Here is a 72,089-nt window from a genome sequence, read left to right on the forward strand (position 1 = left end):
CATGGTATTTTCATTGTGATCTGAAGGACATATTGAATGGTCTTTTGGTGCAAGAGCACCTGAGGTGTCTTACTAAACTTGCAATTTTTGGTGTGACTGATCCTCATTGGGTTAATGGTTGAATAAAGGAATATTGAAGAGTCCAAAATTTTTCTTTGAGTTTTTTTTGTAGTTTTCTTTGCCATTAAACTTAGCTTCTTACTCTGTTTTGGGCCTATGTGCCTTTGTAAGCCTTAAATGGCATCACATAGCAAACTTTATAAAAATTCCTTGTAAGGCCTCATAAGGATTTTGAAGATGTTTATTTGATATTAGGAAATCATCCTAGGTGGTCAAGATTGTGAAGATTTCACATATTTGTCAAAATGCATTATAGAGTAAAAGTTGTCATGGTGGCTTGACAACATTTTGTCAAAAATGTGAGCAATTTTGGAAAACTTGCTCAAAGCAGTAGTTAGTGGTCTGATTGGTGGTTGGATATTATTGTGTGGGAATATATAAGGCCACTCGAAACATTTTAAAAGAGTTAGGACCTCTATGATTGAATTTTCAATAGAAAACTGAAGTAATTTCTTGAATTTTCATTGAAATTTCTCAAATTGCTTATTGCAATCCGTACCAAATGGACTAGTTTTCATTATGTACTTTCATGGAGGCTTAGTACCTTTTGTTGTGGTTGTTAAAAAGTATTTGTGTTATTTCATTTTTCAGGTTTAGTAGGTGTATTTAATTTCTTTCCTTTCTTCACTGTTCTTGGTTTGTGCAAGGGGTTTAGGACCTAAAAATGACTCCATCTGAAATTCCCATTGTGGGTTCCCAATAGCCTTTGGGATTGAAGATATGGAGTCTATGTGCAGTGTAAATATTAAATTTTGTGACCAGGAAGTTGCATTGAATCATTTTAAAATCATGCCCTGGGCGAGCTCTACCATAGCCCAGCTAGGGAACAAAACTGCACTTTACCTTATTCCTTGCAGGAGTGGACAAATTTAATAGTTCCAAGTGTTTTTTTATTGAGGATGGATGGTAGGCAGATCCCCAGTTCAAGTGTAGAGGCTTGATAGGGTGTTGAGACCTATAAACCCCATTAGTGAATGCACATAAGTCCAAAACCCTTGAAAAGTGCCATTTTTGGGACAGTACCTATACGGACAGAATAGACCACCTAACCTCAAAAATATTGAAGGGTGTCCAAATGGGCATTCATATCTATAAAGCTTCTGAGGGGTCCTTTGATAGTTTTTAGAACCAAAGAGCAAAAACCATAAAAGGAGGGCAAAAAGAAGCTCTTAGGGATACAAGTCCTTAATTATAGGAACTATGAAAATGATAGGGAAATGAAATGGAGTAGACACCAAAAACACATGGAGGGAGTTGGTAAACCATGTCAAATCCTTCTTAGTCCCTTGCAAGTAAAGAGCATTGAAATAGGCATGTTGCAGGTTGAACTTACTCATGTGAGTTGTAACCTTGGATTTGAGTAATTGGACCAATCTAGTTGGTAGAGAGTTCTCCAAAGGAGCTTGGGTGTTGGGATAAATTCACACAAGGAGAGAAGGGCATAAACAAACAAGGAAGCCCACAATAACACTTTGTCCTAACCCATAAATCAAATTGCAACACTTTTGAGAGAGTCTCCCTATCATCTTTATATTGTCATAGGAGAATATTCCAAACTAAAAAATTGGTTGCTCAACAATGGATCCTTCTTCATGGGTGGATTGGGTTTATTCATTAAAGAGTGGGAGCCAAACTTCAACCCAACCAAAACAATAGTAGATGAAATCCATGTTTGGCTAAGACTATAATCTCCCTAGAGAATACTGGGATTGGGATGCACTTCAATTAATAGGGAATAAGCTAAGTTTCTTTATTAAAGAAGATGAAGCTATTGATATGAAGGACATTAGCATGTATTAGTTGGGAAAAAAATTCATCCTTCCCAATTATATTAAAATTTGAACTAATCCAAGGATATAAAATCAACAAATTATGGTTGAGGAAGTCCTTGATCATTGTTGAAATTGCAAAGGGGTTGATCATGTAGAAGGGGAATGTGTGAGTTTGAAAGGGATAATCCCTACAACAGTAAATTTAACCAATAAAATTTTTGAGGCACCAACCCCTAGCCATCGCCAGGAATTGGACACATAGAGGTATATAGAGAAGGATTCATAGATACGTGTGAGAGGAGGGACCTGGTGGGAAAGGAAAATTTGAAGTTGAGCCTCGATCTTGTAAAAAAATATTTAATAAGATTGTATAAGAAAGGGTCTCCAAAGACCCAAAAACATGCCTCAATAGGCCACAACTAGAAAATTGCTTCAGAAGATGAGTGACAAACAATTTCAAGAAGAGGAGACTCGAGAGTAGATTCGAGCAATAGAGATTATCAAAGGTTGATGCACAAGTTAAGTTTTTACATTCACGGCACTAATAAAACTACAAACATTATGGGCAAGGCTCTAGCTAAAGTGGAATGGGCTATTCTGGTGTCAGGCATGTAAGATAGAAAAAATGTGAGATGTTTTAGTTTAGAAGGAGAATGGTTAGCATGAAGGGACTCGAGTAGCACTTAATTTTAAAGATGTCCAAGAGTCACCATTGAAACACAACGAGAAGAATAGTGAGAATCATATTTTCAAACTTGATAGCAGTGAGGAGGAAAAAGAGGTAGGCTAAGTGTTAGAATATTTAATCTTTACTTAGCTTAGGTTTATTTGTATTTAGTTTAGGATATTCCTTTGGAATTCCTACATGTAATTTGTCCTCTAGTACATGTGTGAGGACAAGTCATTTCTTTTTATTTTCCTTTATTAAGGAATATTAGATTTCCTCCATAAGAGGATGTGGACACATGGCACACACATTTTATGAATGGTGGCATTCATAGATTTGGGAGTTACTTTGTAACTCCTCTCCTCATCTCTATTTAAGAGATGTATCCTCTCTCATTTCTTCTCAATGACAATATTGTAAAGAGCTTCTTGCTCTCTCTCTCTCTCTCTCTCTCTCTCTCTCTCTCTCTCTCTCTCTCATTTTAGGCATTGCCTCATTCATAATATCACAAGGGGTTTTTCTTTGTTTTTCCCCTTTCAAAAGTTCTTGTGCCTCCATCTTCACATTTGGGTGATTGCTGCAAGGTTTTTGCATTTCTCTTGGTAACATTTACTTCATCAATAAACTTACTTGAATTTCATTTTTCTTTCCTTGCTCTTGTATTTCCTTTCATGGTATCAGAGCAGGCTTCTAATCCTTGTTTTAAGTTGACATTGATGAAGGTTACCATTCTATGGAGTTCACCTTCTTGGAGGAATTCTTGAGAGGAGAAGAAGTTCTTTCTCTAATATTTTCTACTGTGCAGGTTCTTATTTCAGATTTTAAATTTTTTTTCAAACTTTTTAACAAGTTTGCCTGTAGGTTTAATCTTCTTAGATTCTAGCTTTTTTTTAAAAGCTTTGGAAGGCTTGCCGCGAAAGTTTCTTCTTTCTGGTTTTAATATTGTGGCTTTGGAAGGCTTGCCGCCAAAGTCTTCTTTTTGGTTTGAGTTTTGTTTTTGGAAGGCTTGCCGCCAAACCCATTTTATCTAACTTGTTTTGGAAGGCTTGCTGCCAAAACTGGTTCACTATTAAGCCAAGGAATTCTCTATTTGTTTGCAGGTTCTATCATTTCATTTATTTGCAAGTATTTTTGATAAAAATAAATTTCATATTGTTATGTAGGATTTTGTTAACAAGTTTTTTGGTCTCATTTACAAAATTCTAATTCTCTTTGTTTTATTTTAATCTATATTAATTTCAAATTGATATTAGCCTACTTTTCTTCCTCTTCGCTCTCTATGCATTCCTTCATTTGTTTAAGTGTTCGTTCATTTTTATTTTTTTCTATTGCTGCATGCTTTTTCTTCTTGCATGGTAGAGTCACTATTTTCTTATCTCTAAATGTTCCTTTTCTTGTTGCGGTTGGGAGGAGTTTTATCGTAATAATTTATTATTTGGTTTCGTTTGCAATTTTTGTGCAACTCCATTCATTAGTATCTTGCTTTGCTAAAATATTCATTGTATGCTTTGTCTTTATGCACCGAATTGTCTCTGTCCAACATAATTATCATACGTTTATTTTGCAGTTGTTGTTACATGTCTATTGCATTTCATAATACGTTTCTACACCTTGCTGTTACATACGTTTATTATACCTTTCAAAATATTTCAAATTTCCTCAATCATTATTATTACCATATCAATAATTCATCATCTCATGTTTATGCTGAGTGTATCGTCTCTATCAGTTTCTGATTTTAACGTATATGCCTGTGCACCTATTTGCTTCCTGCAAGTTCAAAAAAAAAAAAAAATTTCTTTTTGAACCTTCCTTCTATTCAAAGTTTATCGACTTTACAACAATTTTAAGTCTATTCTATGTTTTTTTAAGTTTCTAAAAAAAGTTTAGATCTTTCATGTATAAAACAAACTTCTAATAAACTTAAATTTATAAAAAGTTACAGTTTCTCTTCTTATTCATTAGTATACGCTTCTCATTTCTTACAAAGTTTAAAGGAAAGTTTATAAAGATTTTAATATATAAAAAGAGTTTAAAAAGCCTGTATTAAACTTTTAAAAAGTTTAAAGTATATAAAAAGTTCAAAAAAATTAAAAGTTTTAAAAAAAAGGTTTATGATTTTTTTTTAATATACTTTTTTTAATATATAAAGTGTTTAATATATAAAGTTTTTTATAAATTTTCAATATAAATTGTTTTATTTTATTAATAAAGATTTAAAGTTTTTTTTAATATAAAGTTTGTTTAATTAAATTTTAAACTTAAATTTGTTTAAAATCAAGGAGGTTATTTATTTTTTCGTCTTTTAATCCAAAAAGGGGTAATTTTTTATAAATATTAACTATTATTGTTTAAGCTTATTTTGCAAATATGTCTATTTTAATTCTGGAAATTAAATTAAATAGTTCTAATTATCATTCATGGAAAACACATATCTCATTTATTTTTCGTTTCAAACACCTTTTTGATGTTGCTACTGATAAAACCTTTGAGCCCGCTACAATTGCTCCTCAAGCCGACCAAGATAGATGGAAGGCTCAAAATGAGGAAGAACTTGGTTTAATTGGTATTTAAATGGTTCCTGATTTGTATCTTCTAATTGGAAATTGTACAAAAGCGTATGAAGCTTGCGAAATTTTAAAAACAACTTATGATAGTTCAAATGAATCTCGAAAAATTCAGCTTCGAGATCAACTTGAAGATCTCAGGTATACAGATTTGAAAACTATGGATGAATTCTTATTAAAGTTTGATTCTGTTAATAGTCAATTAACTCATTTAGGAGTTACTCTAGCTGATTTATGTTTAATTCATCTTATTCTTAAAAAATGTCTTCCTCGTCAATTTCAACAATTTATTACGAATATTCATTCTCAACTTGCTATTCCTAGCTTAGCTACTCAATTAACTTGTGATATTTTTCATAATTTATTGCATCAAGAGGAAGCTAAATTAATTCAATTTGGTACTCTTAAAAGTAGTGAAGATGCTTTTATGTAAAAATCAAAATCATAATAATAATTTTAGATCCAATAATCATAATCATAATCATAATCATAATAATAATCATAATAATCATAATAATAATCACAAATCTTCTAATTATCAATCTCATTCTAAATCCTATCATAATAATTCTCATAATAATAATGATAATAATATGTACAATAATCAAAGGAATAATTCTCAAACAAGACCCCATTGCACATATTGTGGGAAAGATGGACATATTACTAATAATTGTTTTAAGAAGCAAAATGGTAAAAAGCCCATGAACCAAAATAATCAAAATAATCAACAACATAAACCTCATTTTAAGAAAGGTAATAATAATGGTAATTCATCTCGTCATGCATTTACATGTACTTATAATGTTTCTCAACCACTTGAGTGGATTATTGATTCTGGTGCATCTCAACATGTTACCTCTCATAAAGAATGTTTTGAATCTTTGCATCCTGATACTTCTAATATTCCTGTTCAATTAGCTAATAATCATAGTTGTAAATTTGAAGCTATTGGTGATGTGAATGTTCCTAAGGGGAAATTACTTGATGTTCTTTATGTTCCTAAATTAAAATCAAATTTGATTTCAGTTCCTAAACTTTTTCAAGATTATAAGATTAACTTTTATAGGGGCATATGTTATATCATTGATCCAAAAAATAATCATGTTATTGCTACTGCTAAAATGGATAGTGATAACTTATTCAAGTTCTATGAATTTGCTCCTCCAAAGTATTCTCTGCTTACTACTGTTGATTTTAATATATGGCATGAAAAACTTGGCCATCTCAATTCTGATTATATTTCATTGATGCAAAAAGCAAATATGGTTGATGGATTGCCTACTATTGTTCCTTCTCAAATTGTTTGCAATGGTTTCATGAGTGGTAAGATGCATAGGGAACCCTTTCCTCATGGTCAATCTTGGAGGGCATATACTAAATTGCATTTAGTTCATAGTAATCTCTTGGGTCCCATGGAGAATCCCTCCATCCAAGGTTTAAGGTATGCTCTTACCTTTGTTGATGATTTTTCAAGAAGAACATGGATATATTTCCTTCATAGTAAGGATCAAGTGCTTGATGTGTTTACTAAATTTCATATGTTTGTAGAAAGGCAATCTGGTTCTAAAATTAAGATTCTTTGTACTAACAATGGAAGAGAATATGTCAATAATGAATTTAATGCTTATTTGAAATCTTTTGGAATTAAACATGAGCTTACCATTCCTTATACACCACAACAAAATGGTGTGGCGGAACGGAAGCATAGGACCATTGTGGAAATTGCAAGATGTATATTGCATGCAAAAAACATGGATTACAATTTTTGGGTTGAAGCTATGGCTTGTGCAACTTATTTAATTAATAGAACACCTACCAAAGCCTTAAAGGATAAAGCTCCTGAAGAAGCTTGGTCTGGTAGAAAGCCCAATTTGCAGAATTTAAGAATTTTTGGTTCCATAGCTTATGTTCACAAACCTAAGGAGAAAAGAAAAAAATTAGATGCTAAATCTTCTCCTTTTATTTTTGTTGGTTATGATGAAAATACTAAAGGTTATAGAGTTTACAATCCTATTACTAACAAGGTAAAAGTTGCAAGAGATGTTTGTATTGCAGAAAAAGGCATTCATGATTGTTCTAAAGTGGAGGATGGTGAACTTTCTCAAAGCAAAGTTGTGCTCGTGGAGGACCAAACTCCTTCTCTTAACCCTAATCCTAATGCATCTCTTTCTATTCCTTCTAGTGATAGTGATGATGATAATAATAACTCTACTCCTCATGACTCTTCTTCTAGTGATGAATCCATTACTTCTAAAAGAAGACCTAAATGGTTCAAATCTTTAATTCAAGATAGTGATGAATACTTAGCTAGAATGGATAGACTTCAAGCTAGAAGAGTTAATTATTGTAATTATGCTTTAATGACTACTATTATGAATTCTAATGATCCTAAAACATTTGATCAAGCTAAAAATCAACCACATTGGAAAAAAACAATGAAGGAAGAATATGATACTCTAATTTCTAACCAAACTTGGGATTTAGTTCCCTTGCCTCATGGTAAAAATCTTGTTTCTTGCAAGTGGATTTATAAAACCAAATTAAATGCTAATAATCAAGTTAGTAAATTTCAAGCTAGATTAGTTGCTAGAGGTTTTTCTCAATTGAAGGCTTAGATTATACTGAAACTTTTGCTCCTGTTGCTAAAATGCCTACAATTAAACTTGTGCTTTCTTTAGCTTCTAGAATGAATTGGCCTATTCACCAAATGGATGTTAAAAGTGCTTTTCTTAATGGTGATTTACATGAGGAAATTTATATGTCTCAACCTCCTGGTTTTATTAAAGAAGGTAATGCAAACTTAGTTTGTAAATTAAAGAAATCAATTTATGTCTCAACCTCCTTGTTTTCTTTCCTTGCTCTTGTATTTCCTTTCACTCAGAATGAGAATCCCTATAGGGGAAAGATGATTGGGGGATGGAAGGGGAGTTAGCCATCAAAAAAAAAAAAACTATTAATCAATAAAATTTTGAGATAGAGAAATGCGAATTTGGGGAGAAGAGAAAGAGTTAGAAAGCCTAATTGGGTGAAATTGGAGGGTGTTGGGTACACCAAAGGTCTAGAATTTATATTTGTAGAAAGGATTCCTCCGTTCTCAAAGAATCATGAAAATATTAACATGGAATTTCAAGGATTGTAATGCCCTTGACAAGAGATGGTTGATTAAGAGATGACTTGATTAATTGAAAGCAGATGTATTTTTTATACAAGAGACTAAAATAGGTAAGGATGGTTCAGATGCTCTATCCAAAATGTTAGGGAGGTGGAAATGTTAGTTCAAGTGGAAACAGATGGAGCTGCTTGAGGCATTTGAATTTTATGGAAGATGAATATAATGCATTTAATAAGTGAAAACCATTCAAATAATGGACAAACCATTAAGATTTCCTCTCTTATGAGTGGATTGGAATATGTTTTGACCGATATGTATAACCTAGCTAAGATTAGGGATAAGGAAAAAACTTGGTTTAAATGTTTAAAATTACTAAGTGTAAATGAATAATTAGTAATAATAATTGGGGTTATATTAGTGCTACTTTGGAAATGTTGATAAGAGAGAAGGTTCAAGCAGAACCAGGGTGGTGCAAAAGGAATTCCAAAACTTTTTTTTGAAGAATGGCATTCTAGAATTCATTCCTAAGAATATGACTTTCACTTTGACAAATACTAGAAAAGATAAAGATCATATTACTAAGAAATTAGATAGATTCTTTGTTGGTGTAGGGGAACCAAGCTCCTATTGTGAAAATGTGGTCAAATGAAGTCATTTAGTAGTTTTAGGTGTTTGAGTCTACTTTATAGAAAAATAAGGTCATAATAGACCATTCTTTATGTAATGTAGGTGATTTAGGTGTTATATTAGAAATGTTGCACAAATTACAAAAATGTTGTAAAAGTTGTCATTACAAAATTGTAAAAATTTACAAAAGTGTAAACTAGGAAGGTGAAAGGTAATTTTTTGTTTGGGGAAGTTCAAAAGTCAGGTGTGGATGGTTTTAGAGATTGGATAATGTATATATTAGATTTGTGAATGTTGGCAAAAGGCTTGGCCATGAATTATGTGAGTTGAAACCTTAATATAACATAAATTCCCTATATTTTTTACTAGTAATTTGTTGTTGCAGGCTCCTGTAATTGTTTGTACTATACTTTTATGATCTTATATTACTTGAAATTATTGAAGGGATGAATTAAATTTGTTTTGATATTTATTTGGAGTTGTTTCATAAAGTTTGGAGCATTTTATTATAAATATAGATTATGAAATTGGGCCATCCTGCCTATTGTATCCCTCGTAAATAATTTGAATGCACCCATTACATTAAGAAAGAAGTATTTTATGTATTTTTGAGCTAAAAATGACAGTTTAGGGAGAGTGTTTGATGAAATAGTGTGAACAAGGCTTAGAAGATGGAATTTTGAGCATGTTAAGGTATATTTAGGTGTGTTTGCAGTGGTGGCCTGTCAAGAGAAGGTCTAGAGTAGTGGTTTCCAATAATCCCTCCTAAGAGGAGACTAAAATGAGGGTTTTCTTAATTGGTGACTTAATGAAAGTTCCTCACCTTGAAACCTAGAGATTTGGGAAATTTGAGACCTATGGAGAAGGTTTGAGAAATTTTTTCAATTGGTGAAGTGATTGGAGATAGGTTTCTTTGTAAAAGTGGGATAATTGAGCTCTAATGCAATGAGAAAACCCCAATTTTGAGTGACATGTTCCAAAGAACCCTATGACATTTTGAGATATTATTTAGAAATCCAAAAAGGGTATCTAAATATAGTTTCATTTTGTGAAGATAGTGTCTAAGCAAGGAGAATTTTTGACTAGTCCTAAAAGGGAGGGCTAATTAGCCTTTGTCTCAAAATGGGAAAGTCAATTTTAGACCCACGCTTTCCAAAACAATGCTACTTCACTTTAACATCTATTTTAGAATGACTTAATGGGTATCTGAAATGGTGAACCTTTTGTCTTGATACAACCTTTTCCAAAAGATAATCCCATTTTACTTATTTTAAATTACTACTAGTAGAGGGATGTGTGATTGAGAAAAGCTGGTAAATTTGAGTTGTGAGGACAAAAATATTGTTTAAATATGATTAGATTATGTTGGTTTTGATCATAGTCTTCCCTCCACTACATCAATCAGTACCAGATCTTAGGGATTAGGTCTCTTGGAGGAGATTGATTGAAATTTGAGTAAGAGGAAGGTTGGAAGTTGAAAGGTCAAGATGCTTCTTAAGACTAGTGCCACGGGTAGAGAGTTGTAGTTGTTAAAAGAGAAACATGCTAAGGTAATGGAGTCTCATAATGTTATTTTAGCAAGGCTTCCAACCTTTGAGTCTAATTAAAAAAGAGGTATGGTATCGAATGATAAAGTGAATTTGAGGAAGAAGAGGCTAGAGGAGGAAATGAAAGACATGAAGAGCAACTAGACCTTGAGGAATAGAGGATAGTAAGACTTCTAAAAGAAGTTCAAGGTGATAAAAAAAGATAAGAGTAATCATGTTTTAAACTCTTTTATGCAGTTTTTATTGATAGATTCACCCTTTCAACAATTATGGATAGTAGAAGCTTTCCATCCTAAGAAATAAAAGTATGTTATGCATCAAATTTAGACAATTGTAATTTTAGAGAGAAATATAGTTCTATTTGTTTATGGGGCAAGGGGCTTATACAAATTGTGTAAATATTGCATCTCCACACCTTTTAGTTTTTGTTCTTGTAGTGTTTCAGGGATGTGAAATGGAAAATGACTCTTTAGATCAAGACACATAAGTAAGAGTACTGATTGCACTTCTTGCATTAGAAACTAGAAATTGATAACCCAATTTCTATGGGATGTGATTTCAAGAGATTAACTGGTAGTAAGAAAAAGTTGTACCTTACCAACTATTGTTTAAAGCATGCATATCATGTGTTTATCTATTTATTTTCACCATAGAAAATAATATACTTTATTTTCTAGGATTTTGGATGGGTATACTTCATGTAGGTTTGAATGGACGTATTTGAGGATATATTGACATAATATGAGTAAGACATGGTTGTTCCTTGAGTGGAATATCTCTTCTCTCTAGCTCCATATGTGTGATGGGATCTATTGTATTTCTTATGGGCATGGATGTTGTTTTAACAGTGTCAAAATTTTTCATGTCTTGTAATTGACGCTCATTGATAGAATTAAATTCATCATATTAAAAACATTAGTTGAATATGTTTCCCAAACTTTTCTTTTTATGCAATCTCGGGTTCGTGATAGATTAAAAATATAGGAAAACAACAATTTAATGTCGAGAGAGGTTTTTCTTATAAATTGTGTTTACTCTTCTTTAAGGAATATCAATGTGAAAGAATTTATTAGATCAGTAGGGAAAAGTTATCTTAGTTTGAGCCTTAAAGAAGATTAGAATTATCATCATGATAATGGTTAAAGATCACAAGGATAAATTATTTGAATACTCTTAGGATGTATATGCAGATTTTGATTCATTTTATTTCACCAATTCAAAATACTCCTTTAATAAGTGCTCCTTGAATGCTCTAGGAAAAGGCATGGATATTTATAAATGAGAGGATGATGAAATGAGTGCAATTGAAAAATTTTAATATAAGAATACAATAATGAATATAGGAACAAGAAAAAATTGTGCTCTACCCTTTCTCAATATGTTGCACTGCTAGATTAAAAAAATATATGCAATTTCAATGATGCTTCCGTTGAAAAGGGTCTCATGGGTTTGGTTTCATTGTATGTTGGTTCCTTATCTACTTCTTCATACTCAGATTTTAGCATGGGGCTTCACTTAGTGAACCTGGGTTATAACATGTGCATTCATGGAATACTAAAGAATCCCCCTATTTTCAGAAAAGATTGCCCTAAACTCCCTTTTTGTCACCCCTTCCTAATACAAAGACCGAATTAAAATCCTCCCTATTTTACCAAATACTGTATTTTTCATAGCCAGAATTAAAAAACCTCCTATTTTCACTGATAGGCAATATATTGCACTCTCATTTTTGGGATATTAAACTCCCCAATATGAATGCATGTGATATATTAATATTTCCTAACCATTGAAGCCCTTGTAGATTTTAGCTACAAATCAGGGAAGAGTTTTGCAAATGCTTTGAAGAATGTCGCTGGGCTTTTTTCGACAGCCTTGCACCCTCTTATCCCTCGCGACTCCAATTAGGTTTTCTAATTTGGTTGATTCTTGAAATCTGAAATAAAATTGGGAAAAGATACTATAGTATCTGTAATAGGGAAAGGTGTAATAAATGTTTTTCAACTAAAAATGGAGAAAAAAGGTTTATTCCTGATGTTTATTATGTTCCTAGATTAGAATACATTCTAATAAGTTTTGGTTAATTAATTGAAAAAGGATACAAAGTTCTCTTTAATAATGATGTTTGCACAATCTTAGATAGAAATCCTAGTGACAGGTTTATTGCCAATGTTCAAATGACCAAGAACCGGATGTTTCTCCTTCAAATGCATGGGATAAAGGAAGCAAATTTCAAGGCAGAAATTTTGGACCAAACATGGCTTTAGCTTTTGAGGTATGGACACCTTACTTTTGATGGCTTAAGTTTATTGCAAAGAAAGAATATGGTAAAAGGTTTGCCACCTATCATGCAACCTAATAATTCTTGTGAAAGTTGTATAATGGAAAAATAACACAGAGAAAGCTTTCCTGGAGGAAGTTCAAATAGAGCAAGAGTGCCTTTGGAGCTAGTCCACACTGATAAATGTGACCCAATGCAAACCCCATCTTTAGGAGTAAGCCTATATTTTCTAGCATTTATTGATGATTTCAATAGGAAAACTTGGATATATTTTTTGAAGGACAAGTCTGATGTTGTCAATAAATTTAAAGTGTTCAAATCAATGGTGGAAAAACAAAGTGGACTCTTAATCAAGGTACTCAAATCTGATAGAGGTGGTGATTATAGTTCTAATATTTTTATTTTTTTTACAGAGGCTAGGGGATCAAGAAACAATTCACAACAATGTACACACCACAACATAATGGTGTAACAAAGAAGAAAACCAAAACAATAATGGAGATGGCGAGGAGTATGCTAAAAGCTAAAAATTTATCTAATGATTTTTGTGCTGAAGCAGTACCATGTGCAGTGTACATTTTGAACATAAGTCCTACAAAGAGTGTTAAAGACAAAATCCCAGAAGAAGCATGGAGTGGTAAGAAACATTATGTATCTCATCTTATAATTTTTGGATGTGTTGCATATTTTTTAGTTCCATCTGAAATAAGGAGAAAATTGGATGATAAGAGTGAAAAATGTATTTTCATTGGTTATAGTGAGCAATCAAAATCTTAAAGGTTATATAACTCAATTTCAAAGAAGATGATTACTAGAAGGGATGTCATATTTAAGGAGGAAGGAGCATGGGGTGGAATTATTAATAGATCAGTCACAATTGGAGCACCAATACCAAATAATGAAGAAGAACAAGAAGAAGTAGTTGATCAGTGAAGTCAAGATAGACAAAGCACTCCACCAAAAAATCTTTTGCAAGTCAATCATCAAAAAATGTAGAGCATCCCACTCCAAAATAAGGTAATAAGACAACTCCTACATTTGCTAAATCAAAAGGTAAGAAAATGAGAAGCTTGAAAGAGATATATGAACAAGGTGAATAATGCTTGGATTTTAGTTCAATTTTTTCTTTATTCTATTGTGATCCTATGTGTTTTGAAGAAGCAATTAAGGAGGAACATTGGATCAAGGCCATGGATGAAGAAATGGATTCTATTGAAATAAATCAAACTTGGGAGCTTGTGGATCTACCTGAAGGAAAATATTGCATTGGTGTCAAATGGGCTTATAAAACCAAATTTAATGCAGAAGGTGAAATTGATAATTATAAGGCTAGATTAGTGGCAAAAGGTTATGCACAACAACATGGAATTGATTATATTGAAACATTTGCACCAGTTGCTAGGCTTGATATAGTTAGAATGGTTTTAGCAATAGCTGCTCAAAATAATTGGAATTTTTTTTAAATGGTGTTAAATTTGTATTTTTGAATGGTTTTCTAAAAGAAGTGTATACGAAATAGCCACCAGTTTATGAAGTGAAAGAACATGAAGACAAGGACTATAGATTGAAAAAGACACTCTATGGTCTCAAATAGGCACCTAGAGCATGGTATAGCAGGATTGATTCATACATGGCAAACAATTGTTTCAGAAGAAGCAATAATGAGCCCACTCTATACACAAAGATTAACAAAGAAGGTCAGATTTTGATTGTGTTCTTATATGTAGATGACTTGATTTTCACTATAAATTTGTCTTTAAACACTTTTAAATCAGCAATGATGAAGGAATTTGAAATGATTGATTTGGGTTTGATGAGATATTTATTAGGCATTGAGGTGGTTCAATCTGTTAATGGAATTTTTATTTGTCAATCTAAGTATGCCAAGGATGTATTGAGGAATTTTAATATGTTGAACTCTAAACTAGCACCAACTCCACTTGCAATAGGAACAAAATTAAGCAAAGAGGACAAGGGGTCAAATGTTGATCCAACATTGTTTAAGAGCATTATTGGAAGTCTCATGTATCTCACAGCTACAAGGTCAGACATCATGTGTGGTGTTAGTTTAATCTCAAGATTCATGGAGTCACCAAAAGACTCACATTGGCAAGTTGGAAAGAGGATATTGACATATGTTGCAGGAACCAAGAGATATGGAATTTAATATTCCACCACTAATGATTTTGATTTGATTGGTTATATTGACAATGATTTTGCAAGTGATATTGATAATAGGAAGAGCACTTATGTATATATCTTTCATAGTGGCATAGGTGCAATCTCATGGGCATTAAAGAAGCAAGCCATAGTCACACTCTCATTAGCTGAAGCTGAGATTGTAGCAGCCACATCAACAGCATGCCAAGCAATCTAGATGAGGAGAATATTGAAGGATCTATTGCAAGCAATCTGGATGACAAGAATATTGAAGGATCTATTGCAAGCAGAATTGAACTCTATACCATTATTTTTTGACAAGAAATCAACAATTGCATTATCAAAGAACCATGTTTTTCACTAGAGGAGAAAGTACATTGATACGAGATTTCATCTCATCAGAGAACTAGTTAATAATGGAGAAATCTATTTTGAATTTTGAACTAAGGCAATGCCTAAAGAGAATTTTGAGTATCTAAGAAAAAATCTTGGAATAATAAATGATGAAGAAATTAAGGAGAAATGTTAGCTGTAGTTAATTTCTTCTAATTTGCATGCAGTCACATTTTGTAATAAAATAGGCACCGCAACAAATAAAAGAAGTCAGTTCTATTTAATTTCCCTCCACGCATGAATAATCTATTAGTTAGTTAGCCCTCTTTTTAATTTTTCTCCATCGTAAAACTTTCATGGAAACAGTTAGTTCAATCTTGATTCCAACGTTTTCCTTAATTTGGGGGGGATATTTGCTCATGCATTCAAAGAGATCTTCTATCCACGTATATGGACTGTTACTTCTTTCTTTGTTTCCATGCAACTGAGACATCTATAAATAAATGGAAGTGATTTAATTGTTTAAGTATGAATAAATAAAATTTGCATTGGGTTGTAGCATACGCATGGGTGTTAATGCATAGTAAAAAGTTTATTTATTTTGTCTATTGTTTGCTGTAATCTCTGCCTTCACTTTCTATGCCCATCATGTTCAACGTTTCCTTTGCTGTTACTCCTATTCGTCGTTTGTGCCGTGTAAATTTTAAATTTTCAAAACCATTTCTCTCGCTTGGTCAAATCTACGTATGCAAGTTTCAGATCCAACAATTTTCATTTTCCCGTCTACTCCCCAGCTTGTGTCAAAATGGAAGCTTTGGAATAGGTATCAATCTACTGAAGTATAATGGATAGACTATTATTATCATATATCTCACTTATAAATGCTCTAGTAAACATGTATGCAAAAATAGAGAAGCATGGGCCTAAAATTTGCATGAAGCCCCTTGTGACAGTGACCAACAGGAAGCACATCGACAACTTTGAATACATGGTAGCACCCATATTCACTCCTACGGCTCTCCACTATTGCATTGAACTTCTACAAAGCGTAATGTTTTTCAATATCATTTGTTTGGCAGCTATTCGTAGGGGATCGAGCTAATATAGTTTTGAATAAAGGACATCGGAGAAATCTAAATTTGGGTAAACAAATTATGGAACTTTTCTCTTATGCTATGCATTTTTTATTGCTATTTGCTGAAGGGTGTGTGAGCAAGGATCTTTGTCCTCAAAGCCAAGGTAAGAAAAAAAAGGATTACACTAAGGCTGCAACTTTTCTGGCAGGGCTACGCCCTTCACAAAGGGCTGTCTGTATTTTGTTTCTTTTTATTTTTACATGTATGATATATACCTAATCTAATTTGTTTCTTTATTATTTTCTTACCTAGATATTTGTAGGTGAAGGAAGGATTAAATTATTATCTCTATTGTCATGAATAAAATTAGGTGCTAGTGCATCATGAATATGATGTTGGGTTGAGCAAAAGTGTAAGCTAGGTTTGATGAATAGATTGGAGATTTAAACTCATTTCTATTTTTCTATTTTGTTTTGATTTCTAGGATCTAGTTGGTTATAGAAATAGCATATTTTTCTTTTGCATCAATCAATCCAAGGCTTGAGAAAATATTTTTTTTATCTGCATACATGAAGTTTATTCATGTTTTTATGTACTTACAAAATTGAAATTATAGAATTTGTTTCGTTATTACTACATGAGTGAGTTACATTCCCCTACTTTCCAATAAACACAGAAAAATTACATTCTCACTTAAAAATGCCCTACAATCTCTTAGGAGAAGAGAAATACTTTTTTCAAAACATGGGTCCTAATAAGCCTCCAAATCATAGCAATGTTAGTAAATAAAATCTTTTCGCTACAAATATTTATCTTGTAATTTCAATAGTCAAAAGAAAATAATGCATAATTTCATATGTTTGAAGCATTTTGTATGTTACTTTCTTTAAATCTTCTATGCAAATATAAAATAATTTCATGTAGTACTATCATCACATGTAAACCTCAACTTCCTTTTCTTATAAGATGTCAATATCACTACTCAAATTTGTGTTCCTTAATATGCACCTTGGTTGGATGTACTATCATCCTAGCATACTATCCATGATCTTGAATCCTATTTCTTTAATTCTTTGATTGATAATCTTATGTAATATTAAAAATTAATTTCATCCTAATTGTTTGCACTTATCCCAAGGGAGCACATGATTAAACTCCATATCTAACTTTTCTCTATTGCACATTTTCTTACCTATATTTATTTACTAGTAGAACATGTTGATTTCAAATGCCTACCATTTTGGAAGGCCTCTTATACTCATAATTGGAGGTACTAGTCTTGATAACCAATAGTGGAAATGAGTCCAAGTACCATGGCACCTAAGGGTCCATATTCAACCCTAGGATGCTAGTCACAAGGAGTGATTTTGTGCTATGAACCAACAAGCATGCTTCTACTTGTAGATGAGTAACCAGGAACAATGTCCATAGAGAGTCATACTTTTTTTTATGGGAGTTCACCAGCTAGCACAAAAACAAACATCCATGAAAAAGTCACTTTGATGGAAGGCCTCTAGCCCTTTGAACCCTAACCACATTAGCATATCTTTGTCCAAAGGTGAAGGTTGATACTAGAGATTATAAAACCCCAACATAGAATATAACATGATTGGCAATATCTACCTACATAAATTTGAGCTAATGTATTTGCATGCTAGCATTATAAAAGAAATTGATAAACCTCAATAAATGGTAACCAATGTGCTTTATACCCAAAATGATGTCAACCAAATCGAAATCTAACAGCAGAAATAAACTACTGCACCCTACATGGACAATTTCCCAACTAAATTTTTCACAGTCCCTTCTCATAAATGCCGCGGCGGAACAGATGGTGGAGTTTTGTACATGTTACACTCTACTCAGCGTTTTTAACAGGTGGATCAATTGCTGAGCATAACGCACTATCAATTTGAACGTCTCTCACTCAAAATTTAACATGGAAATCTAGTCAATGAATATTTTAACAATAACGTACGTCATATACGGACTGTTTTACACGCACTATGAGTTTGAACGCCTCTCGCTCAAAATTTAACCATCATTTGAACTATTCATAATGTAAGTCTCTATAAATATAGCTGGATTCCATCTCCATCTTCATCTTCATCTTCATCTTCATCTGCTGAGTTATTTGGTATTTTTCCATCTACCTTTATCGTCATCTCAGCAGTGAGTATGGGGAAATCAATGGTTATGACGCTTTTTATACTTGTTGTGTCGCTCAGTTTATTTAATTTCCATGTCTCCTCCGCTAAGCGTACCATTCTGATTGGAGACCGTCGAATGTTACCTAGTTGTACAGACTGCAGAAGATATACTTCTGATCCTACTTGCTGCCATTTACCACATCATCCTAATTTGTCACCACTCATGGAGGACCACTTCTCACCAGATGAGAAATCAGTGGAGGAGCAATTCTCACAGGATGAAGGATCAGTGGAGGAGCCTTTCTCAACAGAATATGAAAAATCATTCGAGCGAGATGAAAAATCAGTGGACGCTCGTATTTCAAAAGCTTGTGTAGAGTGCATGAGCTATACTCACAATCCTTATTGCTGCTATAGACCACCACATTCCTTATCGACGGAGCATTTGTCAGCAGATGAAAAATCCGCTTAAAAGAAAAAACCTAAAATAAGTAGAATCTATTTTGATAGTAAAATGGAATTAAGAATAGATAAATAAAGCCTCCAATTATTTATATGGAGTTACAGAGATGAGTCCATTTTTTCATCATTAATTTTCTCTTGGGTTTGTTTTGGTTTTTTAAATTTTTATATATTTTCTTAATATAAACTGTAATTTGATTTTTTATTTTCATAATTAATATTTTATTATAGATATTGGAAATAATAAAGATAATGACGCTTATAAATAATGATTATAAATTACTTTTCATGTTCTAGTTTTTATTTGATTATTCTTCACAAATTCATAAAATCAAATATTTTAGCTTCAATTTTAAATCTAAAATAAAAACATGACCTTAGCAACCTTTCAAATAGTGTTCTCAATGTAAAATTATCTAGAATTTTATTTATATTTCAAAATAATAATGGTATGTATTTTTTTTTCTTATTTTAATTGGACATCTTCATATTTGTTATGCAAAAGTTAGCTTACTAATATTATAAGAATAGATAAATAAAGTCCATAATTACTTTTATGGAGTTATGAAGATAAGTTGATTTTTTCACTATTAATTTTCTTTCATAAAATATAAGTTTGTTTTATTTTATTTTAATTTTTATATATTGTGTTAACATAAATTTTAATATTATCTTTTATTTTTACAACCAATATTGGATTAGAGATATTTCAAATAATAAAGTTGAATGACATTCATAATTAATACTTATGTAAAAACTTATTTGAAATTAAATAAAATCATGAAAGTGACAATCTTGCAAAGAAGCTTTTCAATGTGAAAGGTTTTAAAATATCATTCTATGTGTGGTATTGATGATGTATAATATAATAATCTAAAATTGATTATCATTTATTTTTGGAAATAGTTTTTAATTATATCCTTGAGGAAGTGAGTTATTAGTTAGCTAATTTTTTCTCTTAACTTGGAATATTCATATTTGTTATGCAAAACTTAACTTGTTGATCTTTCAAGTGCATCCATACCATAGTAAATAAAAGTTAATTTTATTAAATTAGACCAGGTAAATTAAATATTATCTAAATAAGTGTATATAAGTTTGAATTTGCTAATTCAAAATATTTGAAATGATAACTAAAATAATACAAGTTTTTGATTAAAGGATCAAACAGGTTTTTGATTAAAGGTTCAAATAAAATATTAAGTTTAAGCTCGTCTATATTTGGCTAGTGCTTTCTTAAACATGACAAGTGTCTTAGAATATTGAGTTAGTAAGTTGGTCTTTATAATGATTAATTTTGTATATCTATGTCAATTTTAATTACTTCATAGAATTTTTTTTTTCATAAATTTATTTATAGTTAACTACATAAACTTGACATCTAAATTTGTTCAATGCAATTTATTTTGTTGGCCCATAACCCACATATCCCAAAATCATTTTCATAACTAGAAAATTAGATATCTATATGAGTTAAAAATTTAAGGAGGAAACATGTGGACAGATTGGACTTTACAAGGGGAGAAATGAACTTGAAATTTATTTGTTTTTCTTTTATTTTAATGTTTAGAATTAGTATTATCGAAGTACCATTCAAAATTCAAATACCTTAGTTACTTAAACAAAAGAAAGGATAGAACTATTTTCTATGAATCCCTTTGTGGGGTGATCATGATGCACTATTGTTTTCTTTTAAGATGATAGTGACTTTTTAGTACTACCTTTATCTACTGTACTTTATCATTACACTTGATCAACCTAATAACCTTGTACATGTGCTTTATTTTATACTAAAAGAGGATACTCATGTAGTCCAAAATGCATGATTATCATCTTGGAATATATGTTGAATAGATAATGTGAGTGATTACATAGTATGGGATATGCATGTCATTCACTAGGTAAATGTTATGTCAACATAGATTGATACTTTTAAATTTAATTTTAAGTTACATGTTAAAATATATATACCAAATAAAATAGAGTGCATAGTAAGACAAATTGATGAAGTTGAAATATATGAGATAAATAATAACTTTAAATTTGGGATATACTTATAAGAAATATGTGTATATAGAGTTCTCATCATAATTTTGATTGGCAAAATGATTCTCTTGAAATTATTTATTAATATAAAATAAATAAATAAATAAAAGTAAATAGATCTATGAATTAAAATAAGAAAAGAATGTAGATGAACTGAAATAAAATAGAAATATTATGAAGTATAAGTACTCAATGTTGGCATCTTCAATTATTGATTATGTATTTATTTGAGTTGTGATGTAGATATATTTTATGCTACTGAGGATAGTAGCTAAACTACAAGGGGAGAATTATTATGTGACTATTTATCCAAGAGAAGATAAAGTAATGAAATAACCCTTTTAAAATTAAAAAGGGAGATAAAAATAAAGGATATTATAATCCTTTGGTTTAAATAAATATTAACAAATAATGGTTATGACAAACTCTCTTAATAGAGAGGAATAATTATAATTATTAAAGGACAACTAAAGGTGACCTTTTCGAAAGGGTGTGATGGCTTGGAAACTACCCTAGACAAGGTTATATACTTGTCATTTATGTGAGACTTGGGAGGGGGAATGGAGATCACTCAAGGAAGAAGGAGAAGAAGGTGGCTTGGTGAGCTATGGGCATGGGAGGAAATATAGGAATTTAGAGGGCACAAAGTAATGAAGGTTAAGGTCATTGGTTGGCATGGGCATTAGAGAAGGTGCACACAACATGTGTCCAACTCGGGGTATAGTGTACACTCAGGAGTGTCCTGGATAGGGCTGTGTTTGTTTTGTGTTGTGAAGGCATGCGAGGTTCTGTGTAAGATTCTGTCCTCCTAGAGTGCTTACTTGTCATAAAAGAGCCTAAACCTATGACCATTCCTTTGAATTGTAGATAATATGGTTGGTTCTATGTAAGAAATGGTTCCTCTGAGAAGTGCACCCTAGAAATAAAAGGCCAATACCACCAGAACTTCCTTGAAGTGAGAATGACCTTTCCAAGCCTCATGATACAGAAAAGTACTTCAAGCCTTTTATGATGAAGGATAATGAGAATATAATGATTTTTATGATAATATGTTGCTATGTTATTCCATCTATTGTTTTATCAATTGACTTTATAATTATTGTCAAATTATTAAATTGATTATTCACATCTAATTTAGTCTTATTACATTGACCTTAACATTAATATTTCATCTATTAATTCTATTGCAATTATTTAATTAAGTCTTGGTGAAAAGTGTCATTACATCCATGGAAAAGTCGTAACACTTTGATGGAAGGCCTCTAGCCCTTGAACCCTAGTCACATTAGCACATCTTCGTCCAAAGGTGAGGGTTGATACTAGAGGTTATAAAACCCTCACATAAAATATAACATGATTGGCAATATCTATCTACATACACAGAAAATATGTATATATTATAGATTGATTCATACACTCCTTTCAATAAGCATACACCAATACATTATAATTTAATACCACATATTTACTTGCACACATGATTGTCACAAAGGGTACATTTTTATGTATCGTTATAATGTCTATGCCCTCCTTACTACAAGTTAGATACGTTGTATCATATATGTGGGACACAAACACAATTTTTACTAGTATTTGACATATCATGACATGTGAATATATCATCATTGACTTTCCACATGTCATAACACTTGGAGTATCTATAAAATTATTCACCCATACAAATTAACCACAAGACATACATAAATTATTACACATTACTAAAATATTTCCTCACAATGATTTTTATAATTATCTGCACTTTCATAATTAGATCTCTTTCTTTGATATTCGGGTAATTTATTATATATTATATATAATCATGGTTTAACTATTAACCTCCATCTAAGATTTAATTTATTGAATACACAAAACCTTGGGCCTTGCTTTGTTTTAGCATGTTTTTTTCATTCTACTCATCACTAACAACATTTATCCAATGGATGTGTAGAGAAAAGGATTTCTTTCCATGTCTCAACTTGGTTTTATTTTCTATTCTTAGCATAGTCAAGTTTTCTAGTATTTCTAGACTTCTAATTATACCTGTTGGTTCCCTAGATTGAACACGGTGGGGGTTTACATTGTTGTAGGGGCAAGAACCAAGTCATGCCCTCAAATCATGCATGGAGAGGCCAACTCCAGATTGTTTTAGAGATACTTGGGGACTTGGACCAACATATGTCAAGGATTATTCTAACCCTTCTTCACTTAAGGCTCTGTAAAACCTGGGAGGGTGATCCCTTAATGCTCCAGCTATCTCTGTACCACACTTGCAGATGACATTAAAATAAAGCAGAAGGTCTCACTCTTAAAAGGGGCTCAACAAAGAGGGAGAATGCTACAAAGTGGCTATCTCTCAATGATCCTCAACCTACTTTTGAGCATGAGACAACTTTTGACAAGCAGTGACATATACATAAATAAAAAGATATTTTGATATTATTGATTTACAACAAGTTGTTGATGATCTGTAAGTAAAGAACTGTTATTGGAAACAACTTAAAATCACGACCAGTGTCTTATCCATTAGGCAACTAAAATTGTAAAACATAATATAAAATATAACAGAAAAAAACATTAATCTAATAGCTGGAGATATTAAGATAACACTACCTTATTATGCATCTCATCTATCTATCCCAACCAAAAATACTTAGCAGAATCCATTTATAAGCTCCATCAGTTTGTCGATCCTATTCTAGCAATTTAACCAACCCCTTAGATCAAAGCATAAGATAGGAAACACATACATCACAACAATGCAACGAACGAGAAAACCCTTGATCTTACTCATTCAAAACATAACAGAGTTACACACTAGAGAAAATGAATATGAACTATGCTCGCATTGATTTAATAAGCTATTTTCTGTTACAAGTTATCTTACATATAACTCCTTCAAAACCTCGAACAAATTAAGACACTAGACCCATTTATTTCCTCTGCAAATTCCTATTATAGCCTACTCATTTCACCGAGACTTACTATACATGACCAAGGGTTTGGATCCAAACTTGTGGACCAAGCTTCTCGACCCCCAAGGTTTTTGACCAAATTTCTTGACCTCTATCTCATGGCCCTAAATTCCCTTTTATAGAAACAAGGGAGAAAACAAGCTTCAAGCTAGAAGAGACACCTATCACAAGCTCATAAGACCACTTATGACTTTTTTACAAAAATATTCCTCGCAGTCTCCTAGAAGACTGCCCATGCTGGCGTTCATAATGAAGTAGAACCAAAATTTCTAATTCCATTTTGGTAGAAACAAAACTTTTTGAGTCATGCCACTATCAATGCAGATGCTTTCAAATGGACCATGAGATACATCATCTTTGTTTTGTAATGAATTTCCCTTTGGGAAGGGAAATTAGATCCTAACAAGAAGTATAGTCACCCCTAAACTAGAGGATGAGTTTCAACCTTCATGCCCAGGATTAGAAAAATAGAAAGAGGAGCTCATAGAGGAACACAAAGTGAGGGGAACGCGTTGCAGTTTCCATGCCTATGCTGAGATGATCGGCTACTGCTCCAATCGCAACCTTATTCTTCTCCTTTTCCTCTATAAAGCTCCTTCTTTAACCCTCTACCAACGAGTGACAAAGGAGAGACAAAGGATGAGTCCTACAGGGCTTGTTCTGATAAGAAACTAATTTCAAGTCTCCATCGACTATAAGCATACTCACTCCCAAAGAATTCCATCTGGTATCATAGAGCTCAGTGTAACTTCTAGCATGATACTACGCAAAAATCATTTTTACCATTTCAAAACCTTAAGAGAAGATAATGAATTTTCTTATTCTTTCTACCAATTGAAGACACCACCCAGCTGTATTTATAATGAAAATACCTTTCTTGGTGGTGTTCATGCATGAGAAAAAATCATCATTCTAATGCTTTTCTAGTCATCATGCCACTAAATGGATTCAAAAAATCATATCCATCAAATCAAAACATCGTCAAACTCAAACTGCCAATTCACTGCCCTTCTGACCAAGTTCACCTTATGTGAACAATTTTGTATCCTTCTAAAGATCTCAACTTCTCTTTGTAGTGGCAATGGAAACTTGCTGATATTGCCACCTTTGGTATTACCAACTTTGTCAACTAATACGACTCGACCCAACAAAACACCTCCTAAATTAGTCTTTGAGAATCAGTTGACATCCATGTACCTCAACACATCTCTGTTTATTCAATGTCAACAATCTTATCTTCTTCTTCCTTCAATTTTCCCGCATGAATAACAATGAAAAGTGCCCCAAACACTCCTTTTGAAAAACGCTCTATATCCATCGTAGATCTATCCAGCATGGCACATCGCGTGATCACCATCTATCAATATTGATATTGACCTTCCAATGTAGAAAAATGGGTGCACAAAAGCTTGACTGCGCATTGTCTAGTCATCTTCCAGCTCAATTCCATTAGCGGCCCCACCTTCGCACCTTGCTAGTCTACTTGGGACACGTGGCATCATCTCGTGATGCTGTGGTCAATAACTTCCCTGCATCTTCCTTCACGGGACTGTGAGGACCATCTGATCTACTCATTCATTATGTGCAGGTTATATTGTCCACTCAATACTTGTCGCTATCCTTCGAGCATCTTCCTGCTTGAGTTAAAACATCGCCATCCATTTGATGCATGTGCAAAATCATGGAACCTTTAGTTGCTCGGTACTTAAACATGGAGATATAAGATGAAACATTAAGGCCGGACTTTAGGGAAATTACTTTAGGGAAATTAAATGCCCACAAAAATATTAAAAGGGGACCCGACCATAATGGAAAAGACAATTTCTAGGAAAAAAATAAAAGGCCAATAGAAGAAAAAATGCCTAGGGAAAGGAACATGGTCCTTTGAGATGATGGAAAGGACCCTCAAGTTTTAGTGAAAAAAGGTAATGAAGACACATAATAGCCTTTAGGTTTAAAACAAATGGCTCACCCAGAAACATCTAAACCTAAGAATCTTAAAACCTGAGGGTAACTTAGAGAACAACATTAATTCAAAATGACAAAACATTGTCAAGGACACCAAATTTTTGCATAGTCATTTTTCAGGGCTATCAATACTCTCATACAACTTAAACTTCTATAGTCGCATTATAGGAATCCTACTATTTAAGATAAATTATTGAATGTTCCTAATTGAATAGGCTTATTTTGTATGACAAGTAGTTTCATTAATGTATAAATACCAAAATATTTTAATGATACTAACTTGTTTAACTTGTAGTATAGTTGGTACATTTTACACCCCTACATACTACACATCCTACCACAATAGAAAGTGTATGGAGACAAGAGCTCTCTAAGAATGTTGTTAGACCCTTATAGATGCTTTTTCAATCCATGGTTTATACCCATTGTAGTCTAATACTGCGTAGAAGTTTCCCATATTGATGTGCCTATTAATACTTGGACATTGATTAGGGTTAAGAACAAGTCGATGCATCTTATTGTATTATGAATAATTAAGATAATAAGGCAAGCGATTGTCATTTTTGTTTGGCTTTTTCTTGAAAGCATCTCCCAATACAAATTCTCTTCAATCTATGAGTGTACCATTATTTCTTATTAATATACATAATATTTTGTTACCATTGCTTATCTCGTGCATGGTTTCTCGATAATATTCGAGCTTCAATAGAAAAATGTCTTCGCCATCATTCTATATGTTTACTTTGTTTGCACTTAAAGGTGAATCGAAAGGTGGGTCTGTGGGAAAAGATATATAATTGATAATTTAAATGGATTTACATATCTTTATGATCTCAGCCCACAGTCCCAAAATAAATTTGAGCTAATGTATTTGCATGCTAGCATTATAAAAGAAATTGATAAACCTCAATAAATGGTTACCGATGTGCTTTAGACCCAAAATGATGTCAACCAAATCGAAATCTAACAGCAGAAATAAACTACTGCACCCTAGATGGACAATTTCCCAACTAAATTACTCCTCTGCCGGATGACTGAATCCCACTCTCATAAATGCCGCGGCGGAACAGATGGTGGAGTTTTGTACACGATCAAGTGCCGTAATCATTCACGATCAAGACGGTGGAGTTTTGTACATGTTACACACTACTCAGCGTTTTTAACAGGTGGATCAATTGCTGAGTATAACGCACTATCAGTTTGAACGTCTCTCACTCAAAATTTAACATGGAAATCTAGTCAATGAAATCTAGTCATATACGGACTGTTTTACACACACTATCAGTTTGAACGTCTCTCACTCAAAATTTAACAATAATTTGAACTATTCATAATGTGGTCTCTATAAATATAGCTGGATTCCGTCTGTGTCTTCATCTTCATCTTCATCTGCTGAGTTATTTGGTATTTTTTCATTTATCTTCATAATATAAGTTTGAAATGATACAAAATATTTTTTCATTTGGTATTTTTCCATTTTTCCATTTATCTGCTGTGTATATAAGTTTGAATTTGCTAATTCAAAATATTTGAAATGACAACTAAAATAATACAAGTTTTTGATTAAAGGTTCAAACAGGTTTTGAAGGGACCCTCAACCCTACATACAAAATGTTGTCATAGCAAAACATTAGCAAAAAAACTAAAAAATAACAACTAAACAAAAGCTAGAGGAAAGAGACCAGACAAAAACAAGGCACCAAGATAAGACAAGGAAAAAACACAAGAAAGAAGTTACTTTACCTTTTAGACTTCAACAACTTCAGCCTCATGCTCGAAAGCTTGCTTTTTTAATATCCTTCAAAATCCTTCAACAATTGACCAACAACCTTTTTGAGATGGCTTGTGGTATGGGTGCGTCGCCCTTTGCCATCTTCAACACCAACTTGATTACCTTTGTCCTCTAGATCGATGGATTGAGGATTACCTTGTTGCAGTATTTTGAATTTGTCAACTAAAATCCTCAATACTTCTTGTAGACCCTTTAATCACACTATGGCTAAACTTTATCACCTTAACTAGGTTAGCATTAATATACTCTGTTTTTATTTCCAAGGCCATAATACGCCCTTCATAATATGATTTCAAATTAGCCACATCTGTCACAATGTTTTAAAGAGACACAACCATATTTTTGCCTTCTTTATCCACCTCAAGTCACCATGTTCTACACCCTCATCCAACCTATCTTGAATAGACCTTATCTTAACGCTCATCTATTTGATTTGATGGAAATACCATTTATGTAGTTTAAAAGAGTCCATCATCACATCCCTACCAAGACATAGGATATCATCATGAGTCTCCTTATCCAAGTTGACATGGGGGGACTCGATGTTCAATTGTTGAGGAAATGGCTATCTACCATCTCTATCCTTATAACTTTCCACAAAATCACTTGGGGAATATTTGAGTGGTGGTAACTCTAGTCCTTAGAGTGAGAGGAAATAGGGGAGGACTTTTTCATTTTGCCTTTCTTTAGACTTCTGCTATAGCTCAGCTTCCCCCTTTTGATTCCAACCCTAGTCTTAGAATCCTTATCAATATCCGACCACTTATCCTTTGACATAATAAAATTTGAGTTCTCATCCTTCGAGGGAGTCGAATCATAAGAAATCTCAGGCTTACTATTAGGGGGGAAGGGCAGATATTTAATGTGCTCCATTATGAGCATAATAAGGCCCTCGTATAAAATAGAGCTTTTAGGGTTATTCTTAGCATCTCTAATACCCTCATTCAAGGAAGATAAAGGAAAAAAAGGAGAAGAAATCCTATCCTTATATCTGAAATGATTTAGCAACACAAAATGATGCCAAAAAATATTATTGAAGTGGCTCTCAACGGAGAAATAATGCATAAGTACCTTAAGAATGACAACCCAAAGGGGTTTGATGGAGCCCATTTTAAATAAACTCTTTGGCTTCCTAATTAGATGCTACCCCTCTTTTCCTTTAGGGAATTTTTGCACTTCTTCTTCTGAGGCCTTTTTGTCTCTGAATACCTTCTTATCATCCATTGGCATGTGAGTAATCTCATAGATAATCTCTTCCATGAGGTCAACCTTCTTTCCATACATAGAGACATAGGTATCCTTCTAGCCCTTGACAAAAGATTTAATCAATTTATGGTTATCCCCATGAAGCCTTTCTAGGTAAGGAGTAATATCCCCTTTTTGCAAAATCTGCTAGATAGTAGCATTGTTCTTCACCCCTTCTCAATTAATTGGCTCAAGATATTTGTAAGGACCGCCATAATATCAAAATAACATAATTCACTAAATACAAATAATCAAGAATAAATCATTCCCACATGTTTAGATATACAAGGTTAGAGACAAGAAATTACATTTCAACATATAAAGTCAAATTACATAAGCTAACATCAAGATATATTTAAGGAAACATAAAACTTTACAATAGACCACAAGGTCAAATACAAATAATGTACAAGGACCAAATCATGATGACCACCCTTATGGGAACTCCTGACATTTGTCTCCCTCAAACACATCACGGGCGAGAACATTGTCCAAAGCACGTTTCCACCCTACCATGAATTAGTTATACTTCCTCGAAATCTTTCGTGACATGAAAGATACCCAACCCAGCATGAGGAAGACTAGCAATGTGATACTGGTAGGAGTAATGGAATTTCTGCAGCATGATATATACTAACACTAATGTATCCATACCATGCGAACTCAAAATGCATGTAACATAAATATGAAGGTATTAATAACAATCCTTTCTTAAATATTTTAAATCATTTTGAGATCTAAATCCTATCTCAATCACATACATTTCAAGAGATGAATATAACACAAATATTTAGCAAGTATGAAGAAAACATAAAGATGCACCTCTATAGATGAAAGCATACAAGGGATTTTTTAGAAAGAAAACCACAACATAACGTGCATACAAAAACACAATAGAGAGAGAAAGTGCATCAATAATATCCACAAGTCTACTGCTTATCTACATCATTCATGTGAAATGCATAAATAACACCTATACTCAAGATACTCCTCTTATTAGGTTTAAGGGTTAAGGAAATAGATCTTGTAGATGTATAAATCTGACCACCTTTTTAAATAAATATTTAATATTTATTTAAACCGCATCCCCTTATTAATTAAATTCTATTTAATTAATTTCTGCATTTTTATCTATTTAATTATCTAACCCCCCCCACTTTCTATCCTTTAATTAAGTAAACCACTTTATTTAATCAAATCCCCTTTCTCAATTTTAATAAAATTTACATTTAATTAAATTGATCCTTGCATATAAATAAATTAAATTTATTTATACCCCCCCCCCCCCCCCCCCGCCGCTTGTATTTTCCTACAAATGCAAGTTGCATCTATTTTAGTTGAAATAAAATATTTTATTTTAATTAAAATTTTGTTCCTCCCACTTGCATTCTCCTACCAAATCCACTTGCATGATTAATCTTCTTCTAGAGCCTTCTAGATTCTTCTAATCGTCCTAAACTAGTCTAATTCATCACTTGAACATTTGTACATTCCTTAAGAGAAGTCACTTCTTAGAAATCCCCAAAAGTCTTCAAAAAGAATTAAAGGCTTTATGCCTTCAACAAGTTAACCCTAAAAGTCTCCCAAACCATTAATGGTTAAATCAACCTTACCACATGGTTAGAGACTTTCTCTCTAACTTAACCCTCATTTAACCCAAGGGTCTCATCACTTGTGGCTTTGATCCTAGTTATCCCATTTCCCCCCTGCACAAGAGTTTATCCCTTGGGTAAAAGCTTTATCCAATGGATGACGCTAAACTAACCATAACCCAACCTCCTCAGGTGACCTTCATTTGTTCTCAGGCATTTCATGCCTCTTACATCCTCTCTCAAGCCACCTCTTGTTGATGATTGTCACCATTTCATTGGTGAAAACTATAAACATGGATTGATAACTTTCAATCTTGACCCTTGTTAAGATTATTCAATTTTAATTATTCATTGCCCTATTTCCTCTATAAATAGAGCTCACATTCTTCCTTAATCATATCCAAGTTTCATGCATCTACATTATAGTCTAATTATATCAAGCATTTTAGCCTCTCTTTGCTAGAATAACATTTTGTCATTAAGAAACATTTTATATCATAACATGTTCATGCTAGTATATCATGTTAGGATACTTTGTTAATATCTTTACCATATCATTATGGTAATCCTAGCTTAATATCATAGTAAGAACATATCATATAGATCTTAAAATACATTCATGCATGTAGATCACAATATCACTCGTTCTTGAAGTTGTCATTCCTAAGTCATTTTCTCAATGATCCAAGAGAGAAATATTGACTTTAGGGATCCTATGAGATAGAGAACAATGAGATACATCTTGATAAGTTAAACTAGTTTAAGATAGTTAATCTTTACACTCAAAAGTCTCATTGGTATATTGGCCTTTTGGATCTAAATTTTAATATTTTGATCACCACATATTCCAGCACATAGCTTTTGCGCCCATCATGGGGCACGTCCCCAAATATAATATTGTTTTTATTGTAGGTTGAACACAAAGATCACATCAAAATATTAGAATAGTGCATCAGAGAGTTCTTTTATCGCATCCATAGCTTGTCCTAACACTTCCATGTTACATATTAGCACAAAGAAATCATCTTTCAGCGTATCTGATCTTTTTTGAGCACTTATCCCTCTCTCCTATTTCCGCTCGTAGGAGCACCAGACTAGTGCATCTAGGCCTCAAAGTAGCGCATTTGCTAGATTTTCTAGTGTGTAGGCATCATTTCTTAATACATTCGTGCTACAATTTAGCGCATACAGCTGGCGGAGACTAAAATTTATAACAGAGCTAAAAATTAGGCTTGTGAAGCCCACCATCAGACTTGGATTTTTGGTAACTAATTTGGTTGCAGGTTTTAACAATTTTCTATATGAGGACTTAGAATAGTTTCTTTGTTCACCTTTAAAGTTGGTAAAAATAACTCATCTTTCTTGCAAGAATTTAAAACAAACCTCAAATTTTGTTTGGAAGCTTAAAAAGAACCTCACATTGCAATCTTAAAAGCTTTCAAAGTTTGCAATCATTTTTGAGTCATTTGGCAAATTTTATTTGGTTGACCACGATCTTATTTGTTCAAAATATTTGTTATCTTCACACATTTATATCTTGGGATAATAATAATCACATGTCTTTTGGAGCAACATCTCCAAGATAGTCTTTTAGAAAACAATTACGATATTGGATAAAAAGAAAGCATGTATTCTGTGTTTTGAAGGTGTTAGGTATATTCTCTCCCCTTAATCAGGTGATAAAAAATCCAAACACACCATTGTCAAGATTTATTTCAATTTAGAAAATACAACCTTTTAGAGGGCATGCTTTCTCGAAGCCTTGAGGGGGCTAGTGAGAAGGGTATGACCCAAATGGGCAACAACTTTATCGCCAAGTTTACCAACCTGCTATAATCAGAAGTGGAGGCTTATGAAAATCCCCTCCAATGGCAGTGTGTATTTGATAACCTTCCCCTAGTATCCTTGTGATGTGAAAAGCTTTTGTTTTAAAGGTTGGGAAGTCTCTTAATTGAGTTTATCATTTGTCATGCCGAACAAAACCTTTATTATAAACCATAGAAGTAGAAACTTTGAGCCGAGTCAGTTGCCATACATTGGAAATATCATATTGCAAGGGTGGGGAAGAATCCACCCACAAGAATACTCACCATACATCTCCCAAGATAACTACTCAATTGAGGAGCAATCCTCTTTGGGTTAATTTCTAGACAAAGGCAAAAAAACGGGTGCCCTCTAGGGGGTGACATGGCTATTTTAGTTGAAGGATTATTGAGTGTGGGCTATGATATTGTCAATGACCCTTGAATAAAGAGTCTTCTTGATATGTCTTCTTTGTTTTTAAAAATCAGTAGAGCATTTGTCAGCAGATGGAAAATCAGTAGAGCATTTGTCAGCAAATGAAAAATTCGCTTAAAAGAAAAAGCTTAAAATAAGTAGAATCTATTTTGATAGTAAAATGGAATTAAGAATAGATAAATAAAGCCTCCAATTATTTTTATGGAGCTATAAAGATGAGGCCATTTTTTCATCATTAATTTTCTCTTAGGTTTGTTTTAGTTTTTTTAATTTTTATACACTTTCTTAATATAAACTGTAATTTGATTTTTTATTTTCACAATTAATATTTTAATAAAGATATTGGAAATAATAAAGTTAATGACACTTATAAAAAATGATTATAAATTAGTATAAATGTTCTTGTTTCTATTTAATTATTCTTCACAAATTCATAAAATCAAATATTTTAGCTTGAATTTTGAATCTAAAATAAAATCATGACCTTAGCAACCTTTCAAAAAGAGTTCTCAATGTAAAATTATCTAGAATTTTATTTATATTTCAAAATAATAATGGCATGTATTTTTTTATTTTATTTTAATTTGGCATCTAGATATTTGTTATGCAAAAGTTAGCTTATTAATGTTCAAAGTGCATTTATGAACATACTATGGTAAATAAAAGTTATATACAAATAATAACAGATAAAAAAAGTCCATAATTACTTTTATGGAGTTATGAAGATAAGTTGATTGTTTTCACTATTAATTTTCTTTCATAAGATATAAGTTTGTTTTATTTTATTTTATTTTTTATATATTGTGTTAACATAAATTTTAATACTTTTATTTTTTACAACTAATATTGGATTAGAGATATTTCAAATAATAAATTTGAATGACATTCATAATTAATAATTAATACTTATGTAAAAACTTAGTTGAAATAAAATAAAATCATGAAATGACAATCTTGCAAAGAAGCTTGTCAATGTGAAAGATTTTAAAATATCATTCTATGTGAAGGTATTGATGATGTACTATATAATAATCTAAAATCGATTATCATTTATTTTTGGAAATGGTTTTTAATTATAACCTTAGGAAGTGATTTATTTCAATTCTAGACATAAATCTATTAGAAAATTCAAACATAGAGGAGCATTAGTTAGCTAAATTTTTCTCTCTTAACTTGGAGTCTTCATAGTTGTTATGCAAAAGTTAACTTGTTGATCTTACAAGTGCATCTGTGGCCATACCATAGTAAATAAAAGTTCAATTTTATTAAATTGGACTAGATAAATTAAATATTATCTACATAAGTGTATATAAGTTTGAATTTGCTAATTCAAATATTCAAAATTATAACTAAAATAATACAATTTTTTATTAAAGGATCAAATAGGTTTTGAAGGAACCTGAAACCCTACATACAAAAAGTTGTCATAGAAAAACATTAGCAAAACAACTCAAACATAACAACTAAACAAAAGTTATAGGAAAGAGACTAGACAAAAATAAGGCACCAGGATAAGACAAGAAAAAAACACAAGAAAGAAGTTACTTTACCTTTAAGAGTTCAGCCTCATGCTTGAAAGCCTTCTAAGGAAGCTTCTTAATATCCTGCAAATCCTTCACCAACTGATCAAAAACATTTTTGAGATGGCTTGTGGTACAGGTGAATGGCCCTTTGCCCTCTTCAACACCATCCTCATTACCTTTGTCCTCTAGATCGATAGATTAAGGATTACCTTGTTGTAGTCTTCTGAATTTGTCAACAAAAATCCTCATACTGCTTGTAGACCCTTTAATCACATTATGGCTAAACTTGATCAACTTAACCAGGTTAGCATTAATATGGACTCCATTTTTGTTTCCAAGGCAAGAATACACCCTTCATAATCTGATTTCAAACTAGCTAAATCTGTCACAATATTTTGAAGAGACACAACCATATTTTTGCCTTCTTTATTCACCCCGACTCACCATGTTCTACACCCTCATCCAGCCTAGCTTGAATAGACCTTATCTTAAGGCTCATCTATTTGATTTCATGGAAATACCATTTGTGCAGTTTAAAAGAGTCCATCGTCACATCCCTACCAAGACCTAGGGCATCATCATGAGTCTCATTATCCAAGTTGAGATGGGGGACTCTATGTTCAATTGTTGAGGAGATGGCTATCTACCACCTCTATCCTTAGAAGCCTCCACAAAATCATCTAGAGAATCTTTGAGTGGCAGTAACTCTATTCTTTAGAGTGAGAGGAAATAGGAGAGGACTTTTTCATTTTGCCTCTCTTTAGACTTCTGCTATAGCTCGACTTCTCCCATTTGATTCCAAACCTAGTCTTAGAATCCTTATCAATATCTGACCACTTATCCTTTGACACAATAAACTTTGAGTTCTCATCATTCGAGGGGGTTGAATCCTTAGAAATCTCAAGCTTACTCTTAGAGGGGGAGGGCAGAGAATTAATGTGCTCCATTATAAGAATAATAAGACCTTCGTACAGAATAGAGCTTTTAGGGTTCTTCTTAGAATCTCTAATACCCTCATTCAAAGAAGATAAAGGATAAAAAGGAAAATAAATCATATCCTTATATATGAAATGAGTAACCAACACAAAATGATGCCAAAAAATATTAGTAAAGAGGCTATCAAGGGAGAAATGTAACATAAGTACCTTAAGGATGACAACCAAAAGGGGTTTGATGGAGCCCATTTTAAAGAAACTCTTTGGCTTCCTAATTGGATGCTTTACCTCTTTTCCTTTAGGGAATTTTTGCATTGCTTCCTCTGAGGTCTTTCTGTATCTGAAGACCTTCTTACCATCCATTGGCATGGGAGTAATCTCATAGATAAGGTCTTTCGTGAGGTCAACCTTCTTTCCATACATAGAGACATAGGTCTCCTTCTATCCCTTGAAAAAATCTTTGGTCATCCCCATGAAGCCTTTCTAGGTAAGGAGTAACATCCCCTTTTTGCAAAATCTACTAGATAGTAGCATTCTTCTTCACCCCTTCATAGTTAATTGGATCAAGATAGTTCCTATTTCCCCCCTAATACAATCTCTACAATTCACACTAGTAACCAGAGATTGAGGAAAATAAAAACTGCAATTCCCAACAAGTAAGAAAAACACCCATAAATCATGGGAGTCGGGAGATTTGCCACAAAAGATACAATGCAAGGAGTTAACCATATCAATTAATCAATGCTTCCCACATAAGAATGTATCTTGACATACACCATCAAATCCACAACTTTTGATGGCAATATATATCCTCCTTAGTCCATAATTGGGACCATGACTTTAGGAAAATAATTAGCAACACAATTGGCTTGCCTTAAAGCATGGGAAGTGATACAATTATGAAAAGAATCAATAATCTTGATGGCTTCAATTATCCAACTTTGGATAGTCCATGAAGGACATTGGGACCCCTTAAGGCATTGAATTATATTCTTAGAATCCCATTTGAGCCAAATATTTTTGTAATTCAATTGATAGGACATGTTCAAACCATGGCAAGAAGCACTATCTTTAGCAAGGTAATTGTTCCCACTTCCCAATGGGAGCAACACCACCAAATAAACCCACCATTATCATCTCTTGACACTCAAACACAACCTATTGGACCTTGATTTCCCTTTTCTTCCCTATAAAATAATACAAGTTTGATTTAAATGTGAAATGATTAAATAAATATGAACGTTAATTAGCAAAGACAAAATATTATTTGGTAATGTACAAAAGTCCCAAGAGACAATGGTAAGATCAATATACAAAGAAAGAACCACAAAATAAAAGGTATAATGAATAAATTGTATTATCTCAAAAAAATGAAGATATTCAAATATGTATAAGAGCAATTTAGGGTTAAGGTGAAATTTTGGTGTCCATGGCAACAAATGGTAGTGGGAAAATGAATGATGTTTTTTATAGAATAGAGATAGAGATTGGAAGCCACCAAGATAGGCATGTGAGGATGAAAAGATGGGTGGATTCCAATACAACAATAGACATGGAGTTTTCTTTGACTCACAAAGATATCCCAAAGCTAGAGGGAGGAGATAACTTTTTTGCCCTCATTTCTAGAGAAAAATAGCTAAGGCTAAGGAGGATAGAAAGTGGGTTTTTTCCAAAGAATGAAAACCAAAGGAGCCACTGAAAAGAGATGAAAGAAAAAAGTTATGTCCTTCATCACCTAAAAAATAGAATTATTATTTTTCTTTGGATTCACAATAATGAAAGGAGAAATTATCCTATTTTAGAGAAACAACCTTTCTTATTATGTGGGTAGGAGAATGGCCAACTTTTAGTTGGGTCAAAAAATGGTGTGTTGAGACATGGTATTTCCATTGTGATCTGAAGGACATATTGAATGGTTTTTACATGGTCATAGGAGAATATTCTAAATTACTGGGTGCTCAACAATGGACCTTTTTTCATGGGTGGATTAGGTTTATTTGTTAAAGAGCGGGAGCCAAACTTTGACCCAACTAAAACAATAATAGATGAAATCCCTATTTGGCTAAGACTATAATCTCCCTAGAGAATACTGGGATTAGGATACTCTTCAACTAATAGGGAATAAGCTAAGTTTCTTTATTAAAGAAGCTATTGATATGAAGGGCATGAGCATGTATCAGTTGGAAAAAAAAATTCCCTTCCCAATTACATTAAAATTTGAACTAATCTAGGGATATAAAAGCAATAAAGTATGGTTGAGGAAGTCCTTGATCATTGTTGAACTTGCAAAGGGGTTGATCACATAGAAGGGGAATGTGTGGGTTTGAAAGGGATAAGCCCTACAATAGTAGATTTAACCAATATAATTATTGAGGCATCAAACCATAGCCATCACTAGGAATTGAAAACTTAGAGGGATATAGAGAAGGATTCAAATATATGTGTGAGAGGGGGGACTTGGTGGGAAAGGTAAGTTTAAAGTTGAGCCTCCGATCTTGTGAAAAAATATTTAATAAGTTTATATGAGGAAGGGTGTATGAAGACCCAAAAATATGCCTCAATAGGAAAAAACTAGAAAATTGCTTCAAAAGATGAGTGGCAGACAGTTTCAAGAAGAGAAGACTCGAGAGTAGATATAGGAAATAGGGATTATCAAAGGTTGATGCACAAGTTAAGTTTTGATATTCAATGCAGTAATGAAATTACAAACCTTGTGCGTGAGTCTCTAACTAAAGTTGACGGGGCTATTCTAGTGTCAGGCATGTAAGATAGAAAAAAATGTAAGAGGTTTCGATTTAGAAGGAGAATGGTCAACATGAAGGGACTCAAGTAGCACTTAGGTTTAAAGATATCCAAGAATCACCATTGAAACATAGAGAGAAGAATAGTGAGAATTATATTTTCAAACTTGAGAGAAGTGAGGAGGACGAAGAGGTAGGCTTCGAATGGGAATCCTGAGAGAGGGAAGATGATTGGGGGATGGAAGGGTAGTAAGCCATAAAAGACAAGAGAACTATTAATCAATAAAATTTTGAGATAGATAAATGCAAAGCTGGGGAGAATGGCTAGAGGTAGAAATCCTAATTGGGTGAAATTGGAGGTTATTGGGCACACCAAAGGTCTAGAAAAAAAACATTTAGTAGGAAGGAGTCCTCCCTTCTCAAAGAATCATGAAAATATTAACATGGAGTGTCAAGGGTTATAATGCCCCTTACAAGAGATGGTTGATTAAGAGATTCCTTGATCAATTGAAAGAAGATGCATTTTTTATACAAGAGACTAAAATAAGTAAGGATGGTTCAGATGCTCTATCCAAAATGTTGGGGAGGTGAAAATGTTAGTTTGTAGAAATAGATGGAGCTGCATGAGAGATTTGAATTTTATGGAATATGAATATAATGCATTTAATAAGTGAAAACCATTCAAATAATTGACAAACGATTAAGATTTTTTCTCTTATGAGTGGATTGGAATATGTTTTGATTGATATGTATAACCTAACTAAGATTAGGGATAAGGAAAAAACTTGGTTTCAAGTTTTAGAATTTCTAAGTTTGAATGAACAATTAGAGATAATAATTTGGGTTATTTTAATGCTACTTTGGAAATTGTTGATAAGAGAGAAGGTTCAAGTAGAATTGGGTTGGTGAAAAGAGAATTCCAATTTTTTTTTTGAAGAATGGCCTTCCAGAAATCATTCCTAAGAATAGGACTTTCACTTGGACAAACACTAGAAAAGGTAAAGATCATATTACTAAGAAATTAGATAGATTCTTTGTTGGTGAAAGGGAACCAAGCTCCTATTGTGCAAATATGGTCAAATGAAGTCATTTAGTATTTTTAGGTGTTTGAGTCTATTTTTTAAACAAATAAGGTCATATTAGACCATTTGTTATATTACAAATGTTGCACAAATTGCAAAATATTATAAAAGTTGCCATTACAAAATTGCAAAAATTTGTAGAAGTGCAAACTAGGAAGGTGAAAGGTCATTCTTTGTTTTGTGAAGTTCAAAAGTTAGTTATGGACGATTTTAGAGGTTTGATAATGTATATATTGGCTTTGTGAATGTTGGAAAATGTGTTGGCTATGAAATATGTGAGTTAAAACCTTAATATAACATGCTTTCCCTGCATTTTTCATTGGTACTATGTTGTTGCAGGCTCCTATAATTGTCCTTGCTATATGGTTATGATCTTAAATCATTTGAAATTATTAAAGGAATTAATTAAAAAAAAAATAGTTTTGATTTGGATTCTTTTCATAATATTTGGAGCATTTTATTGCAAATTTAGTTAAGGCAGGTCTGTGTGGACAAATTTAACGGTTTTGTGAATTTAAATTATGAAATTGGCCCATCTGCCTATTCTATCCCTTGTAACTGAGTGGAATGTTCCCATTATAGTATTAAATAAGTATTTGAATACCTTTGTGAGTAGGGACTTGGTCACTTGAGGGTCTGGGTTGATGCCCTAGTTGAGAATTTAATGTATTTTTTAGTTAAAAAAGGCGCTTTAGGGAGAGTGTTTGATGAAACAGTGTGACCAAGGCTTAGAGGATGGACTTTTGAGCATGTGCATGTATATTTAGGTGTGTTTACAGTGGTGGCAAGTCAAGAGAAGGTCTGGAGTAGTCATTTTCAATAAACCCTCCTAGGAAAAGACTAAAATGAGGGTTTTCTTAATTGGTGACTTAATGGAGGTTCCTCAGCTTTAAACCTAGTGATTTGGGAAATTTGAGACCTATGGAGAAGGCTTGATATTTTTTTTTAGTTGGTGAAGTGATTGGAGATAGGTTTCTTTGTAAAAGTGGGCTAATTGAGCCCTAGCACAATGAGAAAACCCCAATATTGAGTGACATGTTCCAACGAACACTATGCCATTTTGAAATATTATTTAAAAATCCAAAAAGAGAATCTAAATATAGTTTCAATTTGTTAAGATAGTGTCAGAGAAAGGAAAACTTTTGACCAGTCCTAAAAGGGAGGGTTAATTAGTCTTAATCTCAAAATGGGACAATCAATTTTAGAACCACACTTTCCAAAACAATCCTCCTTCAATTTAATATATGTTTTATAAGGCCTTAATGGGTATTTAAAACTATGAACCTTTTGTCTTGATAAATTTTTTTCCAAAAGATAAGCCCATTTTACCTATTTTGGAGTACTACTAGGAGATGGATGTGGGATTGAGCAAAGTTGGTAAATTTGAGATATGAGGACAAAATTCTTGTTTGAATATTATTATGTTTTGTCAATTTGGATCATATACTTCCCTACACTACATCAATTAGTATTAGAGCTTAGGGATTAGGTCTCTTGGAGGAGATTGGTTGAAATTTGAGTAAGAGGAAGGTTGGAAGTTGAAAGGTCAAGATACCTCCTAAGACTAGTGGCACTGGTAGAGATTTGTAGGAGTTAAAAGAGAAATATAATAGAGTCTTATAATGTTGTGTTAGAAAGGTTTTCTACCCTTGAATCTAATAAAAAAAGAGGTATGGTATCAAATGATAAAAATGAATCCGAGGAAGAAAAGGGAGAAGGGGGAAATGAAAGAAACGAAGAGCAATTGGACTAGTGTGGGACCACCTCATCAACAAGATATTCATGACCCTGAGGATGAAAAATAGGACCATTATTATGTCTTAGTGTGTCTTGTGTTTCATGTATGCAAATAAACCCCACCATGTAAGCCCATGTCACCAATTAGGCAATTTGAGAAGCCAATTGCGACCATGTGGTAAAAAGAGGTAGTAGATGGTTTAGATTCATGCTTAATAGGTTTTAGAAAAAAATTGTGTGTGTTTTTTTCATCCGTGTGTGTGGATCCCAACCTTAGGAAGTATGACAACCTTGTGACCAAAATTGCAAAAATGCAACTTTTGAGTGCAAAAGTGCAACTTTTTGTAAATCGGTTGGGGAAGACTTTCAACGGCTCCAACCTACTCCAAATTTGGTAGGAAACCATTGGAGAGTTATATAATCCTTGTGGGATCGATTCCAAAGGTTGTTGTTATTGGAGTTGGAGTTTATGAAGCAATATTACTCAAAACAATTTAGTTTTCCTAGAAATTCTGAGTTTGCAAGTGTTGTATGTGATTGTACGGATTGATTGGAACCCCACCATCCATGGAGTACATAGGGAGATGAATTATATTTATTTTGGTGGTTGTCTAAGGTCTTAATTGTTCAGGAGTAGAGAGAAACCTTCATTCTACTGACTGTAACCCAAAAATTTAGGGTTTGGAGAGGGTTTTGAACCAAAATGGCTTTAGCTTGCACTTCAGTCCATTTGAAGACTCTTCCTTTGGAGGGATGTAGGATAAGCCTTTTTATTTTAGTGTTTTCATTTTTTTTTGCAGGGAAGATTTTGTTGTGTGGAGAAATTAACAGAATTAGGTAGGCATCTCTATGTGACTACCTAGGACAAGTTTTAGGATAGTCATCATATTTTGTCTTAACGATGGATTCCAGACATGCAACCCTAGAATTATAATTTTCTCACTACCCCCCACATGCCTATTCAGTTTATTTTTCATTTGGTTTATCAGTAGAGGTAGTTGCTTTGGAAAATAGGGCTAAGTACCCCTATAGGTCTCTTAGCATCTAAAGGGAGCAAACCTTATATTTGTAGATCTGACCAAACAATTTTGGGGATCAGTATATCTTCTAAAAGGGTGTCTAAAATGCTAAGTTTTTCATATGGGTGTGTGGAATATTTTTTATTTAAGGCCAAAACACCAATCTAGAAGGGCTACTAACTGGAGGGGTAGGTTTAGAAAGGAGGTATAAGGATTTGATGCCCAAGATCAAACCCAGTACTTGAAAGAGGTCTTAGATGTTATGTGTTGGCCAACTACAAAATCTCAAGGAGTAGGGATCACCGATAAAGCCTGTTTGAAGATTTGAAGCCTATTACTCATCTTTAGTAGGCCTAAGACTAGGGAATGTGTGTGTAGTTTCATCCAAGGTGTAGAGTCCTTCCTTGCAAGGCCCTTGTGAGTAGTTGAAGGGTCACTAACCTAGCCTTGTTTGTTTTTGTCACTAAGAATTTGGGGAGGCCTCTGCATCAAGTGGTATCAGAGAAAAGGAGTGTCCTTTGGAAGAGAAGGAGAAGAAAAGACGTCAGAAGAAGAAGGGTCCCATGAGGAACCTTCAAGAATGACCAATGCAAAATTGAATGTCCTAGTGAAGAAGCAAAGGGCAGAGAGCAGAGCAGTCAGGGCTGAGAATCAGGCATTAAGAAATAAGATGGACCAGTTGAAGGACAGAGTGGAGAGGGGAGAGAAAGACTCTGGAGAAGAAGGGGATGAAGAGGAGATCCCTATGCAGGAAGAACTAGATGTACCTATAGACCAGAAACCCCTCATGAGTGTCCTCAAGTCCATGGAAAGGAGAACAATGGATGTGAAGACGGATCTGCCAGTATTTGTAGGCAAGATGGAGCTTGACATCGTGATGGAGTGGATAGACTCCTTGAAATTTTTTAAAAAAATTGAAGACATATTGGACAACCAAAGGGTGAAGATGGCCCAATCCAAGATGAAAGGGGCTGCACTAACTTTGTGGACTTTCAACCAAGATGTCAGGGTGAAAGAGGGAAAGAAAAGAGTAGCTACATGGAAGAAGATGATATCTTTGGTGAAATAAACCTATGTCCCAATGGATTACAATATCCAATTGCATAGGAGGAGACATAATTTGAAACAAAAGGAGATGGACATGAGTTCCTATATTGAGGAGTTCATGAAGTTATGTGTGAGAACTAAGGTGAAAGAGAGTGAAGATGAGAAGGTGGTAGCTATCTAAATGGGTTGAGATTTACAATTCAAAAAGACTTGAATCTCCACACCCCAGAGACAGTCCAAAAGTGTTTTCAATTGGCACTCAAGGTGGAGGAGAAGTTGAAGAGAAAGAAGGATCAGAATGGCAGAGGTAAAGGGAGACAACAGAGAAGAGGAAGGGGACCTTTCAGAGGTAGAGGAAATGATTTTGGTTATTAGAGAGACTCTAATCAAGAAGGCAATAGAGGAGAGATCAGTTACAACCAAGGAGGAAGCTACGATCCAAGAGGAAGATTTAGGGGGAGAAGACCACCCTCCAGAGGGAGATCCCCAGGCAGAGGACCTCCTAGGTGCTACAACTATAATCAAGAAGGGCATATGGCCAATAGGTGTTCAAAGAAGGCTTCTAGCTCCATGGGAGAGAGGAGAAGCAATTTGGTGCAGGAATCTGATTGTCAAAGTGTAGCAAGTGCAAGCACTTATCAAAGTGTTAATGCTCCTGATATTTATGGATATCCAGAAATAGGAGAGGATTTGATGATGAGGAGAGCAGTAACCACCATGAAAGTACCTGACAAGGAGCCTACACAAAAGAAATCTCTTTTCAAAACCACTTGCAAGGCAGGAGAAAAGGTATGCAAGGTTCTGATAGGCTCTGATTCCTCTGAAAATTTTGTATCACTTGAAATGGTAGAAAATCTTAAACTTAGGAAGTTGCCTCACCCTTATCCCTATAAGGTTTCATGGCTCACCCAAGGTGAGAAAGCACTGGTGGAAGAGTAGGCTTGGGTGGAGTTTCAGATTGGATCTTACAAGGATAGATTTCTATTTGACATAGCCAAAATGGATGCATGCCATATTTTGTTTGGGAGACCATGGCATGATGACTTCAAAGCTCATCATGATGGGTTGAGAAACACCTATTCAATCACCAAGGATGGTAAGGTGATAGAACTCTTGCCTCTGATAGAGGAAGAGATGGAATCAAAAGGGAAGGATACAAGAGTGCTGATAGTAGAAGGTAAACAGTTCATGAAGGAGATTGCAAAGAAGGGTGCAATTTGCTATGCCCTCATGCCTAGTCCCAATGTGACAAGGAAAGTGCAGTTTGTAGAAGAGAAAGAAGGAGGACTAAAGCACATAGACCCGACAGTTAAACAGTTGCTTGATAAAGATCAAGGCATTATCTCAGATGGAATGCCAAGGTCCCTACCACCGGTAAGGGACATCAGTCATTGCATATATCTGATCCCTGGATCTACATTGCCAAACAAAACAGCCTACAAGCTCACCCCAGACCAAAATGTAGAAATGGCAAGGCAGATTGAAGAGTTGCTAGAATCAGGGTTGATCAGTAAAAGTCTAAGCCCATGTGCAGTACCGGTATTCCTTGCACCCAAGAAAGAAGGCACTTGGAGGCTTTGTAAAGACTCATTAGCCATCAACAAGATAACCATAAGGTATAGGTTCCCAATCCCTAGAATAGAGGATTTTCTTGATTGCTTAGGGAGTACTAAATATTTTACAAAAATGGATCTAAAAAGTGGATATCATCATATTAGAATAAGGCCAAGGGATGAATGGAAAACAACCTTTAAAAATAATGAGGGGTTATATGAATGGAAAGTCATACCATTTGGGTTATCCAATGCACCTAGTACCTTTATGAGGTTAATGAGTGAATTCTTGGTGGAATTCATAGGAAAATTTGTCATAGTGTACTCAGATGCTATCTTGATCTTCAGTCACTCAAGGGAAGAACACCTCAACCACATAGATATGGCTCTCAAGAGGTTACATGAAGAGCAACTAATGTTCAATCTGGAGAAGCGTTTGTTCATGCAAGAAGAGATCATCTACTGCGGTTTTGTAATCTCACAAGGTGAGTTGAAAATGGATCAAGAGAAGGTGAGTGCAATAATGTCTTGGCCTACACCTAGAACTATGAATTATGTCTGAAGTTTCCATGGTTTAGCAAATTTATATAGGAAGTTCATAAGAAGATTTAGTCATATTTGTGCACCCATGATTGACACCATAAAGGGAGGACAAAAGTGCAGGTTCAGTTGGACCAAAGAGGCAGATGATTCATTTTAGACATTGAAGAAGAAGGTTGCAGAACAACCAGTCCTTCCCTTACCGGACTTCAATAAGATATTTTAGGTGGAATGTGATGCAAGCCACATGGATATTGGAGTAGTACTCAGTCAAGAAGGAAGGCCTATTTCTTTTTTCAATGAAAAGCTAAATGATGCTAAGAAAAGATACTCACCTTATGACTTAGAGATGTATTCTCTAGTACAGTCTTTCAAGAAGTGGAGGCCCTATTTATTGCCCAAGGAGTTCATAGTGTTTATTGATAATCAGGCACTCAGTTTCATAAATAACCAAGAGAAGCTAAATCACTGGCATATGAAGTGGGTAGAGACCCTACAAGCTTTCACATTTACCCTCAAACATGAGAAGGGAGTTAAGAAAAAAGTTGCAGATGATTTGATCAGAAGAGTCTTGACTATAAACGAAATTAGGATGGAGAGTATTGGTATTGATTCCTTGAAGAGTATGTATGTTGCTAATGAATATTTTGGAGAAATATACAAGGTAGGTGAAACTTTGAGTGACCAGTATCATATTGATTTTTCTGAGTTTTTGATACAAGATGGATTGTTATTCAAGGGAGTGAAGTTGTGTATCCCTAAATGTTCCATGAGGTTAAATATTATTAGGGAGAAGCATTATGGAGCCATGGCAAGTCATTTTGGTCTTGACAAGACCCTAGACCTTGTGAAGAGACATTATTTTTGGCCTCAATTGGAGAAATATGTGAGAAAGTTTGTGGAAACATGTGTCATATGTCAGAAAGCCAAAGGGAAGTCTACAAATGTAGGTTTGTATCAACCTTTACCCATTCCTTCTAGGCCATGGGATAGCATAAGTATGGACTTTGTGTTGGGTTTGCCTAGAAAAAGGAGAGGATTTGATAGTGTCTTTGTAGTAGTGGACAGGTTTAGTAAAATGACTCATTTCTTGCCATGTAAGACTTCTTGTTATGCATCATATGTTGCAGACCTATTCTTCAAAGAGATAGTCCGGATACACGGATTTCCCCTAAACATTATTTCAGACAGAGATGTGAAGTTCATAGGTCACTTTTGGAGGACTCTTTGGAAGAAGTTGGGAACTAACCTATGTTTCTCATTAGCTTACCATCCTCAAACAGATGGGCAAACTAAAGTTGTCAATAGGTCATTGGGAAACCTATTAAGGTGTTTAACAAGGCAACATGGAAAGAAGTGGGATAACATTTTGTCATAGGAAGAATTATCATACAATGACACTATAAATAGGAGTACCGGTAAATATTCTTTTTAGATTGCTTATGGCATACACCCAAGGGGAGTGTTGGAGTTAAGAGATTTACCCAAAGAAGAAGCCATTAGTGCAGATGGTGAAGCCTTTACATCAGGCATTAAAGAGGTTCATGACCAAGTCAAGTCAAGTCTCCAACAATTTGTAGTGAATTATAAAGCTCATGTTGATAAGAAGAAGATATATGTACAGTTTAATTTTGGGGTTTTGGTATGGGTACATTTGAAGAAGGAGAGACTACCGAAAGGCAAATACACCAAACTCATGCAGAGAAAGATTGGACCATGTCAGATATTGAAGAAGTGTGGACATAATGCCCATGAGATCCAAATTCCTCCTGATCTTGGATTATCACCCACCTTTAATATGTGTGATCTTACACTTTTCAAAGGTACTGATAATAAAGAAGAGAAACCAATATAGGTTGCAGCAGACAATGACATTCCAAGGCAGGAATCACCTAAGTTGAGAAAAGTGGTTGACACTAGAGTCACAAAGAAGACAAGGAACAAGGAGTACATTGAGTACTTCATGGCTTGGCAGGATAAACTAGATTCTAAGGTAGTTTGGATGACAAGTGAGAAAATATCCAATCATGGTGTAGATTTACAAACTCTGATCTCAAGTGGGCTTGAGATCTCTTCTCCCGGGGAGTATGGTGCAAGAGAACCTCATCAAAAATCTATTCATGACCCTGAGGATGAAGAATAGGACCATTAGGATGTCTTAGTGTGTCTTGTGTTTCATGTATACAAATAAACCCCACCATGTAAGCCCATGTCACCAATTAGGCAATTTGAGAAGCCAATTGGGACAATGTGGTAAAAGGGTGCAGTCGATTGTTTAGATTCATGTTTAATAGGTTTTATAGATGTTTTGTGTGTGTTTGGTTGGTCCATGTGTATGGATCCCAACCTTAGGAAGTGTGACAACTTTGTGAGAAAAATTGCAAAAATGCAACTTTTGAGTGCAAAAGTGCAACTTTTTGTAAATTGGTTGGGAAAGCCTTTTAATGGCTCCAACCTACTCCAAATTTGGTAGGAAACTATTGGATATTTGTATAATCCTTGTGGGATTGATTCCCAAGGTTTTTGTTGTTGGAGTTGGAGTTTATGAAGCAATAATACTCAAAACAATTCAGTTTTCCCAAAAATTCTAAGTTTGCAAGTGTTGTACATGACTGTACGGATTGATTGGAACCCCACAATCCATGGAGTAGAATCGTAGATAGGGAGATGAATTATCTTTCTATTGGTGGTGCTATGAGGTCTTAATTGTTTGGGAGAAGAGAGAAACCTTCATTCTACTGACTGTAACCCAAAAATTTAGGGTTTGGAGAGGGTTTTGAACCAAAATGGCGTTTTCTTGTACTCCGGTCTATTAGAAGACTCTTCCTTTGGAGGGATGCAGGATAAGCCTTTGTATTTTATTTTTTTCATGGTTTTTTGCAGGGAATATTTTGTTGTGTGGAGAAATGACTAGAATTAGGTAGGCATCTCTATGTGACTACCTAGGACAAGTTTTAGGACAATCATCATATTTTGTCTTAGAGATGGATTCCAGGCATGCAACCGTGGAATTAGAATTTTATGACTACCCCCCACATGATTATTAGGTTTATTTTTCATTTGGTCTACTGGTAGAGGTAGTTTCTTTAGAAAATAGGGCTAATTACCCATATAGGTCTCTTAGCATCTAAAGGGAGTAGACCTTATATTTGTAGATTTGACTGGAAAATTTTGAGGATCAGTATATCTTCCTAAAGGGTGTCCAAAATGCTAAGTTGTTTGTATGGGTGTGTGGAATATTTTTGAGCTAAGGCCAAAACATAGGTCTAGAAGGGCTACTAATCAGAGGGGTAGGTTTACAAAGGAGGTATAAGGATTTAATGCCCAAGATCAAAACAAGTACTAGAAAGAGGTCATATATGTTATGTGTTGGTCAACTACAAAATCTCAAGGAGTAGGGAGCACCGGTAAAGCCTGTTTGAAGAGTTGAAGCCTTTTACTCATCTTATAGGTGAAGCCTGTTTGAAGAGTTCAAGCCTGTTACTCATCTTGAGTAGACCTAAGAATAGGGAATGTGTGTGTAGTTTCATCCAAGGTATAGATTCCTTCGTTGCAGGGCCCTTGTGAGTAGTTGAAGGGTCACTAGCCTAACCTTGTTTTGGCTTGTCACTAAGACTTTCGGGAGGCCTCTGCATCATGGACCCTAAGGAACAAAGGAAAATCAGACTTCACAAAGAAGTTAAAGGTGATAAAAATACAATTAAATTTGATTTTCCTATCTATGGAGGGAATTTGGATGATGAAGAGCTTCTAGATTGGATTGTAGCTATGGACAATCACTTTGAATATGAAGATGTTCTTGATGAGCTGCTAGTCAAGATAGAAAAGACAAAGCTGAAAGAACATGCATTATTATGGTGGGACTATGAACAAACTAAAAAGGAGAAAGAGAGGTAAAGAAAAGATAGTTTCTTGGGACAAAATGCTTGCTAAACTTAAAGGTAAGTTTATTCCTAAGGATTATGAAGTTCAATTGTATAAAAAAGTTCGAGGTCTAAAACAAATGGATTTAGATGTTAACACTTATACTGATGAATTCTACAAGTTGAGAATAAGGTCAGGAAGGATGGAAGATGAAGTTGAAAAGGTTGCTAGATACCTTGGTGGAATTAGGTTTAACATTCAAGATGAACTAGTGGTGGCAAATCCAAAGACAGTTGAAGAATGTTATCAAATGGCAATAAGAGTGGAGTAAAAGATGAAAAGAAGACAAGATAAGTTGAGCAGAGGAAGAGGCAGCACCCTTATAGGTAGAGGAACATTTTCTAATTCACGAAAATTAAATTAAAACCAAGAAGATGCAAACAAAAGTCAAGAGAAAGGTGCAGATTTCAGAGGTAGATGCACAAGAGGGAGATTTGGTGGAGGTAGGAATTCTAATTCATTTTCAGGTAGATGCTATAACTTTCAAGTGTTTGGACACCCATCATTCAAGTGTGTTGAGAGACAAGGATCTACATCAACTAGTGGTTAAAAAAGAGTTGAAAAGAGTCCAAATTACGCAAGAAGATGGAGGTGAGAGTGTCAATTATCCAAGTCATGTTGTTACTCTAGAAGTAGGAGAATCATTGATGCTGAGAAGAACACCTTTGAAAGAATCTAAGGAGAAGGTGATGACTCAAAGAAGGAGCTTGTTGAGGACCACATGCAGATTTAAAGGTAAAGTATGCAAGGTAGTGATAGATTGTAGTTCCACTGACAATATTGTGTTTAGAGAGATGGTAGATAAACTGAAGCTAGAAATAATTCCTCATGAAGCACCATACAGAGCATCTTGGGTAAATGATAATCAGACACTTTTGGTAAATTAACAAGCCTATGTTGATTTTCATATTGGAAGATATAAGGATAGGGTTCTTTGTGATGTTTTGCCCATGGATTGTTGCCATCTATTGCTTGGAAGGCCATGGAAATTTGATAGGAAATACCTTTATGATGGTAGAGAGATTACCTACACCATTAGGAAGGATGGTATTACTTTCAAACTAACACCAATGAAGAAGGATGTCAGAAAATAGTCCAAGCTAGCAAAAGTGATCATAACTGGCAAGAAAGATGTTGCGAAGCTCGAGGGTGAGAAGGAGATGGAGTTTGCAGCCACTCCTATGTTTGAAGATATCAAAATAGTAAGCATGAAGGATGCTTAAGAGTTGAAGGTTAGAGGAAATGCATTGACACCAAAGGTAGACCAAGGGAACACTAAGAACCATTTGTGTGAGCAGCTGCAAGTTGGGTTAAGGAAACATAATAATCATAGTAGGGGTAGTAGATTGTCCTTTACTTTCACAAGAGGGTAGTGGATAGTTGGGATATGTAAATAAAGTGGTTAATGAACCTTTCAAGATAGTAGCACCAAGGGTAGAGAACCTGAAACATTAAGTGGAGGTGAAGCAAGATGTTGGGCAATTCAAGCATGCCAGGAATAAAGCTAATCTTCAATACCTCAATCATGAGAAGGGACCACCTGATGGAAGGAAATTTAGAAGACAAGGACAAGTAGAGTTAAAAAATACTCTAATTCCATATGATCCTCAAAGGGACTTGAGGTCTTTTCTAGGTCGGGAGTATGGTGCAAGGGCATCAAGATCCTATTCTGTAAATTTGGTCAAACGAAGTAATTTAGTAGTTTTAGGTGTTTGAGTCTCTTTTTTAGACAAATAAGGTCATAATATGCCATTCTTTATGTAATGTAGGTCATAGGTGTTATATTTGAAATGTTGCACAAATTGCAAAAATGTTGTAAGAAGTTGTCATTACAAAATTGTAAAAAATTAGAAAAGTGCAAACTAGGAAGGTGAAAGGTCATTTTTTGTTTGGGGAAGTTCAAAAGTCAATTGTGGATGGTTTTGGAGGTTGGATAATATATATTGTCTTTTCAATTTTGGCAAAAAGGCTCACCATGAATTATGTGAGTTGAAACCTTAATATAACATGCTTTCCCTGCAATTTTTACTGCTAATCTATTGTTGCAAGCTCTTGTACTTGTCCATACTATACTGCTATAATCTAAAATCACTTGAAACTTTTAAATGCATTAATCAACTTTGTTTTTGTTTTGATTTGGAGTGTTTTGATAAATTTTAGAGCATTTTATTGTAAATTTAGTGAAGGTGGGTCTATGTGGACAAATTTAAGGGTTTTCTGATATGACCTTTTCCAAAATGATAAGCCCATTTTACCTATTTTGGAGTACTACGAGGAGATGGATGGGTGATTGAGAAAAGTTGGTAAATTTGAGCTGTAAGGACAAAATTCTTGTTTGAATCTGATTATATTGTGTTGTTTTTTATCATAGCCTTCCCTCCACTACATCATTTCTAGTTGGTCCATGAGTAGATAGGTCATTGGTGTTTGAATCTAGCATCATCCCTTTTCTGGGGTCAGATCACTATCATGTCTCTCTTACTGTTCAAAGTAATCTATTCCAATATGTCACAACTTTAAATTTTAAAAAAAATTGATTATAGATTCAAATACTAGTATGATAGCAGATTAGTGGTTATTGCAAAGGTCATAGTAAATAGATTGAAGAGGTTTTTAAGTAACATCTTTTCAAAATAACAAAGTGGGTTCGTTCCACAAAGATCAATTGTTGAAGGAATAATTGTAGCTCATGAAGTAATACATTCAATTAGATGAGCTAAAGTGGATAGAATGCTAATTAAGTTGGACATTGGGAAATCTTATGAGAGAGTGGAAAAACACTTCCTATTAGATGTCTTGAAGAGATTTGGTGGTGCAGGAGCACCTCATGACTAAGATAATAAGAGAAATAAAGTCTAAAGGACACACATGAGAATGTGACCTTTCAATATATGTAATAGGGTAGTCTTGTTTGTTTAATGTTTGATTTATTTTTAATAAACCCCACCTTGTTACCCAATGACATGGATTTGGCAAATTGATAAGCCACCATGGGAATATGGGCCTAGGGGTATTTGGTTGAGTATTTTTATAGGTGCTTATGTTTTATAGATGTCTTAGGAAGATTTAGGACATGTTGAAGCACCTCTAGGTAGTCCAATTTAACATATGTCAAAAGTTGCTCAAACTTGACAACTTTGTTGACAACTTTTAATGACAACTTTTGGTTGCAAATAGAAACTTCCTTCCAATGGTTACCTCAGTTTAGAAGGTGGTTGATAACCATTGAGGAAGGTATAAAATTTCATCCCCAATCACCATTAAGAGAATGAGGAGAGAATGACTTTGTAAACCTTTGGCATCATTGAAGTAATATATGTCTGGCACTTTCCTGCAATTCCATTATTGTATAGGGTGTGTCATACTGTACAATCATTTTTTAATTAGGATACTAGTGGGATGTGTTAGAGTGGCCAATCACCTTTCAAATGCATCAATATTGAGATCCTAATTTTCCAAGACAAGGAAGAAATCGACAAATTTCTGGAAGTGTTCTAGATTTAACAGTTTTTCCTAGGGTTTTGCAAAGAAATGGCCTGACCTTGCTGATCCTTCATTGGTGGTCCACTGTTGTTGAGGGGATGCAAGTATGTCCAATTTATTTTAGGATTTTAAATCCTTTTGCAAGTTAGGACTAGTTGGAGGCGAGGGTTTGATGCATTAAGGTGGGAAACTCCATGTGGCTACCGACAAATCTAAGCAAACAGGTCTCACATCAGCGGCTAAAGGGTCTAATCATGGCCTAAGACCTAGGAATTGGTGTATTTTCAATGTCTTAAGAGTATTCCTTGAGTTATTTTAGTTATTTAAGGTCTATTTCTACACACTCCTTTGTAAAATAGGCCTAATTGGGCTATATCGGTCTCCTAACCAAAGTAGGGTTTGGATTCTTGTGTTCCCTGGTGATAAGAACTCTTAGGATATGTTTTGTAACTCCTAAAAGGGTATCCAAATCTGGTATTTTTTGTCTGGTCGTTTGGATAAATAGAGTTAAGTGTGGAAAACCAGTGTGGCAGGGCTACTAGGTTTTGTAGGCCTTGTTGCAACAGTCACCCAAACCAGTAGAGGGAACATGAATCCAATGATTAAAGGGGTCTCCCTGACCTAGGGTACTTCAAATAAAACCTTAAATAGCCATTTTTTCATTGGAAGAGGGACCAAACCATTGTTGACCATAGAGATCTTGTATTGGTCAATCAAAAAGATCTTGTACCAATAGTTTTTTGTTTGGAAGAAAGGGATGTCAGACTTGTCAAATGGATATTCCTTAACCCCTGAGAGTGTTGTGTGATTGATAGGATCCTTGGTGTTTTATTGGATTAGGGTAACCTATCCTATACCGGTACTAGGACCTCTACATCAGTTGGTTTTGGGGAGGATTGGATTGCATGGGTAAGGAGTTGCATTATCACCCCAAAATTTGCAAATCTTGTGAATGGTAATCCTAAAGGTTTCTTTCAAAACAATAGGGTTTTAAGACAAGATGACCCACTTTCTCCTTTCCTCTTTATTATTATGGCATATGTATTGGGAAAATGCTTAACTAAAATAAGGTTGGAAGGTAAGTGAAGAAGAGTCAAAATCACCCCCAATATGGAATGGATCACACATCAAAAATTTGTGGATAGCGAACTCCTTTTTGGTGAAGCATTCCTAAAGGAAGCTAATGCATTAATTAGGCTTTCAAAAGGTTTTGTCTCATCTTGGGATAAAAAGTCAATTGGCATAAGTCTGAGATACACTTTTTCAACACAAATATAAGCAAACAAAGAGAAATCTCAAGAATGCTAGAGATCAAGCCAAGGTCACTTCTAGGATTTTTTTGGGAATTCCTCTATTTTTCAGACGGTAATAATACAAATCTATGGAGTGGATTTATTGACAATTATTTAATTAGATTGGAAGGATGGAAAATAAAGTGGTTGTTCATGCTCAGGGGGATATTGATGCTTAAGACAATGATATCAACAATTCCAACTTTTTCAATGATGTGTTTCAAAATACTAGGGAAAGTGATGAAAAAATTAGTTAGAAGATGAGGAATTTTTTTTTGGAATGGAAAGAAGAAACAAGACAAAATACCTTTAGTGGCATTGGACATGTAGTATGTAAAAGAAGATGGGGAAACTAGACTAAGAAATTAGAGTGTAATGAATGAAGCTATGGGAGCCAAGCTTCTATGGGAAATTTTCTCAAAGTAAACCAAAAATGGATTCAAACTATTTTGAAGAACAAATACCTTGACAATGGAAAAAATGAGTGCATCCTCACCATTCAAAACCCCCCTATTGGGTCTGCTATTTGATATTTAATTGTCTCTTATAGACATGTCATAACAAATCAAATATCATGGTGGATTGGGAATGGGGAGTGAGCTGATTTCTAGAAGGACTCATAACAAGGATATGAACCCCTTGGGGATGATCGAGATTCAAATTTACCAAGCATGTATCCATGTTGAAATGGGGAAGTAGAGTATGTGACTATACGGAGAAATTTATGGAGAATAGATTAAAGAATTGGAGATGAAAAGAGGTTCAAGATCTAAACCTTCCACCTTTTCAGGAGGAATTATTCAACAAGCTAATTTCAAGTAGGAAGATTATTTTCGATGGGGGAATGAATGAAATTTTTGGTGAGGTAAAAAAAATGGAAAATATTCAGTAAACATAGCCTATCAATTCCCAAAACAAGGGCTAGGAAGATGAATCTTGGCCACATTAAATCTTTCAAAAAAAAAAATTATATAGAAGGCTAGAATATTTTCTTGGCTAGCAGTTAAGGGGTGGGTTTTAACTGGGGAAAGATCATGCAAATTGGGTTTCCATGGACCACTTAGATGTAGAATGTGTCAAGAGGTAGAGGAAACATTGGACCACCTATTGTTGCATTGCAAATTCATGACAAAGTGTGGGTATTTCTCATTGTAGAGATTAGGTTGGCAAATTCCACTTCCATTGAAGTTAAATGAGCTTTTCTACAGCTAGAATTTAGATAGAGGAAATTCTATTTATTCTTATATATGTTTTATTGCACCCTTACTCCTTATTTGAGAAGTATGGAAAGAATAAAACCAAGTAACCTTTCAAGATTAGAAGGAGTTGATAACAAGATTTTTTACCAGATTGGAGAGAGCTACCTCTGAAATAGTTAATTCTACCACCTTCAATCATAATTTTCAAAAATATGTTCTCTACATGGTGGAAAAAATAACTCAATATTAGTGGCCCATTATCAAATTCAAATAGGGCAAGAGCCTTGCAAAGTTGATCCCCTTCTAAGACTTCAAAGAAGAGAGATATGAACAAAACCAAATGACAAATGGGTCAAAATCAATTTTCATAGCACCTCAAAAGGAAACTCTGAGAGGTCTGGTGTTGGGTGTGTGGCAAGAGATGAGTATGGTCTTATTCTAGAAATAGGGGTGAAAATACTTAGAGAAGAAACAAACAATGAGGTTGAAGAAGAAACGTCCTTCCTTGCAATCCGGTTCGAAAAATAACTTACAATTTCAAAAATTCACTTGGAAGGGGATTCTCATATCCTCAAAAAGATAGTCAATGACATTGGTCATTATTGGAACATATTAAATAAACTCACCTTGTGAGTCTATCATACAAGTTTCAAAACCTTCATTGGAGCCACATCCTACTCACTTGTCTATGGTGCCAGAGCTATCTTTGCCAGTGAGGTCAAGTTACCATCCTTGCGGGTCTCCTTGCATGATCTTATCAATTATGAGGATTATAGAGTCTCTAGATTAGAGGATTTGGAATTACTAGATGAGCATAGATAGAATGATTTCAACCATCTCAATGCATATCAAAAATGCATGAGCCAAACCTATAATCATAAGGTGAAGCCTCACACATTTGAGGTGACTTGGTTCTCAAAGAAAATCCTAAGAATCAGCAAGATCAAGAGAAACAGTAAGATTGAACCCAATTGTCTTGGCCCATACATTGTCAGAACAATTTATGGACCTAGAGAATATCAATTATCTACTCATAAATTTTAGCCCCGTGATGATCTTATCAATAGCATTCACCTTAGCAAGTTATACACATAGATCTTTAGAGAATCCCTTCAAAAATAGAAGAAAAGTAAAAAATATAAAAAATACTAAAATATTAAAAAAATTGTTACCTTTATGAAAAGCTGGCTAACATGCATCTTGTGTGACACAAAAAGAATAAAAATTCTAATGGTGAAAACCACTTTGGTGGCACCTTGGGCAAGTACCATGGTGAAAATCGAGTAACTGACACCATGTGTGGGGACTTTTGCTCCTCCCTCCTTCAACATTCTACATCATCCCTTCACTTTACACACTCACATCTTATCATTCCAGAATAACCTTCCCATACCCATTATGGCCTGTCATTATTCTACCTAAGGATATTTTACCTTCTGCAATAAACCTTTGTCACCTTTTGGTTCACCCATAATAATTAGGCCCTATCTCTAACTGGGAAAATCCTTGACCTATTGATGGATTTGGATCATTGGCATCACATATTGTAAGGAGCATCACTTTTTCATACCTGCCTTAATTCACACACAATCCACAATAAAGGTTCATTTGTATAACCAATCTTTAATAAAGTTTCTACCTTTCTTTGCAATAAGGTATCAATTTATTGGAGTGAGTCAGTTTCAGATGAGACATGAGCAACATTGAGCTTCAACCAAATCAATATTTTGAACAAAATGAGATTCTAGAATGAATATGGCATCTTCACGCTATATGTTATTTTATCAAGATAAAACATTGTGACCTAAACAAACACTTTAACATTCATGGAAAGAAATATCTGTGGTAGGAAGATTTCATTGATAGTTATATTTTAAGTGTTTTTGTTTTTCTTAGATTTGATCTTTTTGATACTGGTTTCCTATGCTTCTGAAGGACTTTTACGGACTAGAGCAGCCCAGATGGGGCATGATTACCTGATTTCTTCTTGTAGATTGTTATTTAGTAACACTATGGCTTGTCCAGGGATATGGTGACATGAGATCACCAAGGACATCATGAGTCTAGTGTGAATTGGGGCATTCCTTGTTTGTGAGTTTCTTATCTCCAGGCAAATGATACACTGGCTATCTAGGTCTAAAACATATCTAGATGGTCACAAAAATTTTCCATAATAAGATAAATGCTAATAATAGCACAAGAATATCGTCACTTTCATATCTCCTACCTTCTGCCACCTGACCATTTCATATCCTCGATCCCAAGTAGTCATGCATCATCTAGTTGAGTATATTGACACACCAAGAATAATAGAGTCATGCATTGTATTTAATGTTCATCCTACATAACCACATGTTATTCATGCATAGCATAAACATATTACATCTTGCATTTACATAGTTTAGTGCATAATCATAATCATAATATATACATATATAATCCATGTCATACATCATTATGCATTCATAATAATAAAAAAATACATACAAAATAAGCCATGTATCATCATATAGAATCACATAGCATCAACTTGTAGAATGTTAGGGTTCCCACAGATACTGAGAGGGGCGGGTGAATCAGTATCTGACTGGTAATGTATTTTTCTTAAAACTGAATATGTAGAACATAAAGTAACAGTATACCGGTATGCAAGAATTAATGTAAATAACAAAATCAAAAACATCCACATGAAAGAAACACCATAACACAAGATGTTTAATGAGGAAACCCAGTGTGGGAAAAGCCTTGGTGGGATTTGTGACCCACAATATTCACTTACTGGCCAATAAGAGAATATTACTTACAATAGGGGCCTGCACATGCAGGAAGGCCAACTACCTAGAGCACACTACTCAATAAGAAGTCACACTAACTTACAATGAGGATTATGCAAATCCAATGATCTGTACTGCTTTACAATAGCATCTTCAATGCCAGATTCAGTACCAGTTCTTGCTCTGTTCTTTACATATACCCTTGACCTACAATTTGCACATTAGGTCTGCCTTATAATTTTCTTTATGCTTTCTATCCATATCCTACAAATGTCTACAATGATCTCTTTTATATACAAGAGTCATTTTACAATTTTCCAAGTCGGCTTATAGTAATAAACAAAATATTACATATCAAAAATCTTGTCGGCCTTTGTGCCGATATACATATTTTCTTCTGTGCCGATGTACATCTTCTGTGCTGGTGCCGGTGTAGAGTGATCTTGCTGATGCCAGTGCACTGTCTTGCTTGAATAATGTTTTGCCAGTATAATGTCTTACCGGTGCCATAGGATTACAAGGTTGCCTGTGTAATGCTTTGCCGGTATAATGTCTTGCCGATGCCATAGGATTGCAAGGTTGCCTGTGTAATTCTTTTCCAGTATAATGTCTTGCCGGTGCCATAGGATTGCAAGGTTGCCATCAATGACAAAACCTTCAATCACACACAATTTTTCATTGGAGTGACCATATGCCAACAATCTCCCCCTTTGGCATTGATGGAAACACTCATGAGAAATTTCAAAAGATATCCAAAAAATGTGTAGACCAAAAATGTTACCAAAAATGTGAGAGCTTCCCCTGAGCATGTGATCCCTATGTTTTGAATTTTCTCATCCTACTACTCCCCCTTTGGCATCAATGACAAAGGTTAGTAGATTTTGTATTTGTACCAATCCATAACCTCAACCTTGTAGTTGGGTAGTTATTATCTGAAGGATATCTCCCAAAATTAAGTTTATACCATCCATAAACTTCTTACTGTCTTTTATTACTGTCTCAATCTGTATACTATACCGGTGAGATGCTGGAAGTGCTCTGCTGGTGTTTTTCTTCCCTATGTTAGTGCCTCTGATATTTCCTTCCACAGAGATGCTAAATAGTCCAATCTTGGACTTAGTTTAGATCTCAAGAGTTTTGCCTTGTTTATTATTTTCTCTTTCTCTCTTTCCAATTTGAGTACTTCTTCCTCAAAATTTGTTATCTTTTCCTCAAAAACTGATAATGTATCAGGTGAGTTAACAAAATTATCTGCAAGTTTATTGATCTCTTCCTGTACCTTGCTCATCTTTTTGTCTACATCTATGGTCAAAAAGTTTATCTTACAGGTGTCTTTGTACAGAGTTTTGTACTCTTTCAATAAATTGCACAGTTTCGGTAGAAGTGTGTCAAATTCCCTGTTACACTTCTTTATTCCTTCCTCAAAGAATTTTTGTTTCTCTTTTTCTACAATTTCCTTTACAGATTCTACCTTTGTTTGCTCAAAATTTCCAGAAATATATTTACAAAGTGTATCCAACTAGCCTAAAGAATCTTTATTATCTATATTACAATTAGGAGCTATTGATTTCAAAAATGGAATTGAATCATCTATTTCTTTATAAGCTTGTGAGCTATAATCAATTATTTTCTTGATAGATTCAAGTAATACCTCAGTCACATTTGATGGTGACCCAACAAATTGAGTGTCGGTGGAAGTGACCATGCTAGTATTGACCTCTGGTAGGTCTGTTTGTGTCTCCATCTCTTTAAGCACTGGTTTTCCTACATAATTTCTTACCAGTGGCATCTGTTCTGGAGCCTTTAGCTCTGTTGGTTTCTTTGTATTTACTGCCGGTTGCTCTGTGTTTCCTGTTGCTAGAGGCTCTTTGGATATACTTGATTTATCTGTTGTGTCTTTATCTACCACTATGTTGATCTTCTGAGTATCAACATTCATAGTATATAGGACTTCAGGATTAGGATTATTATCCTCTATATCCATACTCTCAGCTGCCGGTTGATCTTCAGTAGTTGTTGTTTTAACTGGTGGAGTATTTAAAGGAGGTGGGGGTAAGTTGTCTCTAATCTTGATACTTGGTGATCCACCAAATTTACCTTTCCCTTTGTCCTTTTGATATACCAGAATGGGCTTGGGATTCCTATATTCTTCTTGTTTTTGTTTTTCAACCAAGAATATATCCCAATCATTTTCTGTTTCCTTTGAAACTTCTGTAACTCTACCTACCATTAGTGAAATTTGCCGGTGTGCAGTGGAAAAAACTGTCCAGTTGGCCTGAGCTATCAGATCATCAATTTCCTTAGGTGAGTTAACTGGGTATACTACAAGTAGTTTTTCTATTTTAATTATCTTATCCAATTCAATTATTCCTTGCCTTCTAGCCTCAAGTCTTTTATATAGTTCATCAGGAATTTCATTTAAGACTTGCAACAAAAACTTTTTATACATGTCCATGTGTAATATGACACTCTCTTCAACTTGTCCTTTCTCATCATCTGATAGGGTGTCATAGATTTTCCCTATGTTTTTCAATTTACCTTCCTCTGTGATCTCATTCAGTAATTTGTCAAGAGGGGCCAAGTCAGTGTTTGTCTTCTTCTTCTTTTTGGGGGTCAGCTTCTTCTTAGGTGTGACTTTCTTAACTGGAGATCTCATGGCTTGTTGCTTCTATCTTGTCTTTCTAGGTGAAGGAGTGGTTACCGGTGAGGGTCTCTTTTTCTGACAACTCTTTTGAAGGTTGTTGGCATATCTCCTTCTGAAGAAGTACATACCGGTGATAGATGAGTTTCAGGTTGTGGGGCTGCCAACTCATCTTCAGTTATGCCGGTTTTCTTTAATATGTCTTCCTTTATGATTTTTACTTGTCTGGATCCTTTCCTCACAAATTCCTCAACCTTTTTCACTCTCTTCTTAGATTGAATTTGACTTTCTATGGTCTTAGCACTACCAAATACTTCTTCCTTTGGTTCATTGGGGGCTTCCAGAAGTGCTTTGGCATAAGTTTCCACTATGTGGTCATCTATTTCATACCCCATCTCTGTTACCTAGATTGTCCTTGGGATGACTGCTTCCATCCAGATCTCATCCTTTTTTATTACAAAACATATATCATCCTTGTATTTGTTGACAATTTCCTATGATAGTTTGATTCTTTTATTCATTCTGACCTTTAGTGCTTGAAAATACTCATTGATATTCTTTTCTCTGTTTTCACCCATGTTGTTGAATAAGTCAGATAATTGTTTTCCTACTAGTATGTCAAATCCAAAATCCTTGTTGCCTATACCAGGAGCCTGTTTGGTTATATGTAGCATTAAGAATACAAGTAAATTTCCAAATCTAAAGGTTCCTTTCTTATCCTTCTTGATTTTTGCTAAATTGTCAATTAACTCATCCTTTAACCATTCACAGATATCAAGTTTTACATTGTCCTTTACCATATCATAAGCACTCTTTATGCATAACCTAGAAACTGAGTTAAGCCTATTAGCATGAGTTGCTTCGTAACCTAAAATCATGCTAACAAATCTAACATTTGTATTGGTCACATCATTAACCCTTAATGATCTCTTGTCGGATGTTGCACCAGTTAAGTTTGTTACTAAGTCATTGGAGACCTTCTTGGTTTTGTCAGGTCTATTACCGGTGGAAGGTAACCCTATTACTGCTTTCATAGTTTCCTTTGTAATTTTATGCACCGAGTCAAGCCAAAAGAATGAACCATGTACCCTTCTCAGAACTATCCTAACCACTTCCTTGGGAAATTCAGGAATGCAGAGGATTTCAGTGAATCCTAGGGTTTCAACAATTTTATGTTCAGGTTTCACATTTCCGGAGTTGTCACATATAATAGTCTTATACATGTTTTTGATTTCTTCATCACCTAATTCCTCTATGTTGCAATGAATATACATTCTAGGGTTTTTTGCATAAACAACACCTTTTGGAATTTGGGAAAAAGCACCTGTATTGTCATCTTTCTTAGCTACCTCGAGAACTAGCTGAAACACGGGCCTAGGGCATTTTATAACTTTGACTACTATAGGGTTTGCTATGAATTCAAGTGTAGAGGAGGATGCCATGATGATAAATACCTTTTTCTACCTTTGGATGGATTGATTACTGAAGTGCTTTGCCTCTTTGCTCGAAATGCCTTAGCTCAGAAATCTTCGCGCTCTCTGAAAGTTTGAATTCACGGTGAAATGAAATGGAGCCAAAACCTTATTTTATAAAGTCTTTTCTGCGACCTACCACATACATCATTATGCATTCATAATAATAAAAAAATACATACAAAATAAGCCATCTATCATCATATAGAATCACATAGCATCAACTTGTAGAATTATCATAAGATTCATATCATAAATGCATCTCATCATACAACATACAAAAATCATACAATGTCATAATTGTATGACATGAGCATCATAGTAGTACATCATACATGAACACATAAACCATATATATCATCAAAAAGTGTATATTAATACAGTGATGTCAAAAACACCATAATGACTAAAAAACTGTCCTTGGGTGTTTGCATCATCATACAAAATACATTGGTACAAAATGGAACTGGAGCTAGGATGAGCTACCACCCTTAGACCCAGATGGTCTTGATGGCCTCTGAGCACTCGAAGTCCTTTCGCTCCAGTATTAGATGGTGGAACCCCTCTTGATCATATAGCCCATTCTTCTCTAGGAGGTCCCATAAGACCTCTTCTCTTTGACTTATGCAACCTGCTCCTGCCTTGGGAAGCTATAACAAAACTAGATGTGGAGGTTTCTCTCTAGCTAGCTGGTATACCCACCTCATATAGCCTACACCAATAGGCAGTCTCCTATGCAGCTCTGAAGAAAAAATTCATACTCAAGACTAACATTCCCCCACTAAGTGGCTCTAGCCTACTCAATAGCCTCCTTTGCCCTCATATCGCAATATCCCACTTGCCTATAACTACTTATACCTATTGTCTCAAGGCCACTATTTACATGGTCTATGCCTCAACCTAGCCATGTAAAACCTCTATCTGGGTCGTCAAAGCACCTACCACATTCTAACCATGTCCTCTTTGATCCCATCCCTAAACTTATGCAAATTTTGTTGGTGGTACCTATACCTAGGGTACCTATTCACCATGCCCACCTTTCCCTCTAGGTAGCCTATGTATTTGTCCTCCTATCTCAGCATCCCCCTCGTCATCTTCCTCAACTCCATCCCCTCTCTCTTGGCATACTCTCCTCCTCCTCCCCATCTATAGCATCCTCGAGCTATGTTATTGGCTCTCCCAACACTGTCAATGTAGAAAATGGATGAGCTTTGAACTAGGCCTCATAATCTGTGTTCATACCGGTGTTCACCACATCTTGCCATAGATCCCATACTAAACGAGTCAAAGCCCTAAAATAAGATACTACATTCTCGTAGGATATACATGGACCCCATCACAATACCTCTTGTTATGTCTACACAAACTTTGTAGAACTAATCAACTATGCATGCATCCATCTAAATTGCTTAGACACCCTATTTAGTAGGTGTTTCTCTATGATATATATAACCTATCTAATCAAGCACCTCATTTGACAAAAATATGCTACCTTAGTGGCATCATCCTCCCACTCCTCATAATCTAGATACGACTTCCAAATCACTAAGTCAATGTCATCTATGGCTTGATGCATATCCTCCATCTTTTGTATCTGTGGCTAGAAGATAATAATACTGTACATGTGTACATAAGGCTATCCCATGTGGTGAGCACTATAGCATATAGATGTAGTCACCATGATATGCTCATACATCTAAATCTGTAGTAGTGTCATACCTACTGATAATCCACAACCACCTAAGCACACAATCTAATGAAGATCATGATATAGGTTGGCAAGAAAGAAAGATCCCCATGCAAGTCATGTACCCTCAGTCATCATCATCTCTAGAGATCATCCCCATCCAATGAATAGCCCATGGGTCATCCTGTGAGGGCAAATAAACTCGCTAATAACTCCTCCTGCCATCGCGGCTAGTATGACACCTGTTGTTCCTATGTTATCCATCTCATCCCAAGTGACATGGCTTCCCCAAATCTCCAAGTCCTCACCATCAAATACCTATCATAGAGCTCCCAATTTTGGATGGTCCCAATTTTATACCACTAACTCTCTTGCATATCAGAATATGCAAAATCCTATATACATCCTCGAAGGTCACTAACATCTCTCCCATTTGTAAGTGAAATGTGTAGTGCTTATTGTACCATAGCTCAATAAGTGCAAACAATAATCCAAGTTCTACCCTAATCTCAAGTATAAAGGCAGCATACCATAATAGCAACTGACCCAATATCAAGTGCCCATCCTTTGTCAACTATGGTCTCAGCCTCTGCATATGAGAGTATCTCTCTATCGAATCTAATGGCGCTAAGTCAAACTACAGTCATAAAATTCACATTGTATCAACATCAGCTTTATTATCTCTATCCATCAAGCTTTATCATATTTTCACCATAACAAGCTTTGCCAACCTTGTTATGTTTGCCAGCCTTGTCAACTTCATTAGAATCACCTGTTTATCACATTTGTCACTCTAGCTATATCAGGTGTAACTCAGGCTATCGTACTAGAGAAACGGTTGAATTCTAACAATAAAACTGACCATCCTATATGCCACATCTATATATCACACTTGTAGCCTATGTTGCTCCTAATCTTGCATTAAACACATATATGCATTGATAATGGATACATACAAGCTAAAATATCACACACGCGGTTTCAAGCTCAATATACATGCTAAAATATATAAACACACTACTACTAACAATATACACATTGAAAAATAATACTCATGTTGATATTATATATTCATAGTTTTACATGATAAGAATACACTTTTTCCCCATACACACTTCTACAGCATATAAACGCCTCATCGCACCATAAGCGTGTCATTACATGACCGATATGCGTTTTTGGCCTAAACCTATGTTGCGGTAGTTTTGGCTATCTAACCTTTGCACCCTATTTATGATGTAATAGATGCACAATATTTAGAAAGTGAAGATGCACTTACTAACTCTCCATACTCTTTTGGCCTATAATGTCATTGCACTTGCTCGAACTTGAGGGATTGTTCCCCCATTGCTTTGCTACTTTGCGTTGATCCTTTGCTCTGCTTTGTGCTTTGATTTCTGAAAGTGATGGATGCAAATGAGGAGATACTTAGCCCATGCTCCTATTTATAGGCATTGGAACCTTAATTTTATCAAGGTGACCTCTAGTGGTCTCTGTGATCCCCCGTGCTTCCCTCTTAGCCTATCTTTTACCATTTTCACCTGCGCATCTTCTTGTTTATTCTATCCTATCCTATTTCTTTTCAAGAGATTCATTGAACCTGTCATCCCCTTTTCACCCAATCTCTCCATATGCATGTCACCATCATTACCTGGGACAACCTTCTATATGAGTGAATTAATTTTTCTTTGTAACAACGTGATAAATTTTATCGTCTCAAAGAAGGGCAAAATGTAGACACTTACAATTATCCTAGCTTAATTAAATAAATATTTTTATTTATTTAGTTTTCCCCTTTTTTTTTTTTTCTATTAATTCAATAATTTTTTATTTATTTAATTCACTCATATTTTTCTAGTCCTTTTCTATTGTAATTTAAATGAATATTTTTATTTATTTAAATTCCTTTTTCCAAAATTTAATAAATATTATGAAATATTTATTTAATTTATGTGGCCCTTCTATTAATAAAATATATATATTTTAATTTAAGTAATTCATTTAAATTTTTCTTTCTAGAACAAGTGGCATTCATCTCTTAATTTACCTCTAACCACCTTCTCAATATTTTATTATTTCTTATACCTACTCTTTAATCTGAGTCAACGATTTGTCTTTATATCACTTAATCTCAACCGTCCATGTTTTGGATGTTCTCTATAAAAAAGGCTTCCTACTCTCTCTTTCAATATCAATCAAGTTCAAGCATACCTATACTTTGTCGAACTGTCTACTACAACCACTGTCTATTAACCATTGAGCTCTTGTGCAAGCAATCAAATATGAGAGGAACCATACTAAGCAAGGTCAATGGAGATAGGAGGATAATGAAGGTCAAACCCATCAAATGTGTAAATGGTATAATCCTATTTAGTTCATATGACATGTTTTTTGGTTCTTCATTGATGTTATGTTGGATTTCATCATAGGTCTAGGGTTTTGTGGTTGAATCTCATTAGGATTTACAATATTATAAGTTCAAATTTGACATAAAAATATATCACCTAAGGAGGATAAATTAGTAATCTAGAAAATGATTCAACAAAGCTACTTTATCAATGCCTAAAAAAATCTATGTATGTGTGTGTGTGTGTGTGTGTGTGAGTGTGAGTACATCTTTGGCATCGTTGCTAGAAAATAGGAAGTGATCATAGCATCATGAAGAAAATAAAAATCTAAAAAAATACACGTGGTTAAAGTGGTTTGTGCCCAACGATGAAAATTGGGACCTAGTGGTGATTTTTGTCACATCTTGATCTTTGCTACCTTTAATTTTCTAATATATTTGATGAGATTATTGGACATCACCTTATGTGTTTGATTAATTAGTTAATTATATGTGTGTGATTGGTAAATTAGATGATTAATTTCAAATGCATTGAAATGGAAATGATGTTAATTATCATGTTATGATGATGATTTTAATCTTGAATATGCTTTGAATATGATTTATGGTACTGGTCTACTGATGTGAATTTGAGTGGAAGTGAGTGTGGGTATTGTCAAAGGTGATAACAATATACATGATGGTACCAGATGTATATGCACACACTCACATAGGATATTCATATTGCAATGTGTTGTGGATTTTATGTTCTCATGGGTAGATAGATGATTGAATATGATATGAAATGGTGTTATGGATAAGTGCTTGTTTATAATGTGCTTGTTTGAAAATAAGATGTTAGGAAAATAAAAATCACCTCTTTTGTTGCGTTCTTATAATTTAAATAACTTATTTTGAAAAAATAATATTTGTTCATATTTTTTTTCATATGATTATTTTTCTTGAAATATATATATATAGTTTTATTATATTAAATAATCATATTTAAATAAATATATTTTAAATTTTAAATTAAATACTATCTATATATGGTTTATTTAAAAAATTGCTTATTTTGAATAGAACATAATTAAAAATTAAGTAAACTAAAAAAATACTAGTTTAGTATTATTATACATGTTTATTTTAATAAAAGTAAATGTAACTTTATTAATTTTATCCTTATTTAATGCATGTTTAAAATAAAACAAAACTAAAATTTAATAATTTTAAAATAAGAGAATGTTTCTTTTTAAGAAAAAAAATTATTTTAAAAAGAATCAATTTACTTTAAAAACAAAAGTAAATTTCTTAAACTAAACTTACTACGTGAGTTTTTGGAAAGTATAGTTCTCTCTTATAATAATCAATGCATTCTTAGTTTTTTTGAAAACTCTAGTAGAGTATTTAAGTTTATTCTTATTTTCAAATAGATGTCTTTCACAAGTTAAGTTGATTTCTTAAATTAGAAAGAAAATCAAAATTAAAACAAACAAGGTCGCATTTCTACGAAGTTTTTGTCGTACATTGTTTATGTTCAACAATTAATCTATTGAATTCTTTGTTATGTTTCACAAAATCCTGATTTCTAAAAATATTTGTTCCTAACAAGAGATTAAGACATGTAACACCAACTCTTCATAAAAAATAAACTTTTCAAATATTGAAATAAAAATTGTCACAATTTTAGATTTATTAGATATAAAAAATATAATAGTAGATATTTTAAAATCAATTCATATATTATTTATTAGAAACCTTAACCATTCATCAAATCTATTAGTTCAAAGACAACAACCTTTTTATTAAGTAATACTTCATTCCTTAATAAACATTTGCAAATAACAAAGGAATCTACTAGTTAGAAGCATCGACAAAAAGGAACATTGAAACTTGATATATAAGACTAGTACATGAAATGTTGTTGGCCTAGATATTAGGTGAACATATCACAATTTAATTCTTATGTTAACAACTTAATGTGATATAAATCAAATTCCTAATCTGATTCCAATAATTATAATTCATAAACCATAAGATTGTTATACTATAATGCAGACCACATTATAATGTAACATGTCACAATATTACACAAACATAGACTACATGTTATAATTATTATTATTATACTCAAGGTATCCTTAACATAAGATATGAATATGTGCCATAACACAAGGATCATATAGGATCTCAATACATAATAAAACCATGAAGATACATAATCTACAACAAGATTACACTGACGTAGAAACGATCAAGGAACCCCCAAGAACCACAAACAAATCAACATGAAGTGATAGGGAGGATCCTAGATTACTTGAGTCAGCTTGACTCACTCCAACGCCTTTTTCCTAGCCTAACCCAGGAATGCTCCTCTCTATTCTCCTAATCCACTCTAGGTCCTCACTACTGATGTTTGTTACTCTGCTCTTTGTGAATTCACTTTTGTAAATCCACCAACTCACTATTCCACTAAATCTAACCAGACACCTTGTAGGGTTTACTCCACCATTAATTATACCTACAACTTCTCCTAAGTTGTTTTCTTCTCATGTTTGGATCTTCTCTCCCTTTGATCCCAGCTTCCCCTGGCCTGAGACTAACAGCCTAGACTCTGGTCTACCCTGAAAGTGATTCCTCTTGGTCACTGATACCTATCCGGGCTATCATCAAGCTCACCTAGGGCCAGTCTGTTGAAACGACCGATGCCATTCCCTGGTCTACTACAAATAGAACTCTATTGTACATCGCTAGCTCTTCTTGACAACCTCCAATGGTCGTGTGGATACCACGATGGAGAATCAAGCTAGAGCCATGTTATAACTACTTGTCACCAATAGAAAACAAGAACAAAAAGACAACTTTATCTACAGAGCCGAGCTTGGCACGACTTCATAATTGGAACTCACAAAACACATAAAAGTAATATCTACTCTATCACACTGGCATTTAAAGATTTAAGACATTGTTTACAATTTACAAACACAAATTGAACTCTGAGAAAAGAAACCAGAAAATGATCTTCACATTGCTATTCAGAAGAAGTTTGTTCCTATGGAACCAACACATCCGACAATCCCAATCCAACCTCCTTACAAAATGCCCATTGGGTCTTTTATAGCCTCTATGACATGTCATGAATCATCCCTAATAGATGAGATTCAACTCGACACAATTTGGTTTCTCATTGTAACTAACTTTCTATATCCATCAAGTCATCGGGATAGCATCAAAACATTTGCTCCGATGACCGATGATAGTTTACAACTCATGCACCTTCTTATCGGGTTATCGGCGTAGCATCAAAACACTCCCGCCGATATCTGATGGCACGCTCCCAATAGCATGTTATTCCATCAGGTTATCGGTGTAGCTCTAAACATGTTATATCAATAGCCGAATGCATACTCCAAATGGTATGCTTTCCCATCCGGTTATCTGGGTAGCTCTAAACATGTGGGGTCGATAGCTGATGGTGCGCTCCAAACCATATGCCTTCCTATCGGGTCATCGAGTGGCATGAAAACTAGCCTTTCTGATACTCAATGGCTCCACTTTGACCTCACTCCACTCGCTCCAATCCATTGGCGATCTCATCAGGTTATTGGGGTAGGTGGAAAACACTTCCGCTAATATCTGATCAAACCATCTTGGCCTTATGCATACTCATTGGGGCATCGGGATAGGGTAAACCTAGTTGTTCTGATAGCCGATGGTAACACTCCACATGCTGGCGGTTTCATTGGGACAAGTCTTGCCAAAACAAAAAATTTCAAAATGAAGTCAAAATGCACTCCAAGCTCCCTTTAGACAATCTAATGGACTTGAACCAGTCCTTATGCCAAAATTGAAAAGGGTATTTGCTCACCCTTAGGTGCTCCTGCACCATACTCCCCACACAAAAAAATCAATTCCCCCTAGGGGCAGCAAAGCGACATCAATGCCCAGTCTTTTGAAATCGGATTTGGAAACCCAAGTGACTTCAGCTTCAAGTAATTTGTGCCGCTTGATTAAGTGTTCCATGTACACGCCATGCCTTATTTTCTACTTCACCCTGGAATCTAAAATTTGTTCTGCCTATGGTTTAGAAATGGGTGGTATCGGAATATCACTGAGAGTAGTCTCCCCTTCTGGATTCGGTCCATCTATCACTACTATGGGACCTTTAAAATTAACCAAGTCTTGGACATTAAACACAGGGGATGATGCCAAATTTTTGGGTAAGTCCACCTTATAGGCATTTGAGCCATATTTAGCCAAAATTTTGCAAGGACCTATTTTCCTCATCTGAAGCTTACTAGGGACTCCCTTCTGCAATCTTGCCTTGTTAAAATGTACCATAATCATGTCCCCAACTATAAATTGAATGTCCTTTCTCCTCTCATCTTCTTTAGCCTTAGTCCTTTGCGTAGCGTCGATCAATGTTTTCTAAACTTGGTCATGCACCTCTTTCATAGACTGAATGAAATCCTCTGCATGTCCAATTCTTCCTTCCAAGCTTCCTAAATCTTGAAGTTCACACACTGTGTGGGTGGAGTCCATAAACAATCTCAAAAGGACTCTTAACTGTAGTTTTGTTGACACTGTCATTATAGGCAAATTTTGCCTATGGTAGCATTTGATCCCACATCTATCCATAATATTTTTTTAGACACCTTAGAAGATTACCCAATACTCGGTTAATGACCTCAGTTTGACCATCTATCTGCGGATGATAAGAAGAACCAAAAGAAAGACTATTTCCTAGTCTTGTCCACAGAGTTTTCCAAAAGTGTCCCATAAACTTCACATCCCTATCTGAAACTATACTGAGACGTAGCCCATGGATTCTTACCACCTCTTTGAAAAATAAATATGCAATGTAACTAGCATCATTCGCAGTCTTGGAGGGAACAAAATGACTCATTTTACTAAACCGGTCAACAATGATAAAAATACTATCCAGGCCAGTCTTGGTTTTTGGCAAACCCACAATAAAATCCATGCTAATGCACTCCCATGGTCTTTTGGGAATTGGTAAAGGTTGGTATAGTCTAGCATTTGAACTAGTACCCTTGGCTCTCTGACACACAATACACTGCTCAACATACTTCTTGATATCTTTATGCATTTTCGGCCAATAGTAAAATCTTTGCACCAACTCAAGTGTTTTATTCAAACCAAAATGTCCACTAAGATTTCCATTATGTTTTTCCTATATGAGATTTTCCCTAATAGATCCCCTTGGCACAGATAACTGACATCCTTTAAACAAAATACCACTTTGCAATGTGTAATCTACATACTAGCTATTGAAATTATTATTAAACTCACTACATACCTTGTATACCTCAGAGAAGTCTTCATCTTCCCTGTAAAGCTCCTTGAAACTCTCCACACCTATTCTCTGCAAAGTCACTTCTTGGATAGTGAGAATTTTTCTACTTACGGCATCTGCTACCTTGTTCAGCTATCCCTTTTTGTGCTTGATAGTGAAAGTGTATGCCTGTAGGTATTCTATCCATTTGATGTGTATATTGCTCAACTTTTCTTGAGAATTGATAAAACTAAGGGCTTGGTTATCTGTAAACACTACAAATTCTTTTGGCAACAGATAATGCCTACACTTCCTAAGAGCTTGCACTAAGGCATAAAATTCTAAGTCATAGGATGAGTATCTCTTCTTGGCGTCATTCAATTTTGCACTATAGAATGCTACTGGTCTTCCCTCTTGGGTCAAAACAACTCCTACTACTATATGACTAGCATCACATTCTAGGGTAAACAACTTATCAAAACATGGTAAAACTAAGATGGGTTGGGTAGATATCCTCTTTTTGAGCAACTCAAACCCCTGGTCAGCTTCTTTAGTCCACCTAAACTTAGTTTTCAACCCACCCTTAATTGTATCAAGAACAAGCGCACAAATTTCACTAAAACCTCGAATGAACTTTCTATAAAATTGGGTAAGTCCATGGAAACTTCTTACCTTAGTAGCAGTTTTTGGTGTAGGCCAACTCTGTATTGCTTCCACCTTGCTAGGATCCATTTCCAAAGTGCCTTGGGATACTACAAAACCTAGATAAATGAGTTCTTGTTTCATGAATTCACATTTTTCAAGGTTGATTGCCAATTGTTCCTCATGTAGTTTCCTTAATACAATCTGCAAGTGTTCAAGATGCTCTTCCTCTATTTTGCTAAATATGAGGATATCATCAAGGTATACCACTACAAATCTACTTATGTAGTCCTTCAACACCTCATTCATCAACCTCATGAAGGTACTAGGGGTGTTAGTAAGCCCAAACGGCATAACTAACCACTCATATAACCCCTCTATACTCTTAAAAGTTGCTTTCCATTCATCTCCTTCTTTAATCTGGATTTGGTGATATCCACTCTTTATAT

The sequence above is a fragment of the Cryptomeria japonica genome, chromosome 3 (genome assembly GCF_030272615.1).
Source record: "Cryptomeria japonica chromosome 3, Sugi_1.0, whole genome shotgun sequence".
Lineage (NCBI taxonomy): Eukaryota > Viridiplantae > Streptophyta > Pinopsida > Cupressales > Cupressaceae > Cryptomeria > Cryptomeria japonica.